Raw genomic sequence first — 70,908 nt, 5'->3', positions numbered from 1 at the left:
CACAAAGTTCCACCATCATCACAGCACCTTGATTCATAAAATGCAGCACACTTACCATGCTGTACAGCAGAATGAACCAGCTCAAACTTGTCTTTGAACCAACTCTAATACACGGCACTAAAAACAGGGTATCTAAAATCAAAATAGTTGGATGCGAAGATTGTTGAAAAAAAAAATCGTGCTCTGACTCGAAGTTTTATAAATCGGCCCCTCTAAGTAAACCGCAAAATTTTATCGAATCCTCAGCTACGATCCTGAAAGCAGTCTGCGGCATGCGACTAAGTGCGGCTACTATACGGGAACTGATGAGGTTGGAAAACAAGAAAAGCAAGCTGCCTTTGAAAAATTTCCCAGAAAGGCTGAACACCAGACTTTATACTACATGAAAAAAATGATATCGTATGAGCATAACTAGTATGCCTTCAGATGGCCGAGACTAACGACGCAGACGTTCGCTCGCGCTGGTTTCACATACCCTGTTATTTTCGGCTGACAATTGTTAGATCCTCATGCCACTATTTCCAAGAAAAAGAAAACGCAAAAAAACGCAAAAAACGCAAAAAACATTGACGCAACCCCCACCAATTCGCCTTCAGTGAGTCACACCGAATAACCTACGAATTTATTGGTCTTCCACCAAAAGACACGAGACGATCCCCTAGTAAACCTAGAAGAAACGAGAGGCCCTCCGTGCGACGGCCACTCCAGGACAGAACAGAAATCGAACAATCCGAAACAATAGAAAGGGAGGGAATAATTCGACGTGCTTGCCTGAATCCAGTCCCGAGAAGAGAAGAATCAGAAACCCTGGAGTAGCGTTGCAATCAAAGAGGGGAGCATGAGTAGATATGAAGCTATGCCCTGAGGTAGGGCGGGAGGAAAGGGGGGGAGGAGGGTATACACGAGAGCACGAGACAGCCACCCCAGCCAGCCACCCACCCAGCCCTAACCGCGACAAGTAGGCACTTCACTAAGAGAGAAAGAGAGAGAAAGAGAAAGAGTGTCCTCCTTCCTCGCCCTCGCCCTCGCCCTCTCCTTCCCTTCCCTTCCTCTCCATCTTGCTTGCTTGCGCGTCAAATTCCCCCCTACCCGGACTCCATCACCACGTGCCTCGCGGATCTGCCCTACCACCGCGCTTCCCTTCCACCGCGAGTTCTTCTGTTGCCTGCGTTCCGGAACTAGACACGTGCTTCTCTTAGTTCCGCGAATCCCCCTGCAGATTGAGATATGTGCTGCAACTAAAAGTCCCTTTTAATATCTTTTTCTTTACTTTTTGTTCTTTTCTTCAACTTTTAATTTTAATGTTCGTGACCCTGAAAAGCTGCGTTGTCTTTTTCACGGTATGCCGTTTTGGGGTGAATTAGCCATGTTGGTTCTCAATAACAATGGAAAAGTTATTATCTGTGTTGGTTGGTTGGTTGGTTGCCTCGCTGGGTAGTTTGATTGGGTTTCCCTCCCTCTACGTGTCGTTACTTTTGGGATATATTCATCCTGTTGTATGAACCCTCTCTAGGGCAAAGCTCTTTGGCAAACCCATGGTAAGAATAAATCAAGTTTCATTATTAACCATCTCTTTGAGATAATATAATTGTGAATTGGAATAAATATAAATCAAAAATATAATTGAGATTATAAATCTTTAACATATTCCCGTGAAAACAAACTATCCTATGACTGTTGAAAATAGAATCTAAATTTTTGTATATTTTGAAATCTATACCATACAACTTAATTCTATATTGTATTCTTTCAGATCAAGATCCACATGAAATTACTACTATCTAGTATGTTTGAATTCTTAATCTTAAGTTAAAATAGCCAATGATTCTGTATAGATTACAGTCTGTAATTTTGATTGATCTCCACTTTTTAATTTTTTTAATTTTTTTAATCAAAAAACAAAAATGGTAATATTTCTGGTAATACAAAAGCTTAAAATTACAAGTAATTAAACAATGATGCATTGTGTATTATAAATAAATGTGGAAACTTTCTTTTAATGTTCTGAGATATAAATACCATATGGATGTGGGTATTATATATTTAATATTGTAAGTACTGTTCAATTATACATAATTCTTAACAAAACAAAACCCCTTACGGTTTCAGAATTACAATGATTATATTTAAATTTACCAGAAATATTATACTACTTAAAAATATAAAAACGAAAAAAAAAACACAATCAATATATTTTTTTTCAACATTAAATATAAGAAAGAGCATAATAGTTGTCTGATTGTGTTTTTTTCTTTCTTTTTTTTCTTTTTTTTTCTTTTTAATACTATGAAGTGATTACCAACTTGAAATTAAATTTACCTGAAATTTAATATTTGTTTTCTTTCTTTTTAGTAAAAAGTATGGAACCGTTTGTTACAAAAATATGTTTCTTTATATTTTTGATATTTTTGATGAACTTATCTTTTTTGAATCTGAAGCATGAGACCTACACTATTTGATAAAAGAAATAAAATAAAATCGAGCCATCTAAAGTTGGATATTCATCTATTGTAACAATATGGGCAATTTGATTAATTAAAGTTTCAAACTATTCATTAAAATTATACAAAAAGTTTTTGTTTTGTTACAATTTCAAATGATAAATAAAAAGTATATGCATAATTTAGTACATAGTAAAGTGAAGATTTGGGAATCAACACGTTGATGGAGCTTATCACAATTACTCACTCTTCCATTTAACTTTCTTCTCACATTCATTCATTTGGGAGAACGGGAAGGAGGAAGGGAAGGAGGGAATCACCACCACCACCCAGCAACTGCCAGGGGAGTCCGTGCCAGGTTCCATGACGGAACAGGCACTGAGATGAGGGGGATGCAGATTCCGAGGGAGTCGTGGTGGTGGTGGAGGTGGTGGAGAGGGGACGGGGGTCGGCGTGTGATCGATTATTGGTGACCCTCCATTCCCTCCCCTCCCTCGGAAGGAAGAAAGGAAGGAAGGAGGAATCGCAGCCCTGCTTCGTCCTGCTCGGTGACCGACTGACGAGAACTGGTCGTCGAGGGAAGAAAGGATTTCCAGTCAATTTTCTGTTGCATTTTCCTTGCATCCATGCCCCAGCGCTACAGAATCGAGACAACACCTACGGAAGGAAACAAACCCGAGGTGGAGGAGGAGGATCGACGGTAGCTTTGGTGTGGTGGCATCCTCGTTGACTCGAATCCCGATAAATCCGTGTATAGTTATTTATTCAATTTTGCCTTCCCCTTATATAGGGTTTTGGGTTGTCGCAGATGCAACGACCTTCGGCGAGGTCGTTGATGTCCATTTTAATTCTGGGACGGACTGCCGACCGCGTTTGATCGTGCGCCGGGTTCGAAGCGTCTCCCTTGAGTGGGGAGGCGTGTAGCAGGTGATGACGATCTGAGTACTCGCTCACAGTGTTTGTGATTTCGGGTAGCCGGTTGAAACCAGGCCATGGATGTCGCGATTTCGTAGTGTTTGAAGCCGCCATTTTGGTGACAGGTTGGCGTAGCGTTTATTTGTTTATTTATTTTTTTGTATGCGTTAATCGTGTCTTTCGAGTGTTGCACTGCTTCGCCAGGAGATGGCCGCAATAATAGCCTTACCAATACACTTGTTATCTGTGTAGATCTTGTCGAACATCGGACTGGAAATAGAGGAAGTAGCAGTGTGCACTATTTGCTCTTGTGTTGCAGGTGGTGATGTGCATATGTGCGGTCAATTGATCTCGTTTAGTCGTTCACGTGCTACAACTTGCTAGATCATTGTGAACTGCTTTTCTGCCTGTTCATTGTTACGGGTCACCGCCTCAAGTTGTGATTCTTTTGGGGATAATCGTTGCACATTGTAGAAACTTAGGTTTGCAATCATTCTCAGGTTCGTAGACACGAACGCCGTCCATCTGGACCGTGTGAAAGTTTTGGTTCAGAGGCGAATTATAGTGGCAGCATTGAGTGCTGTGAATTTGAATTACATGTGGATTGCCTTCGTTATTCTGAAACTCTCTGCCGTTGTTCCTGTACGATCTTTCGTACTTGTTCACAATTTTTCATTAGATTCGTTGTTGTCGCGGTCTTGACCTTTGCACTCTTCTATGCTACTTCAGGGTTAGGAAAGAGGTTGCGTTTTTGGTATTAACCTTGTGCATGCTGACGATTTCTGAACATGCTTAGGCACTATTGAAATGACTATGTCCTCTTAAACCAATATATCTTGCTTTTAGGTTTTGGGATTATTGGGGCGCACACTCGAAAGTTAACTGGAAGAGATAGTGTTTGTGGTGAATGATTCAGACGGTTCCCTTAATCAAAACTAGTCATTTGTTATGAAATGCCTTGAGCTTCGAGCAATCTTGTGTAAAAGACTTGTGAATTTTAGAACCCTAATTTTACCTGCCTACTAGTGCAGCAAATGACAGTCTATTGATAGCGACGGATTAACTATATAATGAATCGCCACATTCAATTCTTTAATGCACACTGCAGTATCGTTGCCTTTTGTGACTTGTTCCTATGTTTATTGCTCGGATTGTGTGTTTAGTCTCCTTCTCGACCTGCCTACCTTGCACCCATCTTTACTCATTTTTTCTCAGATATTTATCTCCTTACAGAGTACCTTTGGAGTGTAGCTTCTTGCGAGCACGTGATCGACTCTGATTTGCTGTTCAGAGGAGTGGTTCAGAGGTCATAATAAAGGACTTCTGGAAGTGAAGTTTGAGGCCCAAAGAGGCTTTCAACGGCATGGCTGCTCAAGTTGTGGAAGAACCACCAGTAGTGGATGCAGCGAAGGCTGAGAAACTGAAGGCAGCTGCTAATGCTGCATTCCAGGGTAAAACATTTACTCGAAACTCTGTCGTTCGAATGGCCTCACTCATGTGCATGGAGCGTTGGCTTCGTGCATGCAAAACGATTCGCGTTCATACTTTTTATTCCTGATTTATCACTCTTTCAACTACTTAAAGTACGAGGACAAACACTATGCGACGCTTACATTCTTGTGCTCATAGTGACATCTTACTTTTGGTGATGATGCAGCAAACAAATTTTCCTCTGCAATAGAACTGTACAGTCAAGCTATTGATCTAAATTCTCAGAATGCCGTGTATTGGGCCAATCGCGCTTTTGCCCATACGAAGATGGAGTCGTATGGGAGTGCTATAGAGGATGCTACAAAGGCTATCGAAATCGACCCTAAATATTCAAAGGTATTGTGGCAAATTCTTCGTTGGGACTAGTTGATTTTGATGTTCGTTCCATCCTTTGAAGGTGACGATCATGTGTAAGGGTTATGCTAGAATATATTGCCATTGCAGATATTGAGGCCTCTCTGTGTGCAGGGATACTACAGAAGAGGAGCTGCTTACCTGGCTTTGTTAAAATTCAAGGAAGCTTTTAAAGATTTTCGGCAGGTAATTTCTTGATTTCGGCTGATCCGAAATCCTTTTTGATGTTGCTTCTGACAACTTTGTTCTGTCTGAAGGAAATGGCAACAATTGTTCCAGCACCCAGTAATGTCAAATTGTTCTGTTTTAAGGCATAACTATGTGTTGATCACGTGGTTACGTATATAGAAATGCAGGTTTAGTTTATTGCTTGAGCGGGTTTCTCCATTTCAACTATTTCTTAGGTTCTATAATTTTAACTTTTGGGAAAATGAATTTATCTAACATCATATTCCATTCTTTCAATCACTTAGCATTTTAATTTGATGGGTCGAAGTTTTACTACGAATAGTACTTACGTTTTTTCTGATATGAGCTATGGGCTTAAATTTCTTGTAGGGCTGTACTGTATCAAATGTATGATATACAAGTTTGAGCAGTGTTTATGATCTATTTTATGGAACGATCTTTTCATTTGTGTATTTTTATGTTTTAGGTCCAAAGGATGGTGCCCAATGATCCAGATGCAATCAAGAAGCTTAGGGAATGTGAAAAAGCTATTACTAAAATCAAATTTGAGGAAGCAATTGCCATTAAGGATGAAGAAATTCATTCTATTGCTGAGACTTTGGACTATCATACTATAGGTACACTTTTTGTGCATGTTTTGGATGACTTTGACAGATTTGTTAATTTAACTAAGTTCTCCGTAATTTTATTGGCATTTATTTGTTGTGTACATTAGAATAGCTTTGTTAGCTTGTTTAATTTGAGATTATTGGATTGTTGCCGAGAATTTTTTACGGATGGCTGGTTTAATTCGTGGAGGGTATATACTGACCAGTAACGTACGTTCATGTTTTCAATGGTGTCTGCAGAGGTGGAGAAGTCTTACCAAGGGGCTAGAATAGAAGACGATAAAATTTCGCTGGATTTTGTGAAAAAAATGATGGATGACTTCAAGCAACAGCGCTCCGTTCATTCCAGGTAAATATCAGAACATATTTTTAGTACTACAGAGGAAGATTTGATAGTTTTAACGAGGATTGAAATTGTCGTCATCGGAATGCTTCTGTTCTTACATATTGATGTGGAATTTCTTCTTGAAAATCGCTGTTCGATATATGAGTCTCTGAACTTCGAACAGATAAGGATGTCACAAGTTCGGCCCTTCTGGGAGTTTTAGCGAAGTGTCATACAGTAGACATTGTGATATGGTGGGCGCACATAATCATTGATATTGTTTGAAAAAAACGGATCTCTTACTGTATTGAAATCAAGGAATCGTTACTGTCGATTGTTTTGAAATTTGCTGGGACCTCTCTAATCGCTCGGTGCATATGAATGTAGCATTCTTAGAGTTTTCTGCAGTCGGATTAATGTCGCTCTAATTGGTTTCATAATGTTTATTTTTTTATTTTTGTTTTCAGGTACGCCTTTCAGATACTCATGCAAACGCGAGAGATTTTGTTAGCAACGCCTACTTTGGTTCACATAACGGTTCCTGACAGAGGACATTTTACTGTTTGTGGTGATATTCATGGACAGGTACTATAAAATTCTTTGTAGGGGCAATGCTTTGTATTTTCCGTGTGTTACTTCATGACTTGGTGTTTGACATGATTTCTAACTAGGAGGATGATGGAATTGACGCAGTACTATGACTTGCTGAACATTTTCAAGCTTAATGGTCTCCCCTCGGAAGAGAATCCTTATCTCTTTAATGGCGACTTTGTTGATCGTGGCTCATTTTCGGTGGAAGTTATTCTTACTTTGTTTGCGCTCAAATGTCTCTATCCTACAGGTAACATCTGATTGATTTTCTGCTTTTACTGCTTTTTATTGTTCTAAATTATACGTGACCCCTACTCAAGTTTGGTTTGCAATGTCGATCATTTGCGTATAATAATGAAAATTATTGCAATGAGAAATAATAAGATCTGTAAAATAGTATACCATACTATTTCTAACCAACTCAGATAGGTATCTTTGTTTTGAACGACCTTTTACGTGGTTCCTTGGGTGGTGCTGATATTCGGGGATAAGTTGTTTTTTTTAATGTTGATATGGAAACCTACCCTACTTAAAACCACATTTGGAAGACGAAAATTACTGTGAAAGATTTATAGGAGGCGTACATCATCTACCAATGGTTTTTATTTGCAAATGATTTTTTTGTGTCATTTTGAAAGATTACCCTTCGCTCATTTGGACACTTGCTGCATAGTTATACTATTGCGAAAGAATTGATTTTCACCACAAAACTACTAAATTGTATTTTTGATCTTTTTGCATATTTTTACCTGCGATTATTTGAACCCTTAGCTTCCCTTATTCCTAGTTGGTGGGTATCAGGGATTGCCATGTTTGGAATGAGTGATTATGGTTTGAAAAAGTAAGTTGTGATGAGTTTGTTGTTTTTGTAAATCAGGAGACTGAGTCCTGTCAATTTTTTTATACCCTGCCTAACATGTTTTTGTGTGTGATTGAATAGGACTGTACCTTTCCAGAGGTAATCATGAAAGTAAGAGCATGAACAAAATATATGGTTTTGAAGGAGAAGTCAACGCGAAGTTCAATGAGACTATGACGAAGCTATTTGCCGAGATTTTTTGCTACTTGCCGTTGGCGAATGTTCTGAATAACAAAGTATTCGTAGTCCATGGAGGGCTCTTCAGTAACGATAGTGTGAAGTTATCTGATATAGCTGCAATTGAACGGTTTAGGGAGCCTCCTGATGAAGGTACGTGATGGTGTACTACATCCCTATGACTTTTTATTTCCGATTTTCCGTTCAGCCACAGGTTTTGAAACATTCTTTATGGTATGTTAAGATGGTTACGTCTGGGCTCATATTTTTGTACATTCGGATGACTTCGGTTGTAAGCACCCCTTGCTATGCTTCTTTAACTATTGTCTTGAACTGATCCCTATCAGATTAGTTTGCGATCAGAAAGCTAAACGCCAAATACATTTGTGCTGCCATGAAGCTGGAATGGAGTTCTCAGTGGCTATGTAGCTAATATTTATCTCTTAGTTTTTACAGACAATATGTTTAAGCGTTCTTATGCCAGTCTTATCCACATATCGCGTAGCAACATTTTTTATTAATATAAATTGTGCAGGTTTAATGTGTGAGCTACTGTGGAGTGATCCTCATCCTGGCACGGGACGTGCACCTAGCAAACGCGGTGTTGGTGTTGCGTTTGGATCAGATGTCACTCACCGTTTCTTGGAAGACAACAATTTAGGTATGCCTTGGTCATTATTTAGAGTTTTTTTTGGCTGTTCATTTACAGAGCTTTCTTGATCGTACATGCGGTTTTGATTCAGCAGTAGCTGCTGCTGTGTTTTTGTTGTAATGATCACATTTTTACTCTTCTTTTCACAACGAGTTGCGTGACTGCATAGCATCAATTTTATGAAATCGTTGATCATGGTGTCAATTTGAAAGGCAATATGTTGGTTTTCCATGTTGTGTGATGGTTGAACCTTTCTGTAACAGAGCTAGTGGTGCGGTCCCATGAGGTCAAGGATGAGGGCTATGAAGTGGACCATGGCGGCAAACTCATTACTGTCTTCTCTGCACCAAATTACTGTGATCAGGTAAATCATATTGGACAAGCTTGTAGCTTTGACCCAGAATGTCCATGCGGTTTGAAAACACGGCATCTTTTGTGCTAAGTTGTACTGATCTTTTACATCATCTTATGTCTGCAGATGGGTAATAAAGGAGCTTTTATCCGATTTGGGGCGCCAGATATGAAGCCTGAGTTCACGAAGTTTGGTTCAGTGGTGCGTTTCCACTATTCTCACCATAAGAAAGCAGTAGTGCTTTATAACAAGAGCACCCTCCTGCCACTTAATTTGGTTTGTGTGTGCTGTCATTTGATGAATATTACGTTTTGTTACCTACATCAGCTTACTCCATCGGTTTATTTGTGTGTTTCATTAATCATTTTTACAATTGTCCCTGATCTTTGTTTAACTTTATTTATCATCTGTCTAACTTCGATTTTGCAGTGGCATCCAAACGTGAGACCTATGCAATATGCGAACAACTTTTTTAATTTTCTGGGTTAGAGGTGATATTTTATTTAATATAGAACTTGGTTTCTCTATGATATTTTCTGGTTCTGCAGAATGTTGCTTTGGTCTTCAGTGAGGATCTGTGTTTGACTTTCTAATGAATCATTCTCGAAGAAGGTATTGTAATTGACGGTAAGTACCATCATGCCAAGTTCATGTGGAACTCTTCTATGTTGCTGATGAATGGTTCCATGGGATACTGCTTTTATGTCCTTGTGAACGTGAAGCTCTTTTTATCAATTTTTGGATATCTACTGCAATGGACATGAAGCTTCGTGCAAAATAGTGGGAGGAACAAGTCGCTTTTCAAGTTTCTCTCTTGCTTGCTTGCTTGCTTGCTTGCGTTGTATTGAAGTTGGATGGTGCAAAATTAAATGAACTAAGTGGGGATTGTACGTAATTGTATCCCTTCAAAATGTCTCAATTTTCAGCAAGACGATTCCGATTAATTTGAGCGCACATAATTTTCAACTTAGGTGAACACTAAAATTTTCGTGTTGTAGCCAGAAGATTTCCTACCAACCCTTGACAATGGATCTTTTGTTGAGTTGAATGAACTTTTTTAGGCTCAAGAGTTGCATCACTTCCACTGTATATCCACTATGCTTGGACTGGAAAATATGGTCAAAATGTGCACGTTCAAGTTTTTGATGGTGATCTGTGGAACATGTATACGTAGATTTATTCTAAATTTACCCGATTGGACGAAGGACTCAATATTTTAGATCACTATCAAGTTACTTCGCATTTGAAGTAAGTATGCAGGGAGTACTTGTATTTTATTGCAGATCATGGACAGAGTGACACACCTGAGAAATTGGATAGAAGTCGATCCCTATCGTTTTGAAATTTATATGTGGCTTTGGTATCTCTTTGGATGTCCCGTGCAAAGCATGTGAGACACTCACGTCTATTGAGGAATACATACTTACAGCAGATTCAGAGGCGCCCTCCAGGCATTTTGAGTGGTCATTTGGGGCTAATCTCAGCATTTGGGAACATTGATAATATTGTGCTGTACAAAAGAGGAGACTTATTGAATTTCCAGAAGGTTATTTTGGGACTATTTCTCTTCTTTTGTGGGGTATCAAAATGATTCTGACCGAATGTTTGTAGGATTGTCTAACAGTGAAGGCATTTTCTTACAATCCAGTTATTATTGTTATTATTATGACTGTCAATTTATATCTACAGTTGATTTGATTTTGTTAGCAATTACAATAATTATAACCAATAATTATAAAAACAAAATCCATACCTAAAGTGCTTATGTTTTACACATCAAATATTTTGTTCAATATGATATTTCACAATAGGATTTTATTATTATTATTATTATTATTATTATTGTTGTTATTTGTTGATTTGGTTAATTTTCCTAAGCATAAATTGTTTGTAAAGTAAGATACTATTTATACACTGTTATCGAACTATTTTAGGGAATAATTCTTTGAGTTGGTATAACAGTTTTGTTACTTGTGATTACAAGTATAAGATAACGTCATGTATAACGTCAAAATACAATTTAAACTCAGAAATAGAAGTAATATTATTTGTGGTCTAATTGAAAAAGTCTATACATAATTATTTTTTTGGAAATATATGTATATTTCATGTGTTACAATTTTATAAATAATTACTAAAATTATTATTTTCATTTTATTTACATCTTTCAGTATTCTATATAATGAGGAATATCATTTGTACTAGTAGAGATATTACTTGTCTTTGCTAGAATAGTTTTAAATAATTTAAGATTCCAAATAACTAAAAACATAAAATTATAAAATTTTCTTTTATGTATAATTATAATTGAGATTATAAGAAACCGTGAACACTTAATAGATAACCAAAACACTATGTATATATATATATATATATATATATGAACTAGATTGTTTCTACAGCTTGTGTCTCATGTTTAAAGAAAATTCTAAGTAAAGTTGCATTTTTATGTCTTCAATAATTTTTACTAACCAAAGAAGAATACACTGTTTTACTTGTTGCCAAACAATCTACTACATCTCAGCTATTGCTAGAGTCTTTATTATTTTTTATTTTTTTGTGAGGTTGTTTTTATAATGATTCTTTATTTTATTTATTTAATAAATATAAAATAATACAATATAACAATAAAGTTCATATTTAGATAATGGCTCCCAACAATAGCACCCAATTGTTGTATCTTTCTTTGTCAAACCACAAAAGTTCTATTTCAATTATCAACAATTAATAGTTTTGCTCCAATTTTTTGTGAATTAAATTGTTAAGCACATTGTTTGCCCTTAAAAGTTCTAATGAAACTTTTTACTGCATGTTTTTTGGAAATGGATCAAAGAGACAATGCACCAACTTTTTTCATCTCTTGAAATCTCAACCAAAACACAAACTCATTCACACACAAATAAGTGTGTTGTGTTATACTAGGATGCCTATTGGGCATGTGCCTATGGCATAGGTAAAAACAACAATGGTCTCACAATTATTGTTATTGTTTGATGTGTGCAAATATTTGTGTGGAAAGCAAACTACTTGTAAATTTTTGAATTTTTGAAAGTGGAATTTCATTTAAAAAGAAAAAGAAAAAAACATAACAAAAAAAACAAACAAACAAACAACTTTGAACTGAAGAATTATTGCATGCAATTAACTTGAAAAATCAGATAGATAATAGTAATTTAAAAATATATATCATTAAAAAAGAGATATTTTATATATTTCAAATGAAATAATTGAGAAAAGAAATCTAATATAAAGATGCATATTTTCTAAAATAATTCTTCTTCATTTTTAGAAAATGTAAAACATTTAAAGTTATTTTTATTAATCCTTTTAGCACCAAAACCTATAAGAATGTGAAAATCCAAAAATCTATGTCTACAAAACTCATTGTTGTCTTGCATATGATGTTTATTTAAAGTTTAAAGTCTTTCAGTTGTTTTACAAAGTTCTATTTTAATACACACTAATTGGTGTTTTCGTGTCAATTATTTGTGAACTAAACTGTTTATCCTTTTGTTTATTTATTAAGATAGATTGGAAAGACAATGCACAGTAATATGTTTTTATCCTTGAAGAGCTTGACCACCACACACACAACTCTATGTTATAATATTAATAAGTTATATATTTTTGATATTGATATTTTTGATATTTTTGATATTGATATTGATATTTTTGATATTTTTGATACGTCTTCATATTTTTGAAAAATTAGCTGCTCATCCAAAAATAAATAAATAAATAATTTTATACAGTATTAAAATTTTAACGTTGTATTTTAATGAGAATTTTATTTTCTTTTAAATTAAATTAGATGTTTTTCCAAAGGAGATTTAAAATTAGACAATGAGTTAGAAAAAGATAAAACCAAAAAATTAGATGATGAGTGAAAGTTTTGAAAATCACTCATCATCTAAAAAATTGGTGTTGAGAGGGGAATCAGGACTGTTTATTTTTGGTTGCATCTATGCAGGGTTTCTAAATGAGGCTTGGTAAGCAATGTATTTATTAATATGAATCTTGTGTGGATATTGGCTTTAAAAAAGTGCTTTGATTAGAAGTATGCACGCAAAGACATCTTGATACCAAGTACAATGCAATGTACAATGCATTGTACAAGGCCACTTTAAACTAGGGCTTTTCCTAAAATACCTAACTTATCTTATTCTAGGAACCTGGCCAAGTTTTATTTTTAATAAATCAAAGATGGATGAAATTTATCTATAGAGCTATCTAAAATAATCCATCCTTATTAAATTTGACAAACTCTCTGGAACTGTTTTGAGTGTAGAATACTCTCAAAAGAAAAGTCAGTAAGGCATTGCTAATACTTGTCCTTCTCTCATCCAATTACAAAGAAGTCACATTTGACTTGCTTGTATTTATAAAAATTAGAGGCCGGCTCACCACAAAATCTTTGTAGTTGTAGAAATTGGCCATTATAATGAATCCATTTCACGTAAAATTTTGTTTGCAAATTGGAGCACTTCTCAATGGCGTCCTTGGAATTAATCTCCTCATGGTAGGTACATACTATAGCTCAATGGCCGTTCTCAATATCCTTGATTGATTGACCATTCCATCAAGTTGATTCCAACTGCATCCTAAATCAACAAATAGAAATGCACAATGGAAACAATTGCAGCCTATACTAATTGTGAAACAAGACTTTCAAAATATCCTCATCATTGGTGTCATTATTGCAGTTATATTGTGCAATAATAGATGCAATGCCACCAATAAGACCAACAAACAAAGCCGTCACCAAACAAACCATGGCTTTGGCCATGACCTCAAGCAGCCTAGCCAAGATGCTCATTATAAAGGTGCCTTGAGCTTGAATGAAAGCCAACATACTTGTGATAGCCACACACCAAGAACCACAGATGACCAAGTTTGAAGCAATGTAAACCTTTTCATTGATTTAGGAAGGTGTTGAGTACTTGCAACTTGGTCACAGCAGTGGAGATTACTTCCACAGCATTATAAAGAGTAAGTAGTATCATCTACTAAGAAAAAGAAGTGTTGATTTATATATAAGAAATCCTAATTTTGATATGTCTCATTAGAATGGCATTCCTTTGGTTAAGATAGCAAAAAAGATACTTGAGATAAAATGATGAAATGATATTGCGATCAGTTCAACCTTGTTTTGATTTCTTTTGTAATACACATTTCTCTCCTCCTCCTCCTTCCTCCTCTCTACTTGGCGAGCTTCTTTGAGTAGACATTTCATAACCCTTTTTTTGCAACTTCCCACCTTCCCTGGGTTGTAGATACATTTTCTTTTTTCTTTTTTCTTTTTTGTCTTATTTCTTGCATGTAATATGTAATTAACTATTCTTTTGTTGGGCTCTAAACCAAATCAGTGCTTTTGAAAAAAAAAAAAAAAAAAAAAAAAAAAAAGTGGTAGAGAAAGAAAGTTATGATGTGCTCCAAAAGAAAAACACTACAAAAATCATAGTGATTTAATTGATATAAAATTTCAAAGGGCTTTACACTTTGAGCATGTGAATCAATACATAAACTTGGCCAAAACTGTCCAAGAAAACACTTTAAACCACCACCTTTATCACACTAAACCACCAACTTCATTGTTGTAAAGTTTGCTAATCATTGGTGGGCTTGGAATGAACTTAGAATCTTTCTATGTGAAGAATGGTTGTTTTTGGGTTCGTGTAAGGGCGGCTTTTAATGAGGTGTACAAGTTGGTTGAGGGACATGACATGGTTTAAGGTATTTTGATGTTGTTTATTCTACTTTGCCAACACTTAAACAAAATGTACTTAGAATACTTGGTTTGGAGGACCCCTGCCATTGTTGTATGCATATTATGTACAGCCTGACATCTTAAGCATAATGGGAAAAACATTCACCCACTGTTGAACTAGAAATGTAGGAGAATGCCAAGAGAATTAAATGGGTTAAAGAGACCTTGAAGCTTAATTTGAAGGTACTCTGACAGAGTGGTCTTTGAATTTTTTATTATTCCATTTAGATATTAATGTTCGTTTCCTGAAACTTTGCATATTTTTAATGTAATGTTTGATTTTGAAACTCAAATGAAACCCAAATTCGGAATTTCTATGAACCTCCTTTTGTATTGGTTGAAATTTACATTGACTTGTAAATGCAGTCTGGCACAATCACGGTGGGACGTGACTATTCTGACTGTTCAAGTAGACAGAATTATAATTGAATATTGTATTGCATAACGCTGAAAAAAGTTCTGTGGTATTGATGTAAAACTAATATATTAACAATTTCTTTCAGAAGATGTTATTTTCCAACTTATATAAGAATAAAGTATGGATAATTCAAACAGTAAGATTTTGGTAAAAGTTCATGGTCACAGTCACAAAAATAGATGTTGCATTTGTATAGTAGAACTTAAATATAATGAAAATAACTACATGAATAATGTAGATGTTTTTTTTAAAAAATATTTACATGGATTATATATATATATATATATATATATATATATGGATAAAAACCAAGTTCAATTTAGGTAGTGTGGTAAAGATCAAAATTGGTATTTCACTATAATAACCTTATCAAGGATCTATATCAACAAACTCTAAAAAAACAATAAATTTTAATATAAAAAATTATTTATTTATGACATGTAATAAGTATAGACCATTAACAATTGTGCCAATATTTTATTATTTTTTTTCATTGGCTTATTAGCTTTATACTATAACTTTCAATTGTTTATCCATGTCTTCTTCTTATTATTACTACTATTTGTAAATAGATTATTGTCTTTTTTTATGAGTTTTAAATTTTTACCTCTAAGTTCATTAAGGCCCTTGCTTTAAAGAGGTAAAAAATATTTAGAAAAGCAATGGAGAAAAGCCTACTTTGAAAGATTTCTCAATAACAACAGTTTAAATAATTTAAAAACATTGGCCTCTTATCTTGTGTATTAAGATCCCCTTACTGTACAATAATATAACAATTTAGGGATGTAATAATTTTTGTGACACCTATGAGACTTAGACCTATATGTGCTTAGATTATTGCCAAAATCCTTTAAATCATTTTACCAACTGTCACAAAAGAGACATCCACATGTTTTTATTGTATCATGACAGATATATATATATATATATATATATATATATATAAGAAAGAAAGAAGCAGACCCACCACATGGCTCATACAGGCAAAGGAAAATGGAGCACCCGAATGAATCCCTCACCCCCCTCTGTGTGTGTGTGTGTGTGTATATATGTAATCCAGAGAATGTGGGTGTCTGAATGAGGAATAGAAGGCAACTCTGGGCTGCTCACACCCTCATCCACACACTCACTCCAACCAAGGTATGAAGCAGCAACAACAATAACAACACGAGAAGGAGAAGAAGTAGTAAAAGAAGTAGTAGCCAAGGAGGATGGCAATGGAGGTGGTGACGATGTGGAGGAGGAGGATGGGGAGGATTAGGGTTAGGATGATGATGATGGTGGTGGTGGTGATCCCAGTGGCAATGGTGGTGGTGCTGGCAGTGGGTGTGGGTGCCCACAGGGACACTCTGTACTCTGCATGCCACACGGGCAAAGGCAGCATCAGGCTCTACAATTGTGGCCAGAATGCTCATAATCTTGCCCACATGCAGCTCGACTCTGCCCCCACCCGGTGATTGCATTGCATTGCATTGCCCTCTCTCTCTCTCTCTCTCTCTCTCCCATCATCCCCACTCTTCCAAAATCACCTATTTACTTACTAAACTCAATCACTCTTTATCAAAGCAAAACAGGAATTATTTGGGCCATGGGCTGTTGTTGTTGTGGTGGTTCTGCTGGTGGTGGTGGTATGGTTACAAAGTGCACAGTCTGTGTTGTTGGCAATATTGCATTCATGTACAAAACCAGTTCAATGTTCCAAGCTATTGATGACCATATGGACCTCCCTAGTATATGCCAAATGTAGCATATATATATATATATATATATATATATATATATATTGTTTGTAGTTATTAATATGATTGTGTGCTATTTGTGGTGGTTGTGATGGTGGTGTTGAATTATTCATGGATTTTTTTTAAAAAAAAAATTACTTAGATATTCTTGAGTTGGGGTTTTGATTTTATAGGTACCTTGTGAAGCTGAAGGATGAGGTAGACCCTGCCAAAGTGGATGAGATCTGCTCCAAAGCAGAAACAAACAATACAGCATATCCAGGATACTGCACAAACAAGTGAGAGCTGCTTCATTTCCATGTGTTGTTCATATTACACTCCTAATCTACAAGATTCTGGTAGAACTTCAGCTTGTGTAGAATGGTTTCCAAATATATTCTAATTTTCATGTTTGTTCCAATTGAAGTCCCTCCGTGACAACTTGAGAATTTACATTTTATTAATTAACATGAACACAAGTTTCACATTTGCATATCAAATGAAATCTAAATTTAAGGTTCATATGAATATGGAAAGTAAGCTGCACAATTGCTGCTTGTTTTCAACACAACACAAAAAAAAAAAAAAAAAAAAAAAAAAAAAAATGTAAAATAAATAAAAAAAAAAACCTAAAATTTCAAAAGATTCTATTTAAAATATATAAAAATAACTAAATTTTACCAAAATTGAAAACTTACTCAATCAACTAGATGCACATAGATTATTTTAAAAAAAAATTAAGATAAAGAAAATTACTTTGTAATACATTACCTTGTATTTTACCAAAATCAAGTAGTAAAAAGTAAACTGTTTCAACTCAATACAGGTACAAATTACATTGGATTGGTATGCTGATAGTCATAAGAGGAGACAGTTTGTATCGACTTCTAGATGAAGAAATAGATAATGTAGAGCATGTGGAAGTCGAAGGTGTTGTACGTGTAAGTGGCTTTGACATTACCATTACAAAAAAAAATGTGACTCAAATTGATCCTACAAATTGGGGCCTGGATCGCATTGACCATCAGGCTAACCAGCCCCTACTAAATAAACTATACACGGTCACAAGTGGAGGCAGTGGTGTTCATATTTATGTTGTTGACACTGTAAGTGAAAAGCTTCCATGTATAATTTTTATTGTTTATGAAAATATGTTTCAAAATAAGAGTACAATGTTAATATCTAAGACCCCTTCTTTTTTGGTATAATATAGATCTTACTTTAGTACATAGTATGTAGAGTATAAATTTTTTTTTTCTCTCTCTCTCTCTCTCTCTCTCAATAGACAAATTCATATAATTGTAGTCAGACATGACAGAAGAGTAAATAATTGCAAGTTAACAAAAGATAGATAAAAAACTATGATGCAGTGTTTGTTTTAGTAAAGTGTGTATGTCATTCTAATAATAATGTGAACTCAGGGAATCAGGTGTACTCATGTAGATTTTGGATATTTAGATGGGAGACTGGACTCCAACAAAATCCCCATCTCAAGGTGCTTAGATGGATTCGATGCAGTGAAAGATGGATATGGAACCAAGGACTGCAATGGACATGGCACACACTGTGCTGGTAAAACAAACACACACATACACAGATATATGTATATATATATATATATATATAGATATGTTCACACACACAGAAACCCAGGTGGAATGTTCTTCATGGTGTAATAATACAATTACAACTACATGCTCTGTCTTTGTTGTTTTCTTATAATATATCATTGTTTTTCCTTCATTGTTTTTTTTTTTATATATATATAATTAAAATGTGCTAATTCATGGTTCATTTTGCTAATTGTGGAATGGCATTCAATTTTGAAGTTATATATTTGCAAAGTGTACATGTGTGTTTAGGCATAGCAGCTGGGTTACAAAGTGGGGTGGCAAAGAGTGCCTTTGTGCATCCTGTCCGTGCTCTCACTTGTGAAGGAAATGGAGGCTATGGAATGATCATGGCTTCCTTGGATTGGATCAACCTCAATGCCATCATGCCAGCCATTATCTCCATGTCGCTGGGTGCCATGGCATCCATCAGCATTGACCAAGCCATTACAAACCTCATGAACACCAAAGGCATTTTTGTGGTGAGCAAAAACTTCACACATGATCAATCAACACAGATTCATAACTAAAGTAGGTGGGTAGGTGAGTGGCTGTTCAAATATAGTGAATGTATGTATGTATGTATGTATGTATATTCTGTGTAGAAAGAAAAGTTGCTATTCCTATATGTTGCTCTTCCTCTTAGTGGGTGCGGTCCACATGGGGATTGTTGTTGGGGGTTATGACCACCCTCCAAAGGCAACATCCAACTGGGAGTATAGAAGGGTTTATTAGGTGGTGGCAGGAGGCAATTTTCATGAAGACGCATGCAGGTATTCCCCAGCAAGGGTGCTGTCCACCCTGGCGGTTGGATCAAGCACCAATAAAAATGTGCTGAGCTGGTTCTCAAACTATGGGCCCTGCATCTCTATCATTGCCCCCGTGAGCAACTAGCACTTCAATGCAACAAATAATCAGTTAAAATGACAGAACAATACAATACAAAACAAAACCTGGGTTTGTGTGTGAGTGTTCCTGATCATAAGAAAAACAGTGGACATTGATAGTGAGGTGCTGGGTTGTTGTGCCGTGCCATGCAGGGTGAGCTCATCACAAGTGCATGGAACACAAGTGACACAGGCTACAACACCCTCTCTGGAACCTCCATGGCATGTCCTCATGTGGTAAACCCTAACCCTAATCATAGGTTTTTCAACGTAAATAAATAAATAAACCCTAATTCTGCTGACATTACAAGGGACTATCTATGATTTCATTTCATCCCATTTTGCAAGGCCACCACAAAGCTTGTTCTGAAGGAGGGAAGGGGGGTGAGAGTGAGGTGCTGACAGGCAGGTGCAGCAGCACTATACCTTGGCCAATACACAGATGCGAGGTCCAAGGACGTGAGGCAAGCGTTGCTGGATGCATGTGAACCCAATGCAGTGAGCGGAGTGCAACCCTCGACCACCACAAAGCTTCTTAATGTCGTCAACCTGATGCAGCCAAGCTTTGTTATCAGCCCCCGTGCCTTTTACAATGCCACAGAAGGCTCCACCCAGGGGAGCACTGTCAGTTTGAGGGTGAAGCCCAAGAGCATTGTCATCCTTACCCCCACCTTGGTTGATGCCTCCATTGGTACCACCCTCTCTTTCTACTGCCAATCAATTTATATATATATATATATATATATACATATGTTTATTTATTTGTTGTGAGCTGGGATGTGAAGAAGCATCATTGTGACAGTAGCCACATTTAAAAATTCTTGTGAATAGAGGCACCCACACTTGGGTTATTAATGCTCTTGCAACAGCACAGAGGTTGTGAGGTTTGGAGTCTGGAAAACTGTTTCAACCTTGAAATGAGTTGTATAGGTTAAACAATGCAACCAACATGGACTGTGTCTCCAATTTCATATTTGATATTGAACAGGTAGCATTGTATGGGCAATTAGAATATGTTTACATGAATTTTTTGCTGTTGTTGTTGTTGTTGTTGTTGTTGTTGTTATTATTTGTGAACAGGTTATTTTCAACCACCTCGTCTGTGTTTTCCAAATGATGCAAGCTGGTCAATGGCACAAACCATCAAGCTCTGTCTGAACAATAGAACAGGTCTATTAGTAGAGCCTTGCATCAACATTTACTTTACCAATGTTAAAATAAGTTATTTCAGGTGGAATTGCTAAGTGATTTATGTATTTTTTTTTTCATTTCTTCCTTCACACCCAACTTGAGTAACTAGCTTACATTACTTTAATCATAATATTTAAAAAAAAAAAAAAAAAAGGGTAACACCAACTAGTGTAATATATAATGACTATATTTGTCCTGAAATACATACTCCAGACATAAATTTAAACCAAGGATCCAATTTAGTCTTTGACATCCATCTTTCTTAATTTTCCTAAAAATGAGCCCAGAGATATCTTCCAATATATATATATATATATATATGCACACAAACACACACACCCACAACTATCATCTGTTGAAAAGAGAACAGATGCATTACAATTTAATCACATGATGTTTTGGATGCAATTTGAAGACAATGAATTTCTTCAATAACTGTGCAAGAATTAAAAACACCTTTTTTCTTCATGGACTTCAATTTTAATTTTGGATATATATATATATATATATATATTTGATAGCAGATTATTTGGACCGAGGATCTGTGATCAGATGGGCATTTTCAAGTCTAGATGCAACCTACAATATTTGTCCTGAAGGATATATCATGTCTCTTGATACAGGTCTCCTCCCTCCCATTCCATTCCATTTTGATTGCCACCATCCAAAAACCACATAATTTTTTATATTTCAAAGCAGTAAAGGATTAGTTATATTTCACAACCTTCATTGATACCATGTTTTCTGTAATGCAGCCATTTGCAAATGGTCAGTAGACAATCCTTGTGGACAAACACTTGACAACCCAAAGATTATCCCCAAATTGCCTTTCACTTATTATGAGAGTTCTTTCAAATACAAGAATGTGTACAACAGCAGTATTGATTTTTGTCATAACATTGGACCTGATGTTGTATTTCAATACACTGCAATTTCAAATATGGTAAACTTCTATTAAAAAGTTTGGACCAATGTGGATCTAAAATTAATTGTCCTAAAAATGTAATTCTTTAATTAGAAAAAAGAAATGGTTGATTGAGAAAGGATAATAACTAACATTTTTAAAATGCAAAGAATTGCAACAAGGTAAACACATGTGTTTGGCTGAAGGTAATATATATATATATATATATATATATATATGTGTTAAAAGAGATGTACTAACAATTTGTACACATGGTTGGCTGCAATGCCAGAGTGTGATGGTGTCTTTAAATGGCTCCAACACAGACTTTGACACGTTGTTATCAGCATATGAGAGAACAACACTAAAAGGAGTGTCCAAATACTCATTAATTGGATGCAACGATGACGCATGGACTGACATTTCAATTTTGGTTCCATTGCCACTCAAAGCAGGTTCAACATATATTTTTGTAAGTTGTCTTACCAAAATTAGTTTTGAGTGCATATGAGTACAAGTGTGAACATCTGTCTATATGTCCCTGTATGTATATACATATGTATGTATGAATGAGTGGAGAAATTAGATGGTAGAAAAATAGTTTGGTAGACTTACGACTTGTATTTTCTCAAGCTTCTCATCTATCCACAAAACTTAGTTCATGGATAATAGGAGCTGAGAGTGTGAATTTACACTAAATAAATATATGTGCATATAGGGAAATGTTAAAATGACCCACCTATTTACTAAATTTATACATTCTATTGTAAATATCATTAGAAAAAAAAAAAAAAAAAAAAAAATCATCTCTAGAAACCATCATTATATTCATAGCTCACATCTATCACCATTCCCCTCATTCTTTACCCCATTCCCCTTTGTTCCTAGTTGTCTTCATCCTAATCCCCCCTCCCCACCCTATTCCCAGCTCTCATCTCAACTCCCTTTATTTCCCCTTGTTCCCCACAATAGGGTGGGTCAATTTAGTAACTAGGTGAGTCATTTTAACATTTCCATATACATATATACTTATTTTTTAATTTATATTACCAAATCTTCCAAAATGTTTACATTGAAGGACATGGAACCACAATGACATTTTTGATGTTGCATCTCTTATGTGTAAAGATTGTGGATGGATGGAATGATCTAGGTGGCAATTTTGACTTCATAATGCAAGACGTCAGAAGTAAATGTCTTCACCTTTTTAATACATTAAGCTAACTAGTAATAGGAAATTTAAAAATATATTTTGTATACATTTATAGACATTTTATGTAAATATACAAATAAACCAATAAAAAGGGAGAGGGGGGCTTCTACTACCTTGCTATTTTTTCTTTGTCTCCTTATTCTCTTTCTCCTTAAAAGAATAAGCATTCATCAAACCAGGTTGCAGATGAAATGACACGACTACAACTATTAATATACATGATTGTCTCCAATATCTATGCACCACCACCACCACCAGACATAGCAAACCAGTCCATACAAATTCCAAATCTTCAGAAACATTTGCACTTGTTCTATGTAGCACCAGATTTCATCAAAGAATCCCTTAGTAGAAAATCTAATTAATCAATGAATGAATGAGATAATTAATTAATTAATGAAGTAATTAATCAATTTTTGGTTTTAATTGACTGCCAGGTGTAGTTGTGCCATATGAGAGAACGGCCCTTCCTTTGGCCAGCACCACCACGCGGATCTCCTCCGTGGAAAGCGACCAACAGTCCTTTGCCACGTGGAGCCTCCGCAAACATGTAACCAATCAGTCGCTGCCACGTCCTTCCCCTCCCCAAACGTCCTTTTTCTGGAGCGCGGTGACCTGGGGCCCTTGCAGCCGTCCATGTGGCGGCGGATCACAGGTACATATCGCTCCAACCCCTCTCGCTCTCTTTGCCAGTAAGGACTTGGAAATGTACACGTGAGATGATACGTAGGAAGTGTATGCACCTTACAAACATGTTTGTACTGTTTCCCATTTTGTCTACTATTATTATTATTATTATTATTATTCTCAGGAAGCAGTGCACAAGTGCTATTCTGGCAACTATGTGGAAGCAGATCGGTCAAAGTGTGTGGGTTTGCCCCTTCCAAGGCAGAGCCAGGTGAACCCTCCAAAACCCCACAATCATACCTTATAAATTTCGTACTTTATTCTACTAATCAAGACACAGTTTAAACATAAAGCCATCCAGGAGAGAGAGATTGTGTGTATTTGTGTGTGTGTGTGTGTGTAATTTTGTGAACTGGATAAATGTAGGTGTGCAATTTTGTGGAGTGCAGACACTACAACCAATACACAGGTCCATGGAGTGAATGTGATGAGATGTGTGGGCAAGGCAAACAAACTAGGTGCTTCTAGCCTTTTTCATTCCATACTTTAAAACTAAATTTGATGTTGAGAATTGCATCAATGTTAATGATACACATAAGAGTAACACATTCTTTCTTATGTTTTATGTTTTGGGTTTTCATTTCACTTTTTTTATTTTTTGTTTTTTATATCTTTTTTGTAAATAGGAGGCCTTATCATAGTGGATTTCATTGTAAGCTTAAACCCTAATAATAATAGAGAAGGATGATTTTGGCAGGCAGGTGATGTGCATGGATAATTTAGGAAATGTGGCACATTTGTCACATTGTGGATTGGAAATGGAGGATGTGGAGAAGAGTAGACCATGCCACATGGGACAATGCAATGCTACATATTGGGATGCAATGGATTGGGAGTTTTGTAATGTTCCGTGCGGAGGAGGCAAAAGCTTCCGAGAGATCATTTGTAGGTCTCAATTCCAAATTGCAAAAGACTCGGATTGCTCTCAATTGCCACCTCCTATGATGGAAAAAGTTTGCAATACACATGTAATTATTATTTTTTTTATTAAACATATATGATTATACTATAGACTATTTAGTTATAATGGTTTAACTTTCAATTCTAACTTATGTAGATATGAGAACAGTTAGGTTTTTGGACTTGTGGTGAAATGCATAACAGGTTTGAATATTTTTACTTAATTCAAATATGATTTCATTTTTTTTTAGAGTAAAAAAGAAAAGGAATTGCTGTTAGTTTTTGATGATGCAATTGCATAATATTTTGACAGCAGTAGTTTAATGTCATCAATTGATGGGTTTTTCTTTTCTTCTTTTTAGTCTTTTTCAAAAACACATACTTAAATCAACTTAGAAAAATCATTTTGATAAGAGCTATAACTGTAGTGCTTGTAATTCAAAAGCTCACAAAATCATATACTCTAAACAAATAACTTATAGACAACATTAAAACTAGACTATAATGTCACTGTTACAAGGATTTCAAAGTAAAATACACTTTGTTTTTACTATATTTAGAGATGTACTTATTCTTCATGTCTTCTTCAACAGCCTTGTCAAACATATACATGGTCAATGGGACCTTGGAGTGATTGTGAAGGTGTTTGTAATGCAAATCAAACACGCCAAGTACAGGTGAAAATTAGTTGATGGAAACTAAAATTTATCAATAATTCCAAATGAGGAAAGATTTCAAGCTACATTGTTAACAAATAATTAGGAATTGAAATCTTAGTTATATTATTTTTGAGCATATGTGTATATATTTACATATGGTTGCACACATGTTCTTAAAGGTCATTGATTTTGTTATAAAATTATTATTTTAGAGATTTTTTAAAAAATAATATTATTACTATTACTATCATTGTTGTTTTGATGTGTTGATGTATAGTGTGTAGATGAGTTAGGGAATGAATCTCCTTTGCAACTTTGTGCCACAAATATTAAGCCAATATCAAGCACACCTTGTTCACACACAAATGTTGAGTGCAATAATAGTTTGACCACTTATTGCTCCAAATACGGTCGTCTTCAAGTACACTAATCCTAACTCAGCTCTATACAGATGTTTATACAACATATTTTATTTTTTGTATTGTTGAAAATTTATAAATTTTGAAAAAAATTGAATGTGAGATTTTATTACAGTGGAACTTTTTTTCTTTTTTTTACTTATGCTGTGTGTAAATAAATATATTGTCTATTTTTTCAAATTTTCATGTATGTAACTAAATTTTGTAGGGAGGCAATTGTTTATGTGAAGAAGGTTGGGAAGGTCCTCGATGTGAGATACTTAAGAAGTGTCTAGGACGTCCATTAGGATTCCACGAGGGCAAATTGGAGTGTTGTCCCTATTCCACAGTTGATGTTAACCACAAGTGTTGTGCAACCCCATCTGCTGCAATAACTTCAGTATGTGAAATAAATAAATAAATAAATTTAAGTATCAGTTGGTCATACAAAATTAATTGCCAAAAAATAATATTTTTTTTTATTGAAAATGCCTGTACAAAGTCAATTCTGTTCTTTTGTTTCTATATTTACCACAAAATAAATATTTTACTTATCCAATAAATAAAAAATTACCACAAATTGTAAATAAAAAATGTATTTACCATTTTGTGGTAAATTTTTATTTATTGATTTCATAAATATGAGCATTTAGTAAATTATGGGTTAAACTCGAAAAGCATTAATCACATTGAATCAATTTGAACATGTGTAACATTTTTAGTATTTAGATATGTTGCAGTATAATCTGAACATAAACTTTTTTGTACACTGAAATTGATTTAGGATGGATTGTGTTGTGAAGAAGGCATCCTTGATGCTTGTGGACAATGTAATGGCTTAGCAAAGTAATCATCTATCATTTATTTATTTACAACATCTTCAAAGTATTTTTTGTTTGATTAACATAGTTTCAATTTTTTAGACATATATGAATTTGTGGTTCCAAAATACCAATTAGTTTTTAAGATAAGAAATCAGTGGTGCTTAAATGAGTGTAGTTTATTTTTTGGATTATCAATAAATTTTTCAAATTGAGGTTTCAAATTACATGTGTATGATTCATTGATATTTTAAATTCTGTTTCATTAATTAACAAATCTTATTGATTTGCACAATATTTTTGAAACATGCTGAAATATACATGATCTTTTCATTTCAAATAAAATGAAACATTGCAATTATATCTACCAAGTAACATTATCATTAATATTTAATCTTTTTTTAAAAATACAATCATATGTTTTTGTTGTTTCACAGTTTTATTTTTTATCTTTTATTTTTAATGTATAATAATTTTGATTTAAAATAGTATACATAGAATTTTATTATCATTATCATGAATATTATTATTATTATTATTATTATTATTCTTTTTAGAATCTTAAATAAGAAGAATATTTTTTGATAAAGTTTTGGAAGCTTTGACAGCATTAAACCATCAGCTAGTCCAGATTGTAATTTTTTCCAGACAAACCAAGCACTTTTTGTTCAAATTTATAACACGCCAATAAATTTAGTTTTCCATTTTATAAAAAAATTAAAAATTAAATGTAAAGATCTATCAAAATGGTAGTACTAAGCATTCGTTTCTGCTAAAATATTTTTATGTAGCACACAAGATTCTGTGATCTGCTTCAACTTCAAACACAAAAATATAAATAAGACATCATTTATATATGGTGTTACTTTTTTTTCATATTCGTTTTACTTCTATAACTTATATTATTTTTTTTTTGAAAAATATTGAATAATAATTTAAAATATTAAGTTAAAATGTATAACCATGTAATCAAGATTTGAAAACTTGTATTAAGTGGAAGGATTGGGATTCAAAAACTAAAAAATAAATATAATGACTGTATTGTAGTGCACTTAAATGAAATGGAACTGGTAATGGCAGGTTTGTAGACTCTCAACACAAATGTTGTAACACTATTCGTGATGAGAAAGGAATATGTTGCCAAAGTGGGGTGTTGGATGAATGTCATATTTGCGATGGAGATGGAATCACTTGTGCCACAAATGTCACCATGTCCCTCTCTTTTGACTCAAACCTTACAATCTCAAACCAATCTCATGAAAAGTGGAAACCGCTTATATTTTCATTTGTATCTAAGGTAAGTTAATTGGACATTAGATACCATCAAAGTATGTTATGGAGGTTTTTTTATATATTACAATGTACTTGGATGCTAAAAAGAGAATGCTTCAAAATAATATACACTTCTTTATGTGTGTGTGTGTGTGTTTTAATATTTAAAAATATTTTATTATTATTTTTGATTTTGTACATAGTAGCTTAACTTATAGATGACATGTAATTGTATTGAAATGTAAAGGTTGCAACACAACTAGGATTAGCTGATGATGCTATAATCTTATCATCCATAGACTTATCAAGTCATTATGAAGGTACAAAATTGGACAAAAAATTATCACTTGTTTTGAATTATATACTAGTTTTGAAAGTTTTGTTTGATTCTAGAGGTCCTAATAATTATTTATGAATTGAACACCATAAATTTGTAAGTTTAATTTTTTATGAATTTCAATACTAAAAGTGAAGTATAACACTAGGTGATTGTACAAATACTGAAGACCTTGCTCAAGCATGTTTGAATAATGGAACTTATAAAACTTATGGAACAGTGGAAGTAGCTCTACTACCAAAACCAAATGTAATAATCCTGGTTTTTCAAAAAAAAAAAAAAAAAAAACAAACAAACAAACAAACAAACAAACAAAAACAAAAACAAAAACAAAAAAAAATGCATTGAGAAAAAATCAATGCAAGATTTTTGTGAAGATATAATCAGGATAAATATGTTTTCAATAGATGTTTACTGTAATTTCCTTTTTAAAAATGATGATTTAAAATAAGTCATGGATAACAGGACCGTCTCACAAGAATGGTAACAAAAGAAAATGAAATCCACAAAGTGCTGCATAACTATAAATTTTCTACAGAAACATGTGTAAACGATAGCCAAGTAATGGTAATGACACTTTTTTTTAATATATATATAAAACTTACATTCAATTCAATATATTGTAATATTTGTATAAAGTTAAAATTTTCTTGATTTGTCTCATGTCTAAAAATAATATAGAAATTTACATAGTTTTTAAATTTGGATATTGTTTAAAATACAAATTTACATATTAAAAATGTCAATAAAGAATAATTAAAATTTGCATGATATAGAACTAAAAACAATCACTGTGAAACTAAAAATATCAAATTTAGTGGTCTTGTATCAGAACTCCTTGCACATAACAAATGTTCCCAATATCAAAAAGACTGGGATTTGTGGGAATGGAGAGTGCGAGAAAGGGGAACGGTGTGATATGAACTACGAGAGTGCCATCCACCACGGTAGCAATACTTGTTGCTTCCAAGATTGCCCATACGTGTCGTTTGCATGCCCTATTCCACCTCATGGACCCCACAACAACAACCCATCACAAGCTTGCTCTCGCAGAGGCATTTGCTTGGATGCAAGTGGTCAATGTAAATGTTTTTTGGGTAATACTTCTATTTATTTTTGAAACCAAGTATACTTGATATATATATATATATATATATATATATATATCATGTGGAAAATTTAAAGTATAAGATTTATAACTCGTAGCAAATTTAGTTCTCTAATTTTTTAGATTTAAAAAATGAGACATGGATGGCACTTTTGAATGCATGATTTGAGTAGTAAAAGTAGTGGCAAAGACAAAATGAAGATGTCAAAGGAAGGTTATATATATATATATGTATATATTTCGAGAGAGAGAGAGAGATAATGCTAATCTTTTTTGTGTACAGGATATGCTGGACTAGCATGTGAACAATGTATGGTTGGTTGGGCAAGAGTAAAAAATGGAAGTATATGTGTAAAGGACTTACCTCAAACATTGTTACTTTTGGATACAACTAAGAATCCAGTTAATGATACAAATGCAACAACAAGTCACTCTGAATCTCATGCTTTGATTATTATTATAGCTATTGCTTTTGTGGGTGCATTAGCATATTTTGCTTTCCATTGGTGGGAAAAGAATAATCAAAGATTTGGTCATGTACGCTTAAACCATGAAATATGAAACATTAGGCAGCTAAGGAAAGCCATTGTGGTTGGAAATCATTTTTTTAGTTAAAGTAATTGAAATCTTGTATATAGCATCATGTAAAAAATAAAAAATAAAAATGAAGAAAAGAAAGACACACACATACACATCTTTATCTTTGCTGATATATATATTAAAATTATACTTTTTTTTTGAGGAATCAATTCTTTCAAGTGTAAACATCAAGAGTAGTTAGATCAATCATTCATGACAACAAAAAGGTTACAACATTATTATTTTTTTGAAATTTCTTGAAGTACTAAAATCTTTAAAAAAAAAAAATCCAGTACAAAATCTCATATTTTAATTCATACAAATTAAGTTACTAAGTGTTTTCATTATTGCTTAAAATATACTTCGTGCATAAGAAAACATGATGCATATAAAGTATAATTTCATTAAATTGTAAGGATAATAAGTGTGTATATATATATATATATATATATATATATATTTTATATTTATATTTCTGCACAAGGAAATAAAACTGAATTCAAAACAGAAATTCAATTGAATTGTAAGATTTAGGTGCACAAAATAGATTAAATATATAAATGACATTAAAAACATCAATATACATCAATTCTTAAATATCAACTAAAGTACATAAATACATAAAAGACATACCTTTGTACATAAAATAACTACATTTTGGTAAGTACCTATTTCAAAATAATTGGCATGCATAATTTGTACAAGGGAGTACCAAATAACTTTTTGTATTAGAATATTATGTAATCATAAAACCATATATATATATATATATATATATATATATATTGTAAATATTTTATAGAAGTTTATCTAAAATCTCAAATTTATCTTCTTTTCTATTTGTTTGTTTGTGTGTATGCATTTGTTTGTTTGTTTGTTTGTTTTTTTTTAATCCAAATTTAAATCTTGAAAACATGAGTAGTTTATTTTAATTTTAATATTCATCTTATTACTTTCAAAAATTCAATATGCTAGATTTTGTATTTTATATGTTATTACTATTTTTTGTATATATAAATAGGGACTTGTTAAAGGGCACCCTCCCTTCCCACCTCATGATCCATTTTCGTACAAGTGTCATATCCTCGACCCTATTCCCATCCCATGTCCCCCACTATCATACCCTCACCATGTGACGTTGTCCCTACCCTACTCCCATGTCTCCACTCCACCTCCTTGTCCCCACCCCGGTCCCATCCCACCTCCATCACCACAAATAATAAAATTGTATCATTAAATGTAGGCACAGCAACTTTGATCTTAGTCTCTTTTTTTTACATCTAAACTACAACATATTTTATTGTTGTTATCTTAACAATTCACAAATTTCCTTTGTAAGCTTAAAAATTTACACAGTATAACATTAAATTATGAATGAACTGATAGATTCTAGATTATATATATATATATATATATATATATATATGTGTATATCTTGTTAATTGGAAAAAAGAAACATAAACTAGAAGAAAAAGTCCCTATAACAAGTTCCTATATAGATATATATATATATATATATATATACACACACATTTATTTATATAGATAAATATGTGTATATATATAAAGAATAGTTTTTTTTTGTATTACTTTTAACGCTTAGCCCAACAATTTTATCAGTTCTTTCTTTTAATGATGCATTCCAGTCAATTTTAAAAGTTATGATATTGAGTATATTCTTCTTTAGTAGTCTTGAGATTTTAGCTCAAGTTTATAACTAGAACACATATTTTTTGTCCATCAACTACTAAACAAGATTCCTTGAATTTTTGTAAAAATCATATCACAGTAATGTGTTTGTATTTATATGTATGTTTGTGTGTACATATACATACAACTTTATTTCATTGAATCATTAAAACAATATTTTTATTTTTATGAATAAAATTATTTTATACTAGCAATGAAATTTTATGAAATTTTAATCTTATTTTTTAAATCCTTTTTTTACATTATCTTAAATTTAGTTTGGTTGTGATAAACAAAGCATCATTTAATATTGATATTTCTGCAAAAAGTGTTATTCTATTGACATGCACTCAATAAATTAGAATTGCCGTTTAACCACAATGTGTAGGTATTTCTTTGAACCAATTATTAAATTTTTTGGGTTGAAAGGTTCACATCTCTAAGCTTGATTTTAAAAATAGGCTAGGTATTTCATATTTTTACCAAATATTAGTTATGTATCAAAATTATATATTTTGAAGATTATTGATAACTTAATTACAAATAAATCCAAAAACAAATATTGGAGACACATTATACCAATTCTAGCATCATTGTCATTTGAAGTATATCTATATGGACAAATTACCAAGAAGAATCAAAATAGTTAAGTTTTAATCTATCTTATTTTGAACAACAAGAAAGATTATTGTCTTGCCTTCTTCCAAATTGTAAAAGACAAGATGTACATATATGGTGAGGAAGATTTGATATTGGATTATTGTAGTCATTTTTATTTATGAGGTTTTGATGGATGTTTACATGAGTTCTTTTGATGATAAGCAATTCCCGAATTTATGAGAAAAAAAAAATCAATAAAAAAAGTATTATTATTATTATTATTTTGGGTGGAGCAAAAAGGTAGTTCTTAAGCAAAAATTCATTTTTTAAACACCATACTTGTAATAAGCTTCATATTTAACAGCACATATTATTGCTTGAATGAATGAAACTGTATTATCCATCTCATTGAGAAATTTTAACCCACATTTCAAAAGATACTGTACTATTTCATATTTCAGCCTAAACTTGAAATGTTTCAAATTAAATTTATGCAATGTTAACTGAATATTTCCATTAGCATTACCATTGATTTGAATAACAACAAATTTGAGTATTGAGTAGAACTGAAATCTTTGTAAAACAAGATTTTTTGGAATTGTCACAACACAGTGATTCCATAAAACTGAATCCTTGTTGTCTTCTGAAGAGCACTTTTAGTTCACTGTTGATTTCAACTCTTCACAACAAATTAAAATTTCCTCTCTTAACTTATTTACTGGATAAATAAAATAAAATATAAAAACTACACAAACACACACACACACACACACAATGTGAATTATTGTTGAAAATTTTCAATTTGAATGAGGAAAAAATAACAAGTGTGGACTCATTTTTTTTCTGAATCAAACATAACATGTCTCATAAAAATGTCATGTTGAAATATATATATATATATATATATATATATACTGAAATTTCAAAATCATATTTACCCACAATGAGAAGAAGGCAATAAAATTTATTTGAATCAAAATATCTGATTTCAACATGTGTGAAGTGAATATGAAGTATTTAAAAAGGTCTGGACCTCGTCATAAAGGTTTTTAGTTATGTGCATTGTTAGATGGTATCATAAGTTTGAAATTTATAGCCTATTACTATACCAGGCAGTCGCAAATTTATGATTCTTATGACACCAAATTCTATTAATGCATACCCCAACATTTAACCACATTTAAATTAACTTCAAGTGCAGGGGAAAATGTTAACACTAGAGTACCTGTGTTATAAAATCATGAACACATGCTACAAAAAACCCGAAATTGAGACTTACTACAATTGATCATTCAACTTGAAGCTGTAATAACTACACCATTAATTCACTCTTATTTTTAAGCTTTATACATGCATTTTCCATATGAATCATTCGAGCATCTACCTTGTTGAAATTTTCATTTTTTTCATTTTTTCATTTTTTCATTTTTTTTTTTTTTTCAAAATTCACAATGTATCACCTACACCACAATACATCCTCTAAAATATACACAATTGTAACAAAAAAAAAAAAAAATGAAAAAAAAATGAAAAATCAATGACAAAAATGCCCCTAAACCAAATATATGTATATATATATATATATATATATATATATTGTTTTTTTGACTGTGGTGGTGGTGGTGGTGGTGGTGAAAACAATAAAGATGCCACGTTTGGGGAGGGTGCTGGTGATGGCAGCACTGCCAGTGATGAAGATTTTAGTGATGTGTGGAATTGGAGCCCTCCTGGCATCCCCCAAAATCAATGCCTTCCCTCCTGATGCACGCAAACACTTAAACAAAGTGAGTGACTCAAACAAACATAACCCTAATCCTAACCCTAAATTTCAATTCAAGACTACCCATTTGTTTCTTCTTCTTCTTCTTCTTCTTCTCCTTCTTGCTCTACATCAAATAATGCTAACCCTAACAACCAAACCATAATGTCCATCCTCCATCCCTCTCAGCCATGTCAATATGCGCTCACTTTCATTTCCATCCACCTCTATTTCCTTTAAGCCCCACCTCTCACAAATGCCTTAACTTCATTTATTTTTTTATTTTTTACTTATTTTTTACTTTTTTCCCATGCATTAGGACAACAACATGGATTATGTAGTATGCTATTCACATGTTAGTAGTGTGTATCTTTTGCATCCGTGTGTGTTTGTGTAGAAGCTCCTCCTCCTCTTGGAGTTCCAAATGGATGAATGTGTGGATGAATATATGGATGATTTTATGCAGCTGGTGGTGCTGGTGTTTGCGCCGTGCTTGATCTTCACAAAGTTGGCAGAGACAGTCACAGCTGAAAAGCTCATTGAATGGTACATAATAACCCATCTCTCTTTTGACAATAATAATCTACACATTCTCACCTTTGGAATATATTTATAAATGGGTACACAATGTATTAATATTCTTACAAGATATGTACCTTGATATATATATATATATATATATATAGTTAGTCAGTGTGCTTTTCAATACTGTATTCATATGAAATATGCAGGTGGTACATGCCATTGAATGTATTATTAAGCTTTGCAATAGGAGCATGTGTGGGTCTAGTTGTTGTTAAACTCACAAGACCTCCACACCACTTGGAAAACCTCACAATTGCATGTTGCTCTGCAGGTGGGTAGGTAGGTTGACATCTATTTATATTTGTATTGTTAGGTTTAAATACTCTATAATACTTAAAAGAAAAAAAAGAAAAAAGAAAAAAGAAATACTAGTACTTCAAATCAGCACAAAGTAAAAATAAAGAATGGGTACATGATCTTAAAGTATATAAATAAAAAAAAAAACGAAAGAAAGTTGGTTTAACTTTGTTTTAATATTTATGATTAGAATTACCAAGCTGTCCATTCAGACAGCCTGGTAATTCTAATCATACAAGTCCATTATACCAGCTGCGGATATTTGTGCATTTGAAAAATAAAAATAAAAATAAAATATGTTATTGTAATGTAAGGAATGCAAATTGATGACATTCACAAAAAATCAAAACATATTGCAATACTCTAAGATGAAACTGGTTTTGGCTTTTTAATTAATTTTTTTAAAACAATCTTCCACAAATGGTGGATATGCTTATCATGTATAATTTGCAAAACATGACCAAAAAGTTTTGATCTCTGTGTGTGTGTGTGTATGTATATATATATATATATATACACATATATATATATATATGTATATATAGACACATATGTAATTCATTAAATGACTTGGTCTGTGACTCCTCACAGGCAACACAGGAAATGTTCCTTTGGTGTTAATTTCAAGTATATGTGAAGTAGATGACAATCCTTTTGGTGCCAATTTATCTTGTTCATTAAATGGACAGGCATATGTCTCATTTGGTATGTGGGTACGTATGTGGCATTTGATGTTTGCCCTTTTTCCAACTACAAAGCTTTTGTACACTGCTTGGATAGTAGTTTACTTATACTAATATTGGATTACTTGATAGAAACCAATGTTTCTTTGCTGATAAATTGTGAGCTTGTTTTTTTTTTGAAAAAATCTTTTGAAATGAAAATTAAAACTTTAAAAGAAAAGAAAAGAAAAGAAAATGACGTGGTTAAATTAGTTATGTAAGCTTTAGTTATGTAAATTAGTTGGGTATTTGAAACATGTGTTAATGCTGAGTCATCATACATATGTAGAGTGAGAGAGAGAGAGAGAGAGAAAGATTCAATTGTGAATATTTGGGTTGGAATATCAAAATGGATTAAAAACGATTCAGTCTTATTAGAACAAAAATTTCAAATAGAATTCAAAATTCAAAATTTATTATTTTGACTTTGGAACATATCTGTGGTATTTTCAATTGCAAAGTGATTATTTATTTATTTATTTTAGTCTTCTGGTGAAACAATATATATATATATATATATATATATTATTGATTAAATCCTTCAAGATCTTTATGTACTTGACATGTAAAAAGATGGCAACATTATTAATCTGGACATTTATTTACACTCTCTTAATGCCAAATAAATTCAATAATCAACATCTCAGCTCTAAAGATGTTAAGAGAGTGCAATTTCAAACACCTAATGCAAATGATATCCGTTTGATTAAAACATCAAACAAAATGGTGATTCCGCTTTTAAACATTAGTTAACTATTGATTGGTTTACAAACGTTTCCATCAATCAATGCATCATTATTGTGACTTTTAAAAATATTACAAAACCTTAATATCAATATTAAGTAATTGTGACAACAATAATATTCTACTTTGATTCAATTTAACTAGCAGAATCAATTGAAACATAACATCATGATACATAATCAAAACTTCACAATTTCAGAAGTGCTAGTACGAGAGTTTATTAACAATTTCAAACGTACTATTGTGTTGATAGGATGAAGAAAATACAGAAAGATCAAGTTTACCAATGAATACAACACCTTCATTGGCATCACTGCAATCTATTGGTACCAAAATTTCAACAACATTAAATTTCCAACAAATTTTTACACCTCCAACAACAGCGGCTGTAAATTTTATATTTAAAATTGAGACCTTATTAGTTTTCGAGTTGTGTTGTATAAATCAATTATACTAATATACCTGTTTGTTGAATAAAAAATGAATCTAACCAATTTTTTCTAAATAAAAATTAAACTAGATGGGTTTTTTTTAATAAAAAATTATTGTTATTATTACTATTATTATCTTATATTGATGTATTACATATGAAAATCGAAATTCTGGCTTGCACAATCAAAAACATCAGTGATATTTATTGTTTGATTTTTCCAGTAATTAACATAGTGTACATGGACTTATTATTGAGTTGAATAATTCAACGAAAGAAAATTAAATTGACATTTTCTATGGAATTGGTTATGATATCACAGTTTTTGGCACTTATAGTGGGAGGGTGTGTTCCATTGAAGAGTATATTTATTGGCTCACATGCGCCATTACATTTTTTGACTGATTGTTTTGCCATTTTAGGGTTTGTTCAAAAACATTCTGGCTTATACTGATCACTTACAACAAAAAAAAAAAAAAAAAAAAAAAAGAGAGTTGCAAATCAATATAACATAATTTTATTTGTTCATCATATTTTCTGCACACACACACACACACACACACACATATATATATATATATATATATATATATCAATTGTTGTTAAAAACATTTATGTACATATGTAAACAAGTAATTAAATGAATAAAATAAATAACTTCGTCCAGGGATGCAACAATACCATGCATGAATTTGATTCTTGGTGGTAACCTTATTTCTGGTAAGACACCCTTTTTAATAGTTTGCATTGAATGTGTAAAAGAAACATGTAATGACTCAACCTCAATATCACATGATTAAAAGTAGTTCAAAGCATATGAAAACATATATATATATATATAGAGAAAGAGAGAGGTATGCATACACTTCAGTTATATAACGTAGATTCAATAAATCCATGTTGTGCTTATTTTTATTGCCATTTTATTAATATATAATTTAATTTTTACATTGATCAGTTACATAATTCAAGTCCATGATTCTCAGAAAAGAAACCAATACTTATTTGTAAAAGCCTAGTTGGATCTTTTTTATATTAATATTACTCTTTATTAAAATCCTTTTCAAATTAATAAAATTTTCTCTTTTTATTATTATTACTTTTAGGAATACATGGAAGTGGATTACAACCTAAAACAACAATTGGGATTTTATGCACTCGATTTTTTATTCTTCCATTAATTGGGTGTGGCCTTGTTTTCATTGTAATAAACTTGAAACTAATTCCAGATGATCCGCTATTTCATTTCGTACTCCTCCTTCAATTTTGTATGCCCACTGCAATTAATATAGGTTGGTACCTTTTCATAGAGAAATTCGTGTAAAAAAGGAAAACTTAAATACTTAAAGTTATAATGCTTTTATAATAAGTTTACAGGATAAACCTACATTGACATTACTAATTAAAAGCATTGAAAATTAATCAGTTGATATTTTTGTAAATACTTTGTACAGGCACCATTGCACAATTACATGAAAATGGAGAATTGGAAACTTCTATGATTTTATTTTGGTCATACACATCATCCGTAGTGTTTTTGACAGTATGGATTATTTTTTTCTTGGCTAAGGTCTAAATTTTGACTTATAAATGGAATCAATAATATTCTATGGCATAAGTTCTACAAGATTTTCAAACATTGTTATATTTCAAATCAACTGCAAAACACGTAAAATATATGATGAAGTATTAGAAACTGAATAATTCATTAATTATTTTGGCTATAACTTTAACCTTGATATGTTTACAGTATGATTTTTTTTTTTTTTTTTTTTTTTTTCAATAATTGTATATTTCGAAAAGAAATTAGTGAGAAGTTTCATATTTAGGATTGTGTGGTTGTATTAAATACATGTTTTATAGTTATTATGCTAGTTTTTTTAAATGATTTTATCTCACAGTACCCAGAATATATATATATATATATATATATTCATACTTACATAGATAAATTAATCAGAAAGAATCATCATATGGTTCAATATCTCTCTTGATACATATATATATATATATATATATATATATATAAATAACGAGAGGGAGAGAAAGAGAGAATTATTACTTATAAAAAAAAGTTGAAAATCAATTCATGTTGGTTCAGGTTTACTTTTTTATTTTTTTTATTTTTTATTATGATGTAAACACACTGCCTATAGGCTTTTAGCTTGTTCTTCTTATTTTATCTTATCATCCATTCCTATTTTTTTAATCAAAATATTTTCACTTATTTATTGTTATTAAAGAAATTTATTTACTTTTGAGGAAATTTTTAAAACTTCAGTAGAGGAAGTTCTTGGAATAATATCATACATTGCTAAGATATTGATAAGATCTTATTTTAGTTTTTAAGAAAATTTTCTTTTCTTTGAAATAATACAGATTTTGAAAGAGTTGTTTTTACTGAGTATTGATGAGGACGTTATCAATGGTATTCAAAGAAGAATTCATTTTTTAAAAATTATCTAGTGTGATGCTTGTTTATTTTGTTTAAGACTAAATAATAAATTCTTGAGTTTTAGGTTTTGAGCATTATAAATACATCGTTTCAACTACATATGATACATTCAAATGAAAGACGTTTTTTATTTTATATATCTAAATAAAAATTTAAATTCTAAGTATAGCTTCAAATCTTAACATTCTTTTAATGTCTTATTTTCTCAAAAAAGGTTCTGACCAAATCTTGTTGATCATATTTTCCGTTTATTTTGAAATAAGTAAAATTTGTGAGATTTTATATTTTAAAAAATTACTCCAACAAAAATTCTTCCTTAATTTTTTAGTTTTTTAAAAACTGAAAATTTAAATTCTTTGTTATCATATTATTTTATTCATATCGTGATGCATTTTTATGTGATATCACTCAAAATTAATTGAGATACAATTTTATGTCATATGATTTTATGATTTTGAGATAGATAAATTTTTATTTTTATTTCTACCAAGGTTTATCTTATGTTAGGATATTCAAATTGTAGCTTAAAATAAAGGTCTACAATGAGGTGATAATCCAATTATTCTTAGTTTTCACACTTTAATTTAAATTAATTATGTCTCCTTCATTTGATATGGAGTTATTTCATCTCTGCATAAAAAATTTACTTTATTAAATCACCTTTTGTAAATTTATACTTCAATCTTTCACAAAAATTTTGAACCTTCTTTTATGTACTAAAATATAAGTATGTTATCAAAACTATCCTTATGCTCTAAAAAAATCAATATTTTTAAAGTAGTTGCCTAAATCACACTTTTGAATACAAATTGTGAGGTCCTATAAGAGTTTTTTTTATGAATATTTTTGTGGATACATGTACGTAAAAATATGAAAGAATCCCATGAATATATATATATATATATATATATTTATATGTATATATTCAAATATATTTAAACTTTTAAATAAATATATGTTTTTTTAAATTCTATTTTTTTAAGTCCAAAATGAATCATATTGTGTTGTAGTATAATCATCTTTGTCTGTAATACTATCTAAAAATGTATGATTTTTGTTTATCTTATTACCAATACAAATCATGTTAGATTGCTGAAAAAGAGACATGATAAATTAAAAATCAAATTGTTCTTTTTGAAAATAATTATATAAATATTTATTGATTTTATGATATTGTTTTAATTATTAGTTCTAATTAATACTGAGGTTCGATAATAATCTTTTGAATTTGGCAAGTTAAATTAAAAAATTATATTACTTCTTACACTAATTAAAATTTTAAATTTTTATCAGTAATAAGATTTTATCACAAATCATCATATTATAAAATTTTAAAAAAAATTATAAATTCCATTCATATTTAAGTACATGTCTTATCCATTAATATTATTTTAATGCTTTTATATGTATGAAGTAAGTACATATCTTTATTCATATAAACTCTTTTAATATTGTAAATGGTTTGAATTTGTTTAAACCAATTTAGCTATTGTTGGATATGATTTGAATTAGTTTGGTGTTGCTTTCTAACTAAGTTTAATTAAATTCGAATTGATTTAGAATCTATTCAAACAAATTTGATCTTGTAAATACATCTCAATTTTTTTTTATATTTTATATATGGCTTTTAAAATTTGTAATTTTTGTACAAGTTCAAAGTCTATTTTTTTAGAAATTATAATTATTATCATTAGTAAATTATATTTAGATCTAATATTTAATTTTCATAAAATAAAAATAAGATTATTTTATTACTTGAAAAAGATAATTAAGACATAGATGTCATATTATCATTCATAATCAAAGGCTCTCTTTAGAAGCCACTTCCTAGTGTCAAAAGCCAAACATTTGATTACAATGGCAAGGCGCCTTCTTACATGATGCTATAGTCAATTAGACAATACATACATTGTTTTATTGCAATTAATATACAAGTAAGAATAATAATAAGAATAGTTAAAATAAAGACTTAAATCACTTATAATTATTATAAATATCTTGTCAAATAATATATTAATAAATATGTGATATTTGTACTTGATTAAGAAAAACTTTTGCATTAAGGTTTTATCTGTATTGACACTGAATGGAAATACAATACAATAGTAGATTTTGCATTCAATGAAAAGACTCATGCAAATAACGTAAAATAAAATAAATTTTTCAACATGTTTATCTGTTTTTGATTGATAAACTTGATGACTAATTTTATTATGTTTTATTCTTTGGCTAGAGCATCAAATTCCAACTTATACCACAATTCTTAATCTTATTATAAAGTTGTAAAAATTAGAAAAAAAATGTATGTAATTGATTGAAGAAAGATGTGGAAAATTATAATAACAATGTAACAATTGATGTAAACTAAGGATACCTGGTTGTGATTGAACAATATTTTATCTTCAATAATTTCATCAATGTATTGCATTTACATTTTGTTGAAAATTTAGCTCCTCACCTAAAAAAGCTGATTTTGGATATATATAGACATTTTCTTATTTTAGTATATACATTGATTATTGATAATGGTAGCACCACATTGACAAATGTCTCTAAGATAATATTTATTTTTTAATAAAATAGCTCCAAATTAATTGTATTTTTAATGGAACAACGCTGACATACAATTTACTAAAATTATTATGAATTATCATTAAAAACTTAGTTGGAAATAGAAGATTTCTATAGCTTCTAATTGTCATTTAAAGTCTTCAAAATGTTAACATTTTTTTCAATATATTCTACTATTAGCATGATTATTTGTGTTTATTTATTTATTTTTATTATCTTATTATTGCTTATGTCAAGAAAAAATGGTTACAATAGATTGTTCACACCTACACACACAATGATGTTACCAAAAGTTGTTTATTATAAGATGAGTAAGTATAAGAAGTTATTTGTTGTTGTAAAGTTCAACTTGTTGTTTTTCTTGTTTTCTGTATTAAGCCATTTAAAAAAAATTGATATCTATCAAGACAAAATTAAGAAATTTATTTCTAATAAGTTTTTTAAGACATACAAGATTGCTTATTGGACCAACCTCATGTTATTCTTGACTTGCACTAATGTCTTAAACTACTAACAACAACAAGACAACTTTTTGTTTTTGTACAACAAATTTTCTTCTTGTGCATAATTTACTAAAGAAAAGTAAATAAATAAAATTCCATTTTAAAGTCTATTGTTTATTTTTTATTTTATTTTATTTATTTTATTTTTTGATGTTATGAACATTTTTGAGAAAAAATGGATAATTTTTTTATTTATTAAATAGATCTGTCAAATTAATTATAGTTTCTATTTGGAATTTATGTCAATCATGTTAGGATTGGATTTGAAAGACTTGATATTTAAAATTAAAAATAAATAAATCTGAATTTTCTTCATCTTACTTTTTGGACATATTTGAATAAAATATTTAAATTGGATTCAATTTTGCTAATGTTGTAACAATGATACATCTACAATTGTATCATCAATACACTATGCAGTATATATTTTTTACAGACCTTTTGTTTTCATCTCTTCTTCTACCACTATCAATGCATAAGTCATTAAAATTCATGGATGCAACTTTTGGAGACTAGCAAATTAAACCATCCAAGGGCTCAAATACCTGTATTCAGTACTTTTCTCCCAGTATGTATGCATTTAGTATTCACACATTGGGGAATCTGACAAGTTGGTTTCTGTGCATGTACACCTGCCCAGGCAGTGTTCTTTGCAAAGGCGAAACTTAACCTTCAGAGCAATACACACACGAGAGAGAACAAAAGAGATTAATTAAATTGCCGGAAAAACAAAGACTAAAAACAGTGGCGTACGCCAAATTGTGGCCGACACCAAGTTTTTGTCATCCTGGAATGAATGGGAGAAGGGGGGGAAGTTGGATCTGAAGACCTTCAGACTCTGTTCACTTGTGTCATGGAACGATCTAGATTGATAAATTCAACTCTTTGCAATTTCTATCTGTTTAAAAGCCTCATGATCTTGCTCACTAAGGGAATGCTCCCTAAGATAATTACTAAGGAAAAATCACATTGCAGGTAGCCTGGTGGTTGCATCCTCTCGAGCTTTCATGGTTGTTCCCGCTTTGCCTGAGCGTTTGTAATCTCTTATCTGTGGACACAAAACTCAACCAAGATAGAACCCAGATTGTATTAACACATTGTCTTCTATCCGGCAGAACTTCAATCCAAAAGATATCCATAAAATCCACGCTCAATTGAATCAATCGATCCTGGGATGAAAAATTGCTGTGATATAAACCTCACACCAGAAATCAATGAAGTTTTATTATCAACCATACGTGTCGTCACTCATGATATTGAAGCTCTACAAGTCGCTCTTACTCAAACCACATGAATAAATTAATAGAAGATAGGAAAAACTTGTTGGAATAAAATGGGCCATATATGAGAAAGAGGAAATGGCATATTGAAAGGTATTAAACTTGTGATTACTTCAATTTAACGTCTTCTGTCAGTTTTTCATGAATTTCCCGAATTATCACTTATCCGAAATCTCCCACCGTAGTGGTGAGCTGAATTAGCCTAAGATGTTTGATGAGTATTGTAGATTGCGATTTCAGGAAATGGATCGACTCATGTGAGCAAAGATCAAGACCACCTGCTTACACTCATACCATTTAGACAGCTACTACTACGTCTTTTAATGATACGGCTGTCAAGCAATAAAGATACTTCAAGCGTACAGGATAACATACCAACTTCGCGTAGTATTTTTGCGCATGAGTGCGAACTTGGGTGGAACTGCGTGTGCCTACGAACTTGGCAATAGCAGCAAAATCTGTTCCAAATCTGCGGATTAACAGGGTGTAATGAATCAGTTATATACAGTTCATTTGTCTACAGATCCTGAGCAGCTTTTTTACATCAATCTCTTGTAGTAATGTAAATCTTCGGCCGAATCTTCTTGTTTTTTTTTGCATGGTACTAGTGGATCTCACGTTTTAAGAGCTTTTTTGAATCTTTGACGCTCTTCATTTGTCCAATATCTACTTTCAGAAACTTGCTGCATTCAAAGTCAGAGGGGAATTAATCAACTTCCTCAATACCACGAATTAGTTTTCTCTTCTTTCAGCTCTATTGTCATATCTAAACAATCTAGGTAAGACGAATAGTTTCAGAGTTCACTTGCACAAGCAAAGTAACACATGCGGTAATAAATTTCCAAATATGGAACCTACCTTACAAGATTCTAGACCTCCAGTGACGCCAAGCAACCGGATAACCAAGATTGTCAAGTTAATCCAGCAGCATGAAGTAACACAACGACATGACCTTCCGTGTCATTATGCAAAGCAAATTGACCAACACCTTGAAATAGATATGACATACATACTTTGGTATCAGGAGAGGAAGTTTCGCGATGTTCCTGAGCTTTCAACACCAAAATCTGCAAGAACCATCAAAACCGCCGAAACTGTTTCAGCTTCTACCGAATGTGCAATTGAAACGAAATCCTACACTATGAATCATCAGATTTCTGTTCGTGTTAATTGCATTCTCTCGCTAGATGACATGTTTTCGATTTTATGAAAGAAGATAGTAGCGAATATCTGCTGTCAAAGGAGATTCACTATTGAAACTTAACAATTCACATGCCAGATGGACGGACAAAAGACATCTATAATCATCTCTTCCAATGTTCAGTAGCCAAATCTAACTGGATGTCATATTATGCTGTCATGAAGCCCTCCTACAACTTGCATAACCCGCAGTCAATTGATCTAGTGTTAGATAAGTGTCTTGCTTTACCTTCAATAATATTATTCAAACGTGGACCAAGATCATCTAAAAACTGCCAGGTCAAGAAGTTTCGCACAGTGTGCGTAATATGAAAACCTCTTTCGAATCCTTAGAACCCGCTCTCGATGCAATAATCAGAAAGCATCAGTCAACCTATGCAAACTGATCAATATAACCTTTTTCTTGGCTTGCTCCAATTCCTTCTCCAGATGCTCCAGTTGCTGCAATCCCAAAGAGTCCATGTTCTGCAGACAATGCTCGGGAATCATAGACTTGACCTTCCTGCTGGACGCAGGCGCCAGCATTACGCCGCACTGATCCATTCAACAAATCCGCCACACCTCTACACTCAACCTTCAATCTGTTGATCCAACACAAAGTCTACAGACCATCTATCAACACAATCATAAAGCATTCAGCCTCCTCGTCGAACGAAAGTATCCTCAATATATAAAAATATGTCACTTTCCTCCGAACTGACTTTACTCAAGCACGAATTTCATCATACACCCTCTCCCGCCAACGTCGCAAACCTGATCAACACCGCCGACGACCGGAACAATGAAATCAATCTTAACAATCCTAGCAATCAGCTTTCACAGAAAATCCTCTCCGCACTCGTACCACGCTAAGCGCAGCATAAAATAAATAAATACAAATAAAGCGTAGCTAAACGAAGATTTCATCATGAAAAAAAAAAAAAAAAAAAAAAAAAAAAAACGAAAAACGAAAAACGAAAAAAGAAAAGAAAAAAGAAGGGAGAAAGAAAATTACACAAGACCAAGACAAGAGTGAGAGGCGCAAGTTACAGTACTGATGGTGAGGAGCAATTACGAGGCAGAAGAAGCAGCGGCAGCAGCTGCACAGATCTGGCGAAGGAGGTGAAGGAAGCCTGGTGCCGCGGGCAATGGCAGAGCGACAAGACGACGCCAGACGGCTTGACTTGTGCGAATTGCTTTGCTCAGCCCCAACCCCCCCCCCCCCCCCCCCATGGCCGCCCTCTGCCGTAACTGCCTTCGTCCTCAACCGTCTTCCACCGCGGTCCGCGTCTTTGGGCCGTCGGATGGGCGATAGCCTCACACGTCGGGATTTCACGGGCTTCAGCTGGCAGCGGCCATGGGGCCCGCGGGGGATTCGTGGCCCCATTCCGGCTTCGCGCGATTTTTCGTTCGTGTTGAGATGGATGGATGAACGTCCATTCCACATCCTCATCGCATTCTTGGATGAATGCGGAGATGACAACGTCACTTTTACATGAGTTTCGTACATTCGTTCAATTTGACGGGTTGCCAATTAAATAAAATGGTTGTTCAATGTAGTGCATCATAAAGTTCTTAATATTTTTAATATTTCATGATTGATTTTATTTAGATAAATTATCAAATGAAGTTCATTAACATTATTCAATTTCTTATGCTAGATCTATTCCATATCATATTTTAGAGTAAAATTATATCTTATATTTTACTTTTTTGAAATTTAAATTTACACTTTAATATTGTTTTTTTTAAATTTTAGATATCTTAAATTAATCAATATTATAAAGTAAATAATTAATTATTATTTTTTTTCAAAATATCAATCTATTATTTTATTTCATTCTGTAAATATTTGTAATATTCTTATTATATATCATTGAACTTAGTATTTAATATTGATACAAGATTTTGTATTTTTACTACAATATGATTTAACTGTGAAACTTTTCATAAAAAATCTAATTACAGCTATAATTTAAATAGAAAAAATATGATAATCTAATTATATAAATATAAAATCAGGTAAACATAGACATATATTTTGTTAAAATACTTTAGATATTTTTTTTTAAAATATTCTTATTAGAAATATTGACAAAAACATCGACCAAAATATAATACATATATTTAAATCTTCTCCTTTTTTTACTATTACATTATAATTAATGACATAAATAAAATAAATAAAACATACTTTAAAAAATATATAATACAAAAATATTCCTAATAAATCATGTATATATATATTATTTTTATTTATGCAACACCAAAAATTAAATAGAATATTAAATAAAAATTTACATATATATATATATATATATTTTAAAAAATAAAAAAATTACATAAATTATTAAAAATTTAATTACAGAAAATTTATATATATATATATATATATATATATACATAATCCATTGATATAAATCTTATAGTTTAAGTTTAAAGTATATTTAAAATTTTATATATATAGAATAAATTTATTAAAAGATAAATAAATACTAATTTACCTAAAACTTTCTTTTACAAGTTATTAATCTATTATAGAAGAAAATTTGGATATAATATAAGGTGACAAAGAAGCCTTTTGATTGGTTCCAAAGAAAAAAATATATTATCATAGATATATAATATGGGAGATCAAACAAAAAATTGAACAAAAGAATTTTAAGAAGAAAGCTAGTAAGAACTTGATTGAACTAGTTGAGTTTAATATCAACTCCAAGAAAGATGAGCTAAAGGTCCAAGACATGTATTGCTAAGAATGAGAATCTCCTCAGCCTCAATTTTAATATATATAAGGTATTAGGAAGCTTCTCGATGTTGTGATGTAATATGACTAATAGGTAAAAGGGATAAAGAATATATTATATAATAGAAGATTGTACTTCAAATATTGTAGAAAATTATCTTAGAAAATAGACAATAGTCCAAAAGAAAGTAGAACTAAAGGTCTAAATGCTACCTTTTTACAAAGTATGCTTCTACTTACTTTGTAAGTTCATAGATAAAGCAAAACAAGATAGATTAGAAAAATAAAGAATATAAGCATATGTAGAAAAAAGTTAGGAGTTGATTGGAATAAAAATTAACTCAAAAAGGCAAAATTTGATACTCAAAGAGGAACAGTTATTAACGTGGATCAAAATCAAACTCCAAGACACAAAATTGAGCATGCTCAATAACTTGGAGGTTCTTTTGCAGATCAAAGAGTGGAATTTGAGAGTAAACTTGATAGGATTTTTTTGAGAATTTTATGAGGGAAATGAGTATGTAATGACTTTGCAAGAGCTTTGCAAAGTCATAGTTGTTTTGCATGACTCTGGAATTTGTAAAATAAAAAGGGTATTACGTTTTGGAAAATTTCGTCACTTCAGTAGTAGATCTATAATTCAAATTTTGATGACTTATGAAAATAGTTGTCTAAAGTGTATTCTACAAGTTTGAGCTTAATCAAACAATTTAATTGAAGGCTATTGAATTTCAAGTAGGTTGAGATCTTGAAAATTGGACTTTAAAAGGGTGTTAGGGTTTTTAAGTTCTTTAGCAATATACTAATTGGATTGAGATAAAATTTGTATCTAAAGGTAATAGACTTTATTTCTTATATAAATGTGAAATTTGAGTATAATTGAATAGTTTAATAAGGAGATATTGGTATTGAAAAATCAACATTTAGATTAAAGTATGAGGCCGGTCAATACCCAAGTATAATTTAGGGATTTTCTTTCATTAAGTAAGTGCAATTATCTTCAAATTTTGTGTACTTGTTGCTAATTCAGTTGTTGATAGGTGTTTGAATTTTTAAGAAAGATCAATAGTTCAATTGATAGATATTGAGGTTCTAAACTACACTTGAATTAGACTGAGTAGGATTACAATTTGGTTTAGGATCTAATGTTTTATCTAGGATTTGGTTTAGGTTTTAGGATTTTTTTAGGATTTGATTGAATTCTGTTAGGATTTCAACTAGAATTAAATTAAAAATTGATTGAGATTTATTTAAGATATATTTGTGATTATTCTAATATTTTTTAGAACTTCTTAAAGATTCTTTTAAGATTTATTGTCGATATTTTTTCAACTCTTTTAAGATTTTTATTGTTTCTTTTGTAATTTCTTTAAGATTTCTTTTGAATTTGATTAAAATTTTTTTAGCATTGTTAAGGTTTAATTAAATTTTATTTAATATTCTATTAAAATTAAGTTTTTGTTGTTGCAATTTCCATTCTATCTTCCACAATCAGGTGCCTAGTGTACTCTGGAGCAAGACTTTATGTAATACAACATCGAGAAGTTTCCATATTATTTGAAGGTGAAATAATCCTAAGAAGCTTCTTAGATAACTTTTTAATTTTCTTAGAACTATTTAGAATTTATTAAAATATTTTAAGAACCTTCTAAAATCTTTTAAAATATTCTAAAAATCTTCTAAAACCTCTTATTAAAATATTTTAAAAATATTTAAAAACTTGATAGAATATTATAAAAATATTTCTAAAATCTTCTTATTGGATGTTCATAATATCATCTCCTCTTGTAATTATGAGTTTCATGGAGAACATTGATTTTATATTTACAATAGAAGAAGCAAAGCTAGAGTATCATCTTTGAGATATTTTATTTTTTGAATTAATTATAGCCTAAGCATTTTCTCCTTGAAGAAGGTCCAACTTCATCTTGAGAATGATCTTATCAAGGTTGGAAGTCTTAGAACAGTTAATGTGGTAGTAATAATAAAGAAAGCTCTAATACTAGCTCTATTTTAAGATTCATGATTTAAAAACTCTCCAATTCAATGTATTGGATCATAAATTGGATACACTAAATTCTAAGGTTGTTGTGAGCAATACGTGTTGTCTTTGTTATATATAATATTTTAGTAGCAGCTTCATAAAAAAATCATCCTAAAATAGGTTTAGATTTTTGGAGATAGCATCAATGAAATTCTTGTACCTTTTGTAATATAATAACTAAATTTTTTATTGGTTTCCATGTAAACTCATTAATATCATAGCCATGCTAATAAAAAAAATATTCAAACTTACCTCTTATTTGCCAAGAATTAAGGATCTTTTCCACTTCATATTTTATATGATTATTTATTTCAATGCAAGGGGATGATGGTTGTATTCTTCTTAGAATAATTTATTTTGAATAAGATTCCTAAAATAGAAATATAAAAGACTAGATATATTTTTATAGATGTGAATAATTTCAACTAATAATCCATAAAATTGATTTGCTTTTGAATACAAAAATTGACCCAATCTTTGATAGTCCAACTTATTGCAAGACGGATTCGTCTAAATATTTTGTCAAAGAAGCCATACTTTATTTTTAATTTGAAAAGAAAGAATTTTTTTTTCTAAATTTATTTAAAGATGCTTTGTAAGAATCTTAAACCACCTATAAATGGAGATTCAAACTTATTTGGAAATATAATAATTTTTTTACAAGATCTTTAATTGTTGGATTTTTAACTTTTGATGTATCTAACAAATAAAGCTTAAGATAATAATTATAATTAGTATAAAATGGTATCTACTAAGTGAAAGTATAAAAAATATTATTATATATAAACTTTACTAAAAATAAATATGAGGTCTAATCATATTATTGTTACTTAATGCTACATTGTAATTACTACTCTAAAACTTAATTGACTTATTTTATTTGGCCATTGGTTTGAAGATAGAAGACAAAAAAAAGTTTGATATCTATTTTTAGTTTTTTAAAAAAGAATTTTCAAAAATTTGATATAAATTGAGGTCCTTAATAAAAAATGATGTTATCAGGTAGACCATGATATCAATATATATTATCAAGAAAAAACCTTGCCATTTCTTCTTTGAAAATTACCTTTTTATATAAGTCAAAATATGCCATTTTTGTAAGTCAATCCGCAATAATATAGATGGCATCAAATATAGCCGATGCTAGCAGATTAATAATAAAATCTATTGTTATTGAAGACCATAGTCACTTCAAAATTGATAGTAGTAGTAGAAATCTATAAGGATGATATCAAGAATTTTTGGATCTTGAACAAATGTCCCACAAGAAGACAAAGTCTTTTGTGGTTTTTTATATTTGATGCCACCAAAATTTTGAGGGATAAGCTTTAATATTTTGTTAAATTTAAAATGTCTTAAAATTGGAAAATCATGAGAAGATTGAAGAATATGAAGTTATATTGATCCTTTTGGAATGTATAAAAAATATTCAAAACATAAAAGATCTTCTATGAACTTAAACTTGTTGTTATTAGGACACTACTTCACATTACTAAGTAATGAATTTTTAGCTAATACTTCACAAATTTATTCAAAACAACTTGAATCAACAAGTATAATTATAAAAGTAATACAAAGACAAAATTAGTTTGACTTCAACAAAGTAATACATTATTGATCTAATGCTGCTTCTTTGATCTTTAGAACAAGATATGATCTCTTTGATAAAGCATGTGATAGTTCTTGTTACTTTTTAATCAATATTTAATCAAAAAATCAAAACAAGATAATGACATATTTCAACGAGTTTGGAAATAATTCAAAATCCAAGTTGACATGAAATATTTTAAGTTTTTATAATTTGTATATATAATCAAAGAATGTTTAACATCTTCCAACAAATAATGCCATTCTTAGAAAGAGTCTACAATTGCATGAAGCTCTTTAATGTGAATGTCATAATTGATCCTTGTAGCTGAATTTTTTTTAGAATAGAATGCAATTGGATTGAACTTTCCATCATTTTTTATTTGTGATAGTACAACTATTAAAGCAAAGTTAGAAGCATCAAACTCCAAATAGAAAGCCTTTGTAAAATTTGAATGCATTAAGATTAGAATTTTAGTAAAAATTACCTTCAAATCTTAAAAAAACTTTTGCACCTTAGGTCTCTATTCTAATTTATCTTTGGATGTCTATTGAGTGAGAGGAATAGTAATTTGAGAGTAATTCTTGATAAATATTTAATAGAAATTAAAAAAATCCAAGGAGGTAATGTACATCTTGTATTGTCTTAGAAATTTTTCACTTACTTATAGCTTAAACTTTCTTTGGATTTATTAATAAACCATTATTGGATATGATATATTCAAAAAAATTCTACTTTTAACTAATAGAATATATATTCTTTTAATTTGGCATATAATCCTACATCTTGTAAGTTTTATAAGATTAATCTTGCATGTTCTTCATATTCTTAACAATTCTTAGAATAGATTAAGATATCATTAAGATAGCAAACAATAAATTTATCTAACCATTTTCAAAAAATATCATTCATCAAATACTGGAATATAATTGGAACATTTGTCAATCCAAAAGGCATGATATTATATTCAAATATCCATACCTTCTCTAAAATGCTATCTTCCATTCATTTCATTCTTTAATCTACACCAAATTATATGTTCTATGGAGATTTATTTTGATATAGATCTTTGTTTGATCAACTTGCTCCAAAAGTCTTAATATCAATGGTAATAGATAACAATTCTTCATTGTTATTTTGTTGAGGCCGTAATAATCAATAGACATTTACAAAGTTTTATCTTTTTTCTTTACAAAAAACATTAATGCACTTGCTAGAGATTTAGAATATTGAATAAAGTTCTTTGCAAGATTTTTGTTGATATAATCCTTCAATATCAAAAGCTCATTTTGTAATAGGTTGTAGATAGTAGTTGAGCCTTTTCGTGAAGATAAATTGCATAATCATATAATTGATTATCTACCAATAAGTCAATATTCATTTGTTTTGAAGACATCTTGAAACTCCTTATAATACTTTGAGATAGCTATTAGTAAGCTTGCTTCTTCACGAGCTGGAGTTGCATAAATGACTAATGACATTTTTTTCTTAGCTATCTTCATATGAACCCTTACTCCAAAAAATAAAGGTTTTATTGTTAATAACTTCTTGATAGATTTTGCACAAAGAGATTCTATAGAAAAATCAATCTTATAAAACCTCCAATCTATAAATAAATTATATCTTTTCAACCACAAATAATAAAAATGGATGGGATTTTAATAATATTGAATACTATTTTATTATTATAGCCCTCAAATGATATTTTTAGTAGTATGGTTTTATGAATAATATTACTTAAAAATATCTATTAATTCTATATGTACAAGTTTTGACTTTTGTATTAAAAGAATTTTATGAAATTTGAAAAATTCTTCATTTAAAAAACAAGCCAATATTCTTAAATCTAATAAAGCGTTTTTTTTGAAGTTTTTGTGGATCAAGAAATAAAGATACAATAAAACAACAAATAAGTTAGATAAAACAAGAGAGACCTTAATGAATTTGAAGTATTGAAATGTCCAACTATATAGTTTCTATAATAATTGGGCTTCTTTATTTTTTCAAACTATTTCAATCTTTGTCTTTATTATATGTTGTTTCTTTGGACAATTTTCATATTTTTGGCCTTCTTTACTATAATATAAGCATAAGCCTTGTTAAAATTGATGCTTCTTCTCTTCTTTTGTAAGATGTTTGAATTGTATTGTATTAATTTGTATCTTCTTAGCTTTGGAATGTAAAATTAATGTATTTATTGAAGCAATAGAGTACAAATTTTCAATACATTGCTTTCTCAAAGTCTAAGAACATTGTTCTTAATGACATTGAAATAGTTGATTTTTTTACTTCATAGCTTGGCTCATAGTTTTATTGAGTATTTAAAGTTTACATAATGATAATAATAGATCTTTCACATCATCTCTTAATTTTCAATAGAATTGACTAATTGCGCAAAATTATATACATAAATTGACTCATAAAATAAATCTTTGTTGTCGTCCATTGGTCCTTGTTATGCTTTCAAAATATCTCTACAAATGATTCTAAAAAAGCTTCAAAGTTGCTTAAGTTTAGAGATCTCTTTTCAAATAAAGGAACAAATCAAGATAAGATTTGTGTCAAGGATAAGAACTCAATAAAAGCAAATAAACAAGCGAGACTTTTTTTCAAAGAAATATGACAAAATATGAATAAAAAAGTATATATATTAAAAAAAAAATTGAAATAGCTATTGCTAAAAGACAAGAAAATCAAAGACTCTTGAAACTAGACTAGAAGCAAGAAAAGAATTAAAAAGAATAAAGAAGGCTTTATTCTTGCCTCTATATATACTATCTACCTAGGAGCTACATAGCCACATTCTATAAAACCTCTAAAATATATTGACTTTACATGATATGTATCTTAACTTGCAATGTAAGTTTTTTATATGTGCACTATATAGTTAGCTTGTTCTACAAGCTACCAATACATATGATATATGATTAATATATTGAATAATTTTCTAAGCTATTAATTAACTACAAACACATGTAAAATCAAAGAAACATTGATGAAGCTTCTAAGACATTTTTCTAGAAGATGTTATAAAATTAATCTATTTTTACTTACTTCTATCTATTCATATTATTTAGATAATAATTAAAATAAATATATGTTTGTAAAATTATCCTTCTTCTAGAGACAAGTTCTACAAGGAGTGGTGATTACATGTTGATAAAATCTAAAATGCAGCAAATTATATTTACCACGTTCTTTGATCTTTATTTCTTTAGAAGATAGTTGATAGGTACTCTTAGCCATCAATAATGTCCCATTCTAATGTAAAAAGACCACCCTATTATTTGATTATTGTTGAGATCTTCATAACTTCTTTCAAATAAAATATTTATAATACCATCAGAACCCATTCTTATCTCCAATAAAATCACCGAATATCAAGACTCTCTTCTTAAGTTGTGATATCAAATGTTTTTTATTTCACCATCTATTTGAGGAAGAACATATTATTCTTAAAGGTCTTCATTTTTATTATATCATCTTGAAGGTTGTAATAATCACAATATTTCATTTAAATAAAATATTTTAATCTAAATCGATATTGCGTCAAATTTAAGACCTCTTTTATCTTGCATTCTTGATTGTTATCCACTTATATAAGAGACAATGATATTTGTCTTCTTCTGAAGATATTCACTATTTTATATAATTTCAAAAGAAATACATGAAATATGGGATGAATTCTCATAGACTTGTGTAGCTGTAATTAATAAGTAATTAGATTGACTTGTTCACAAATAAGAAATGGTCCAAGTTTATGGTAATTCAACTTGTCACAAGAGCAAATAGTTTTAATATTATACTAAAGTAATCATACCTTATTACTATTGTGGAAATGAAGTTGTTTCTTGTAATAGGCATTAATCTTGTTTTTTTTCTTGTTGTTCTTGAGTCTTTTTTAATTGCGCCTTCATTGTTGTATGTAGCTCAGATAAATAATCTGCCAAATCTTTTGCTACTAGATTATCAACTTTTGAAAAGTCAAAAGTATTAAATTATATGTAATAATCATAATTAACAAAGAAAAGTGTTTTTTGCATAGAAAAATTTATCATGTTACTATAAGAAAATTTTTCCAATGGCAAAAGAATTGTCTATTCATTTTGTTGGTAATTAATGGTATATGTCAAATATTACTCCAAAATCTAATTTACATACTCTAATTATCCATCAATTTGAAGATAAAAAGTTAAAGATAGTTTTATGTCTATATTAAGAATCTTAAAAAGTGTTCTCCAAAATCTTAATACAAACTAAGTTCTCCTATTCAATATAATATTCTTAAGCAAATCATCATAGCGATAGATGTTGTCAAGGAAAAACTTAGCTGTTTCTTTACTTGTGATAGATTTTGTACATGATACAAAATGTTCCATCTTTGTGAAACAACTTATTATCATGAATATAGAGTCATAAGAACCTTAGACTAAAAGATCCATGATATAATCTATAGAAATAAAAGACCATGGTTTTTTTGGAATTGATTATGATTGAAGAAGTTTATAAGATCAATGACAAGGAGTTTTTGATCTTAAATAAATATCACAAGATTGTACAAAATCTTTAACTGCTTTCCACATTTGAGACCATCAAATATCCTTAGATATTAGTTCCAAAGTCTTATTGTACCTAAAATGCCATATTCCTAGAAAGTTGTGATGAGCTTGAAAAATATATAATTGACATTTTTTTTGTAGAATATATAAATGTCCTTCAAAATATAGTAGATTGTTTTTAAATTCAAACTTAAAAGTATCATGAGACTTTGAAGGATTTTTCTTAATATCCCAAATAAGAGGATCAAAAGACATACTTGACTTAACTTTTTTAATGAAAGTTGAATCAATAGTTAATGTTGATTTTATTGCTCAAAAATAAAAAATGCTTTGGCTTCAAGAAAATTGTTTGTTGTTAATAAAAAGTGGCATATCCTTCTTTTGATGTAAATTGAGATTGTGTAGAAAGTTTATCTAACAAATTTTATTATTTTTTTAATTAATAAATGATCTTCAATTCAAATCTTAACAACCATATGCTACAGTGGGCTTAACAACAATTTAAAATATGTCTTGATATGAAATAATCAAGGTTCTTATAATTTGTATATACTATAAGTAGACTAAGAGTGCTTTATAAATAATGGCACCCTTTTTAAAACAAATCCATGATTGCAAGAAGTTCTTTGTTATGGATCTTGTAGTTAATCTCGGCTACTGAAATGTTTTTGAAATGAAAAGCTATTAAATGAAGTTTATTATCTGTTTCTATTTATTACAATACAACACCTAAAAAAAAGTCTCATATATCTAATTCCATAAAAAATGGCTTATAAAAGTCAACACCAGACAAGATTGATATAGTAACAAAGGTTGTCTTCAAAGTTTCAAATCCTTCTTTTGCTTCTTGATTCCATTGAAGTTTTTTTTTTACAAGTCAAATGTGTAAGTGGATTTGCAACTTAAAAGAAGTGTATGATGAAGATCGAATAGTAGTTGGAAAATTTCAAAAAACATTAGACAGCTTTTATTATTTATGAAATCTTTTAATCTATAATAATTTGAAATTTTTTAGTATCGATCATAAATCCATCATTTGAAATAATATATTTTAAGAAGTTGACTTGAGTAGTGTAAAATATATATTTTATTATATTGTCATAGAATCTTACATCTTTTAATTTTTTTAATACATGACAAATATATTTTTTTATGTTTTTGGAATAGATTAAGATGTCATCTAGATAATAGATAATAAAATTATCTAAAAAACTCTCAAAAAACATCATTCATTAGATATTAAAAAATTATTGGTATATTTATAAGTCTAAAAGGCATGACGTTATATTCAAAATATCCGTACTTAGTTCAAAATGCAGTCTTTCATTCATCTCTTTTTTTGATGCGTACTAGATTGTATGCCCTTCATAGATTTATTTTTATATAAATCTTATCTTGATTCAACCAATCAAAAAATCTAAATATTAATATTAGCAGGTATTTGTTCTTGATGGTGATATTGTTGAGTCTTTAATAATTGATACACATCTACAATAATCCATCTTTTTTCTTTGCAAATAAAATTAAAGCTCCTATTAGAGATTTCAAATGGTGTATGAAGTTCTTTGCTATATTTTTTTTACTATAGTCTTTGAATTTAGCCAATTTATTTTGTAGATTAGTCCAAATGGTAGTTGAGCTCTTTATTGAAGGTCAATTGAATAGTCATAGGGATAATGTTTCAAAAGTATATCTATATTTTTCTTCTTAAATATATCTTTAAAATCTTAATATTGACTAAAAATACTATTTAAAGTATTTCTATCATTAAAAATAAATGTGGTGTAAATGACACAAGGTGATCATTCTTTTGTAGCATGTAAGAAAGTTTTTATGTCTACAAATATAGGTTTGGTTATACTAGACATATGATTTTCTACTTAATTAATTATACTCTTAGTTATTCTTTCAGAAATGTCAAGACTACAAAAAATCCAATCTATTCAAGGATTATATTTTTTTAACCATAATAGACCTAAAATCACTAAATTACAAAGAGATCAAATGATATTAATATCACAAAGCTATTATGACTATTAATTACTTCTTCTAAAAGAAATATTTCATTAATAATATCTCTAGAGGATAACAAATGACCATCTATAACTTCTACATAAACAAGTTTTGTTTTCTTTACTAAAGATATATTATTTCTTTTAACAAACTCTTCATCTAAAAATCAATCTGAGGCTCTTGAATCTAATAAGACAAAGTCTTTGTAATGTTTAGGTCCTAAACTAATATCTATTATAAAATAAGAAGAGGGTTTAAAAGAAAGAATAGGACCTTCATTAAGTATTGAGCAAGGTTTCAATCGCACCATCTCTATTATAGCTAGACAAACTTATTTTTTGACATACTATCTTCTTTGATAGTTATACTTCTCATTTTATAATTGCATCACTTCTTTAGATAATGTTGAGTAATGTGCTTTGGTTCTCAAAAATATAAAAAAAATTCTTCTTAATGATAATAAGTCTTTTCTTACTTAGTACGAGGTTTGGAACATATTACATCAATTTGTATATCTTCTAATTTTGAAGGTATGTGTTGAAAAGACATTAGTATTGCCATTAAATTATAATAAAGTTGAAGCCTACTCATGCAATTCTTATATTAAAATTCAAAAAGTCAATTGTCATACTTTATAATAAAATCAATTACTTAATTCAATATTTAAAGATCAATTTCTTTACCTTATATTGTAATCTATAAAAAAATTGGCTAATATTTGTAATATCATATCTCTTAATATCAATCTCAAGTTATTGAAATTGTAAATCATATAATGTTATAAATTAATTTTATTGTTGTAAAATATGGATCTTATTTGTTACAACATAAATTACATCATGTTTTTCATACATAGATCAAAGCTCCTTCAAAAAAGCTTCCAAATTATCTAATATTGGATCACGTTGTTCAAAAAAAGATGAAAATCATGATAATATAGAATCAAAAAATAATATTCTAATGAACTTGACTTGTGATTTTAGAATTGAATAGCTTTAGAATTGAAGTTCAATTGTCAATTGTGTTTGATTGATGAATCTTCAAAGCTTTGATTTTGTACCATCAAACTTCTTAAGTAAGGCAATTCTTGGTTTTCTAGTGTTTGAATGGTGTTCTATCATAGGAAAATGGACATGATTTGGTGTAGATGTTGAAACAATTCTAATCATTTCTATATCTCCACTTTTTGTAATTTTTTTTTTGTAGTGGTATATTAAATTGATGCATTGCAAATATTAATTTCTTCAATTGTTCTTACATTTGTATCATTATATTCTTTATTTTAAAAAACTTTTGCCATAACAATATTTAGAAAAAAAGAGATATCTAATATTGCTGAAGACAAATAAAAGAAATAACTTGAGAACAAAAAAATAATAAAAATAATATCAATTTAGAAAAAGATAATCCGCAACTTCTAATAGACTTATGTTTTATAAAAAAAAATGATAATCGACTCTTAATCAACAAAAGATAAAGCTTTGATATTATAAGTATATTCTTGCCAATTTGTCAAAGATAAGAACTTGATAAAAATAAATAAACAAGTGAGACTTTCTCAAAGAAGTATGACAAAATAGAAATAAGAAAGTATATATTAAAAAGAAATTAGAATGACTATTGCCAAAAGACAAAAAAATTAGAGACTCTTGAAACTAAACAAAAAGCAAGAAAAGAATTGACAAGAATAAAGAAGGCTTCACTTTTATCTCTATATATACTATCTACCTAGGAACTACATGGTGACGTTTTATAGGACCTTCAAAATGTGTTGAATTTGCATGATATATATATCTTAACTTACAAGGCAAGTTTTTTATATGTGTACCATATAGTTAGCTTATTCTACAAGCTACTAATATGTGTGACATATGATTAACTTATTGATGAAGTTTCTAATCTATGAATCAACTATGAACACATGTAAAGTCAAAGCAATGTCTATAAAGCTTTTAGGATGCTTTCTTAAAAGATATCATGAAATTAATCTATTTTTACTTACTTCTATCTATTCATATTACCTAGATAATAATTACAGTAAATATATGTCCGTGATAGCTTATACTATGAGCAGATTCCAACTAAATCAACTTACAACTTCTTTACTTGATAGCATTCAAGTTATAAAAAAATTATTAATTGAATTTGATTAACAAACTCTTGAAACTTAGAACATGTGTCGTCAAACTTTTTTAGAAGATTAATTTGAGGCTCTAATCAAGAATTTTATATCCTTGAAATTATGAGTTTATAAGGTCAGATACCTTAATGCTTTATTAATTCATTGCTCTTATATTCTATAATGCTAACAATCAAACTAGTTGCAATGAAAAAGATATTATGTTCAATTTTATTGACTTTGTCTACAATTGCAAAGCACGTAGATTGTTTCCATGGTTCTCTTTAAAAGAAAAGTTTTAAAATCCAATTGATTATTAATATTTTGATATAAGAGCTTTGTAAGTGGAAATATATAGAAGTCTTTATATGGACAAAGAAATATATTAAGAACACAAGAACAATGGCAAAAGATTGAAAGAGCTTGAAGAACAAGATCATATTAGAAAGAAGACAGTTCTATACAAAAGAAACTTATTTAGAAGTCCAAGCAAAAGAAGAATAAAAATATTATAAAAATAAATTTATAAATATATATATATATATATATATATATATATATTAAATTATTTAAAATTTAGCTATTTAATTCTTAAAAATTATTTTAAAGATAAAATGTAGTTTTCATTATTTTTTTATCTAAATATGTTTTTAACCATAAATTAATATAGCATATAAATTATTCATTCTCTACAATTTTTAGTTCTTTAATTCAAGTTGGACCAGTTTTACATCCAACAATAAAATGTAAAAGTAATGACTAAGTTTACAAAAAAGTAATTTCAACATAATAAAGCTCAAAAAAAATCTATGCGAAAAAGACAAAATATAAATATAATATATTAAATATTTTAATTATTCTTAATATCTAATCCATAAGTTATAACTTATTACTAGACAAATTAGTTTTAATAAATTCCATTCTATACCATTAATAAGTATTTAAAAAATATCTTAGATATTTGAAGTATAAAAGAATCAATAAAATTATACCAATGGATCTAATAATATTATGTAGTTGAAAATTATTTCCTAAATAAGTATCTATATAATAAAACAATGTAGATATAATGCAAAGAGATTAAAAATAAATAAATTAATTAATTAATTAAAAACTTATAATTAATAAAACATAAGAATGAGGAAACTAGGGAATATGGAAATAAAGTTGCATAGATGAACAAAAAAATGGATGGATGTATCAAAGATTATAGTATTCAATGGTAAGGATTTTTACTAATAAATAAATAAATAATTATATATATATATATATATATATGAACTTATTAAAGCCAAATCTCAATTTTATTGAAGCCACATCTTCCAAACAATGTGATGATTAATTTAGTCGAATGTCACTCCATCTTATGCAATGTGCTCATGATAATGACTCAATGTGGATGATGTGGATCATCATCTGCTATAAGTGCCAAAAGCAACCGGTCTTTTCTGCTCGAATTTTGTTTTTTTGATTGATACTCTCTTCATGAGTGTAAAAGGCAGCCTCATCCTCTTCTTCCACATCCCACCTTAATCTCTGTGCATATGAACTATGCATTATAGCTGAGCCTATTTACAGGCATTGAAAGGATGTAAGATGAGTAGTTGAATTGGAACATGTTGGAATTTTAAATTAGAGCTTGCAATTACATTTATATTCTTAATATTTAATTGCATAGATTGATATTGTCAAATTTATACTATTGTACAAGCGTTAGGCTTCATTGATGCATCTTTAGATTGGCAAATAATATAATGCTTGAAAAGCTAATTAATTTTTCTTAAGCAATAATATAATCAAAAAACTATTTGACATGATATCGTTCAATAGCAAACCTTTGATACTTCTATTAATAAGATTAAGTTTGTTCTATAGCTCAACTCCTTATACTCTAAGAACTTTCTAGCATTTAGTTTCTCATTATACAAAATCCTCCCAACAAAGGTTATTTGTCATGCGGCAACTTTATTTCCATTGTTGCTGAGATGGAAGAAGACCATTATTAATTGATGGATTATAAATGGCATTTTGTATACATCCACATGTGCATTGATGGCTATCTTATTTGTATAATATAAAATAATAATAGAATAGTAATTGTAATAAAGACTTGGATTTGTCTTGTTGGTGAAGATGATAGTAAATAAACTTCAAGTATTTACTTTTCCAATTATCAATCCTTATTTATGAATTAATGTTGTGTATATATATCTTCTTTCTAACATAGATTTGACAAATTTGTTATTCCAGCTCATATAAAGGCTCTCGTCTCTTTCTCCACCAATATTAATTTATTAGTTTAACTACTTCAAATACTAAGCTTCAACTTAATAGAACTTCTCTATCAATTAGAATCGCCTCTCCGGTCTTTACAAAAAGTAATATTCCAAAAGCCACCTCTTTCACACACACTCGCATTCTTCTATCAACTATAGTGGCATTTTGTGGTGCATAATGAACTATAGAAGTTTTTGCCGAATAATGATGATGGTGGAATGAAGTGACATTAGACTAAATTAATCATCACATGGTTTGGAGGGTGTGGCTTTAACAAGTCAATATATATATATATATATATATTATGCAAATAGATTTTCATATATACATTTTTAGTAATATTATTATTAATGCAAGATAGAATTAAGTTTGAAAAAAAGATTAAGTGAAATTATTTGGTAATATATATATATATATATTGTAATGATGATTGTTATAAACTAAAATATTCTAATTTATATGCACTTTAAGTATTACTATTGGTACTTAGAAACAAAGAACTTAAACAATAAAAACCAACATTGTACTACTGTCTTTATTTGATTCATTTGGAAAAATACTTTTCAATTTTCTTTTTCTTCTTCTTCTTTTATGAATCAAGTAAATATGCAATGGAATACATTTTTGCTGTAGAATAGACATTTTCTTTCAGTTATGTCTGCAAATGACTTCAATTGACAATGGAAGCCACAGTCTAGACTTGAAAATTACAAACTTTGATGAGAGAATAAGATCGACTAAAATGAACACAGTAATCAAAAAGGGAAAGAGGAAATATCTATCTGGAAGAGTCGGCGTGGATCACGACGCACCAGGGAAGAGGCTTCCACCTCAGCAAGTAGAGCCTTCTAGAAGCACCTCCCGGAGAAAAAGCAGTGTTTCCCTTGAGTCCCAACATCTTATGCTCCGCTTTTCTTCTCTTGCTGCCTCTGCTGCGGCTTTTGCTGTTGCTGGGGACAGCGCCATTTTCAGGGGACCAGGGCTCCTTCACAGCGCCGGGCGTTTACCACCTGCACCTGTACTAAGCGGCGCCTGTGTTGAATCGAAGTTCCTCCCTTGCACAACAAGTCGTTCATGGATCCGTATCACGTGTGGCGTTGTCGATACTCCTCCTTTTGCACCTTTTTCGTTTCGCTTCTAGGACCTGTTTCTCTACTTGGAAAACTGTGGCAATGCCCTCTAGAGCATTACGTCATGTTGGTCCCCGCGTATACACTAAGTTCTGTGTTGCACGCTGTCTCTCCTGTTCACCCTATGCTGAATAGTCCCCTGAACATGTTGACTAAGGAGTTGCTTGTATGGGGCTTGATTTCTGTGCGGGGCAGACCTACCAATCTCTGACAGTATCTAAGATCTAATCTATTCTACCTATCGATGCGACATGGTTTTTACTATCTCACGGAATCTTCTACGCTGTTGAGCATCAACCCCTAAAAATTATCTTTAGGGCGAAAATTACTCTTAATTCTACACATTGAGCTGAAGTGTTGAATGACGTGCCTCCTCAACGAAGTCGTGGAACGATCTGGGATAACTTCCACAGCGACCACACGTGCAGAATGCGTATGCTCTACACACATTCATCGCATAACTCCACCACAAATTCCATCTGATTGAAACTAATCTCTGTACAACTTGTACGAAGCATTTTGGCACATCTCCTAGATTTCTTTTTGACGAATCGTTGAGGGCATTCCAGGAGGATCAATCGCTTCCAAATTAGGTCTATCATGTCGTGGGAATTTCGTGATAATAATAGTTTGGTTCACTGAGCGCATTCGGCAAACATGATTCCAACAGATGTCAAGGCTGAACATTGATTTCGTCACCGCGCGGCTCCACATAGGCAGATCCTGCCCCCACCACAAAACGCGAGCCGTTCGATGACGTTATTTCGTTGCAGCACCAAACACGAGCCTCTTGTAGCCGGATAAGGTGTCTGCGCGCCATAGCTCCCATTGGACCAGACCGTGCGTCTCAGGCCTATGCCCACTGCACTGGACTAACAGGTCGTCTGTAGCCGAAGCTTTTCGCCTTCACCATCTGTAGAGGGTGGTGAGCGCTGGTATCCTCTTGTGTCCGCGCCTTGGCTTTGTTGCCGCGGCCTCCCCTGGTCTTGTTGTGGGATTCTGGTGCAGCAAGCTGCATTTAGCGCAGCTGTAGTCCGCTAGTTTCTCCCCCGAAAATCGTTTTCCCTATCGTCTTATTGCGTGTCTTGCCGCTAAGCATTTCACACTTGTATATCCGTTTGAGAATCTCAACCTCTGAGAGTTTGTGGATTCTTCACCTGCCTCATCAATCTTGAATAGGAGGTGGCTGTGAGAAGTTTTACCGTCGGTTGTTGAGAGAGTTTCTTTCATTGGAATTAACACCAATTCTTGAACCTCTCAGAAACACAATGGCGCTAGTCCGAGAAGCTGTGCTGAGCAAGGGGATGCCGAGTGGCCTGACACGGCACAATTCTCGAGTTTGCTCACAGGAGAGATCATCCTCTTCGACTTCATTGTCGAATGTATTCATTAGGACAGGTCCTGCGTCGACGAACGCATCAACTCATTACGGGGGTGGCTCTGCTGCCACTGTCAAGCTCTTCTCGATGGCCAATCAGGTTTCTTTTCCCCTAAGATTTTTGTACTGCAGACAGCCTACAATGAGGGTCGACCTGTTATTGCAGTCTTAAATAATATGATTAGTATGGCTTCTATTCAGCAAGAAGTTTAAGGGCATTACCCAATTTGAAGCCATGACCGGGTGACCATCAGTGGAGTTGTACTGATTATAGGTTAAACTGGAACAACATTTTGTCCCTGAGAGTAATGCAGATTACTGGGTGTATTGTTCTACTATCAATTGGGACTTAATGCGGAATTCATATCTGACAGAAATGTAAGAGCGCCTCGCAGCAGACAAGAAAATGCGGAAAGTTGGTTTGCAATGCCAAAGCGAGTCCTAATGGCAGCGAGGGGCCAAAGGTACAGCGAGATGCGTAGCAAACATTTGAATAGTACTCATGCATTTAGAGAATTGTCCAATTTCGTGTGCCAAGTATATTGCCAAGGGTATTCATTCCTAACTTTGGCTGCGTTAACGGATGTTTTAAATGGGTGGCAGATGGTTGTAGCTATCACCGGTGCAACGGGATTTGTTGGCTCTAGACTGGTGGAAAGACTCGTTAAAGGTATCGAGCCCATCATATAGCATTTTCTTTTCTGGTCTAGACTCCTCCCTTCGACTAATTGTGTTCTATGGTGCTGAAGTCAGGAGCTTACTCATTGAAGGCCAGCTGATACCGCTGGCCTGGGGTTGTGTATTTCAAGTACATTTTGTCTGAACAGAACCGTTTTCCGTTGTGAATCCACGCAGATGGACATGAAGTTCGAATTCTGACCCGTTCTGAAACCAGGGCCCGGGAAATTTTTCCTGGTGAGTATCCGTAGTCTAAAAGGTGTTTGATTTCTCTTCCCCATTATAGAGTGTGAGAGGTTGCTCATGTTTGGTATGCGTCATTTCAACGTAGTCCCGGTCTTAGATCGTGATTACTTTGCTGAGGATACCGGGAGGTCTTTTTCGCAGAAACAAGGTATCCGGGTGTGAAGGTAGCAGAGGAAAGCAGGTGGGATGAACTGATTCAAGGTTCTACCGGCGTTGTCAACTTGGCTGGTTCCCCTATTTCCACGAGATGGACTCCCGAGGTATGCGAGATACGTTTTGATGTGTTTGTATTCTACTGTGACCAAAGAATTACAGAAATTGCACCCTATTAGCGTGCTTGATTAGACGGACGTTATGTGGATTGTGTTGTTTCATCATCGTTCGATTGAATATTCTGTTGAAAATCGTGTTACGAGGTCATATAACATTTTCCGATTTTTAGAGGTAGTACACATTATGCAGAAAGTTGGCAAAAAGCTATTGGAACTCGATTTTTTTTTAGGACTTGTCATTCTTGGGTTGTCATCAATTGGTGCTTATTTCCCATACGCTAATTGTTTATCACAGGTGAAAGCAGAAATCAAGGACTGCAGGGTTGCAGCTACTAGCAAGGTGAGCATTTCAGGGATTGAAAACATGTTTGAGATGTGTGAAATGAGCGATGTTCATACATGGTGTACTTAGATACTTGAGGATTTCAGTAATCATATTGGTAAAATTGAGGGCAATTTTAAACTCACAAGTCTGTTGAGAAAAGGTATGTCGGATTTTAGTCTAGCTGTTCTTGATCTGAACAAATTAGCAAACTCAGAGTAACAGTTCAAATATTCAGCGAGATTCTGCAATAAAAGATGGTGCGCATGTTTGCTGGAAATTATAGGTGGTGCAAGCGATCAATTCAGCACCGAAAGAGGCGCGACCTGCTGTTCTTGTTAGTTCGACCGCAGTTGGATTCTACGGCAAGTGAACTTCTTCACAAGGAAACCATGTATACAGCCTATGATACGGTGCGAATATTATGAAGGAAATAGTAGTTAGTGATCCACACGCCTCTGATACTGTAGTTTGTTTCTGCAGGGACAAGCGAGACGTCTGCGTTTGATGAGACAAGTCCTTCAGGGGATGATTATCTTGCCGAGGTACGTGCACTGGGTCATAATTTTAAAATGCGAGTAGTGTCTACTTATGCTGCTGAAACCTTCACGCGATGGGACAATCACATGTTTATCGGACCCTCAGTACAAAGTGCATTATGGTTCGAAAGCGGGATTAGGAACTGACATAAGAGCCCATTCTGGTTCATCTGGCAAGAGCTTCTTCTAATCAGATTTCTAAACTCAACTGGTAGGACTTGGCCTTGATCATTGTTGAACCCGTTAGTTACACTAAACCTGGTCAAGTTGTATCTGAGTTTGTAGGTCCCAACTCTGTCTTTTGGAAGATAGGAAATCATCTTGTGTCGTATTGATAACCATCACGCTTTTAATCAGCTTCTTCGGAGGGAATGCACATTACAAGAGTGGTAGTATCGTTGAGAATACTGGTAAACAACACAGGAATTCTACTATTATCTTGATCAGTTTAGCTGATGATGAGGGTTTAAGAGTATCGATGTCGATTCGTGGAGCTCAACACAGGTTTGTAAAGCATGGGAAGCAAGTGCTCGCAAGGTGCGCCAAGGAACCAGACTCGTTCTCCTTCGCACTGGAGTCGTGCTGGATGGACAGGAGGGTGGTAGTCTAGGCACGTCTCTGGAACCCTATTCTTTTCTCCAACTTATTCTTCAACACTGAAATGGTCGGAATGAAATGCCCGATCGGGAACGTGCGGTGATCGTTAGTGTATCTTCTAAGCGATATACTATTCTTCAAAAGTGTTAGTATCCCAAACCAAACTGCTTCGACTTCTCACCCAAACTATAACTAAATTTGAAGTAGGTCGTTTTAGAGTTTGATATAGATAGTTCGGTCGTTCCTAAGCCCGTTTTCGTCAGCACCGCCTTGTCCCACCTTTGGTACCCGCTGCTTAAGTCGTGTTAATGTCGATTTGTGGGTCACAATTACGACTGAATAGCTCACAATGATGAATTTAGAACCCCTCTTTGCTATTCTGATTATTGTTTCGACTCAATTTAGATTTTTCAGAATAAAATGGTGACCTTCAGAATACATCAATTTTGCGAACGGGCTGGGGCAGGTGTGCAGAGTGTGGGAGGAGAAAGCTAAAGGATTGGAGAATGGCACCCGCCTTGTTCTCATCCGTATAGGCGTTGTACTTGATAAAGACGGCGGAGCACTAGGCATGTTCACCACTTTCTAACTTGCACCTAGACTTCACTTGAAGAAAATTCTTGAATGACACCGATTAGCTATGTTAAATATGAATGCTAAGGATGGTACTGTTAGTTGGGGGTATTCGAAATGATTCACTACGTAGCCAACTTTACCTGAACCATGCTTTCGTTGATATGCTTTATGGTAGGAAGTAACTTCTAGTACAGATTCCTAGAGTTACACTTGTAAGTACTGTTTAGAACTTCTCGGAGTCGTTTGTATCCAAGTCACGAAGCTGCTCTTTGTTTTTCATAGGAGTGATGATCAACTATTTTCACTATCCCGTACGGATGTATTGATCGTATATAGTTTTCGAGCCATTTTGTTTAAGCTAGAAACATTAAATTTGTGTTTTCACATTATCTTTCGTCATCTCTTTCGGTAGAGCCATTGGGGTAATATACGAGTCAGTGTTAGTGGACGTTCAAATAACTGACTCCTACAGCACATTAGTTAGTTAAAAATGGACCTGCTCTGTACCTTCAAGCATATAAGCTGTTCAGTAGTTGATTTGGAATGTTTCCCTTTCGGTGATGTTGAGGGGTTTTGCACGACTTCCTCTTCAGAAATGGATGTATGACCTACCTTTCATGTAGTTGGATTTTAGAAACAGGATGTACAAGGTTTAAGAGCGCTACGAAATACTACTTCCTGATTGTATGTTTTTTTTCTTTTTTGTCCCTTTGCAGCCAAGATGGTTCCTATCTTCTCAATTTTCGCGGGTGGACCACTAGGCTCTGGAAAGCAATGGTTTGCTACATTTTCTCGATTGACTTATGTTCTTCAGTTCTTGGTGGTGCTCCTATTTGAGTACAGGATTCTCTTTACAGTGTTTATCAACAGTTTCCTCTTGCAACTGCCTTTCCTCTTAAGCGTTGAAGTAATGTGTAAAGATGGGCAGTTAGTGTCTGTGTCTTGCAATGGAGGTAGAATTAGATTCTTGTTCGAATTTATATAATTTGAATAGCTGTCGTCTCTATTGGTAACTCTCTTGCCAGATCCAAAAAGTCTCTCACCGGAAATACCTTACAATGCACTTAACTATCGCATTTGTACTTTCAATATGAAGGTTTTCATGGGTGCATCGCGACGATCTAGTGTCTATGATCATTGAATCTCTCAGAAATCCGGCGTATGAAGGTATGCAAAATCCCTCGAATTGGTTCATCTTAACCTTTGCGGCTCTTTAATTACGAAGGTTTAAAACCTAGTTTGTCTGCAGTGACGATTTTTATTTTTATAAACTACTTTACCCTGTATGTTCCTATGAGAATTGACATGCATTGTTAATTTCTGGGTCGACCATATGTTCCTTGATAGGTGTAATTAATGGAACAGCACCAAATCCAGTGCGAATGGCGGAGATGTGCGACCGACTAGGCGCCATATTGGGGCGCCCTTCTTGGCTTCCTGTTCCTGAGTTTGCCCTCAAGGCCATTCTTGGTGAAGGAGCCACTCTTGTAAGTTTCTGTGCGCTCTTTAACGTGAAATTTGTATGGTTTGAAAATTTTCAGTGCCGGGTGTCGCATTTCATACTGCAAACGCAGTGGTTTTGTACGGAGCATGTGAGCAATTTTCATGACAATCCTGTATAGGCTTTACGTCGCTTCGTAGTGGCTTGTGTTGAAATGAATGTCGGATAACTTTGTGCAGGTTTTGGAAGGACAAAGAGTGTTGCCAAAGAGAGCACAAGAACTCGGGTTTTCTTTCAAGTATCGCTACATTTCTGATGCTTTGAAAGCCATCTTGACCAGCTAGAACCCATATCTTGCATAAGCCGATGTGGGCTGTTACTTTCACAAATCATTGTAAGCTTGGAAGAATTCCATCTGATTGACACTCCGTTATGTCAAGCAGACTATTGTTGCTAGTGGACAATGTGGAGTTCTGAATGCCTGTTAACAACTAAAAGAATAATAATAAAACCAGTTATTTTCAGCGCAAAGACTTGCTAGACCAAAATCGCACAACTGAATGCTGAAAATTTTGTCGCAGGGTAATTAACTATACAAGAACTGCTGTTTTGAGATCTGAATGTAAGACATAGTCATTACGAGGGCGTCAGTGATTCATGGGCACAAGCTTGGATACAAATTCAAAGTTTCTTATCTCTTTGCTATTTATTTCATACCTATATTAGGAAGTGTTGAATTACTTCTATGTATGTATGTATGTATATATATATATATATATGCATTTTGTTTTAGTGAGTATGGTATTGCCGAACACCCAGAAAAACACACAGGATTTGGAGAGTAAATATGGTAGGGCGTGAAAATATTAATATGTACTTTTTTTGGATTGTGACTGTCATTGTGGACTGTATTAAGGTCATAATGTCTAGAAATACCTCGTTGGCTTGCTATAAGATTTTGACAATCATAGCCTTGTTTCAAGTCTTAAAGGTTTTGTGGTACAATCTAAAAAGGTTTTTTGCAATGCTACTAAGCAGCAAATATATGATTATCAAGTTTAGATTTTTTAAGTATCGTTTGTCAGATTTCAGTGGAATTGGAACAAAAAGAAAAGTATAAGAATATTGATTCTTGAGAAAAAAATATGTATATATGAAGTTTTCACCTAATGTTTGGGGTTCTTGTAAATGTTTCTTAAATTTTTATTTGATTCTTTTTGAATAAATCAATAATCATTATGTTTGACTTTTTTGCATTACAAGTTATGTAATAATACATCGATTATATAAACATACATACATACAAACACACATGAATATATATTTTTTTTTGGCTAAGTTGGGATTGTAGAAACTATTTCAATTATTTTTAAAAAGATTATTGAGCTATTCTTCACATCACTATCATACCATATCATATACCCAATAAGACCATTTTAATAGAAAAACATTTTTAAACACAATAACAAAGAAATTTTTAATTCTTTTAATTAATTTATGATACCCATTAATTATTAAAGAGCTATTTAATTTTTAGTTATTGCAAATAAATTTCATTTTTTAAATAAATATCTTTACTATATATACTAAACCATAAACTTTTGTTCTTTTGAATATCCAAATCAATATTTGATGTTTTAAAATTACTTTAATATATGCATATATATATATATATATATATATATGTATGTATATATCCATTGCTTTGTAAGAGAATCAAAAGATTTCAATGTCATTGAAGTTGTATTTATACAAATATACTTATGTTTATGAATATTATAATATATTACAGTTTTTTTTAGACGTATACATGCAGTAGTTTAACAATTTTTATTATTTAGGTATTGGTTGACATTTTTAGGTTTTGTGGTCATTAAATTTTGAAGTCTTATTTCGAAAAATAATTAATAACAAACTTAGAATGATATCTTAAATGCTCTTTGTCTTTGTTGCATATTTTCAATCAGCACCAAATGCTTTAGGTATTTTCTGTCTTAAACTTTCTGATATTAGGATATTTCACCAATTCTTCTTTATGGCTTGAGGTTCTCAGAATAAAAAAAAACATCAAACAATCCAAATTCAGAGAATTTGAAACATATGATATATAATTATCTAGAAAAAAACGTTCAGAAAACCAACAAAC

General features: G+C 31.5%; 6 protein-coding genes and 1 long non-coding RNA gene across 32 annotated transcripts in view; 4 read left to right on the top strand and 3 right to left on the bottom strand.

The window, feature by feature from the left end:
• The window catches only part of LOC112284891 (uncharacterized), a 4,172-nt gene extending 3,117 nt beyond the window's left edge, over positions 1-1,055 (bottom strand). The window contains exons 1-2 of one of the 4 annotated variants that reach the window (XM_073535408.2): positions 772-1,015; positions 56-476 (exon numbers count right to left, since the gene is read on the bottom strand). The gene's annotated coding sequence lies outside the window, so the exon portion shown is untranslated. Of the gene's footprint in view, positions 1-55; positions 477-771 lie in introns of all 4 variants that reach the window. The other 3 variants (XM_073535409.2, XM_024525231.3, XM_024525233.3) reach the window with 3 other exon arrangements.
• Positions 1,056-3,152: 2,097 nt separating this feature from the next.
• Positions 3,153-9,612, top strand: LOC112285232 (serine/threonine-protein phosphatase 5). 7 transcript variants are annotated; one of them, XM_090251865.1, is made up of 14 exons: positions 3,153-3,368; positions 3,609-3,675; positions 4,590-4,807; positions 5,014-5,183; positions 5,316-5,387; positions 5,857-6,007; positions 6,239-6,347; positions 6,791-6,908; positions 7,017-7,164; positions 7,855-8,103; positions 8,486-8,611; positions 8,866-8,966; positions 9,081-9,155; positions 9,384-9,612. In XM_090251865.1, exons 3-14 carry the CDS (start codon positions 4,720-4,722, stop codon positions 9,441-9,443), a joined length of 1,467 nt encoding a protein of 488 aa, XP_090107991.1. In that variant the 5' UTR covers positions 3,153-3,368; positions 3,609-3,675; positions 4,590-4,719; the 3' UTR covers positions 9,444-9,612. The 7 variants fall into 7 exon arrangements, with proteins under 7 accessions (XP_090107991.1, XP_090107993.1, XP_090107995.1 ...); XM_090251867.1 differs by having other exon boundaries at positions 3,205-3,481; XM_090251869.1 differs by lacking the exon at positions 3,609-3,675 and having other exon boundaries at positions 3,205-3,368; positions 4,608-4,807.
• A 6,262-nt stretch (positions 9,613-15,874) lies between these two features.
• Positions 15,875-29,536, top strand: LOC112284461 (uncharacterized). 6 transcript variants are annotated; one of them, XM_073535116.2, is made up of 27 exons: positions 16,088-16,592; positions 17,052-17,156; positions 17,684-17,963; positions 18,279-18,429; positions 18,720-18,949; positions 19,203-19,349; positions 19,508-19,591; positions 19,760-20,045; positions 20,435-20,524; positions 21,067-21,168; positions 21,301-21,488; positions 21,742-21,921; positions 22,578-22,638; positions 23,100-23,317; positions 23,474-23,560; positions 23,716-23,807; positions 24,047-24,317; positions 24,843-24,926; positions 25,186-25,329; positions 25,536-25,706; positions 26,091-26,152; positions 27,208-27,424; positions 27,647-27,719; positions 27,885-27,985; positions 28,202-28,303; positions 28,569-28,833; positions 29,128-29,536. In XM_073535116.2, exons 1-27 carry the CDS (start codon positions 16,351-16,353, stop codon positions 29,403-29,405), a joined length of 4,311 nt encoding a protein of 1,436 aa, XP_073391217.1. In that variant the 5' UTR covers positions 16,088-16,350; the 3' UTR covers positions 29,406-29,536. The 6 variants fall into 6 exon arrangements, 4 of the variants coding, with proteins under 4 accessions (XP_073391221.1, XP_073391217.1, XP_024380038.1 ...); XM_024524270.3 differs by having other exon boundaries at positions 16,089-16,592; positions 21,070-21,168; XR_012217801.2 differs by lacking the exons at positions 27,885-27,985; positions 29,128-29,536 and having other exon boundaries at positions 16,071-16,592; positions 28,569-28,708.
• LOC141045578 (uncharacterized) lies at positions 19,202-21,834 on the bottom strand. The gene is made up of 4 exons (XR_012217803.2): positions 21,711-21,834; positions 21,129-21,289; positions 19,781-20,508; positions 19,202-19,327 (listed from the first exon to the last, which is right to left on the bottom strand). It is a non-coding gene; the product is annotated as an uncharacterized LOC141045578 (long non-coding RNA).
• A 1,678-nt stretch (positions 29,537-31,214) lies between the features above and the next one.
• On the top strand, positions 31,215-37,984 carry LOC112284462 (protein PIN-LIKES 3). Of its 10 annotated transcripts, XM_073535121.2 has the most exons (13): positions 31,216-32,012; positions 32,664-32,737; positions 32,914-33,017; positions 33,359-33,496; positions 33,869-34,017; positions 34,203-34,327; positions 34,945-35,066; positions 35,649-35,801; positions 36,073-36,207; positions 36,572-36,672; positions 36,917-36,969; positions 37,356-37,541; positions 37,704-37,984. In XM_073535121.2, the coding sequence occupies exons 4-13, from the start codon at positions 33,359-33,361 to the stop codon at positions 37,823-37,825; spliced, it is 1,284 nt and encodes a 427-aa protein (XP_073391222.1). In that variant the 5' UTR covers positions 31,216-32,012; positions 32,664-32,737; positions 32,914-33,017; the 3' UTR covers positions 37,826-37,984. The 10 variants fall into 10 exon arrangements, 8 of the variants coding, with proteins under 8 accessions (XP_090107985.1, XP_090107987.1, XP_090107986.1 ...); XM_073535124.2 differs by lacking the exon at positions 32,664-32,737 and having other exon boundaries at positions 31,216-31,847; XM_073535123.2 differs by lacking the exon at positions 32,664-32,737.
• A 4,488-nt stretch (positions 37,985-42,472) lies between these two features.
• LOC112284537 (uncharacterized) lies at positions 42,473-45,453 on the bottom strand. Of its 3 annotated transcripts, none has more exons than XM_090251857.1 (6): positions 45,253-45,453; positions 44,655-45,011; positions 44,072-44,125; positions 43,677-43,741; positions 43,434-43,527; positions 42,473-42,826 (listed from the first exon to the last, which is right to left on the bottom strand). In XM_090251857.1, the coding sequence occupies exons 2-6, from the start codon at positions 44,799-44,801 to the stop codon at positions 42,743-42,745; spliced, it is 444 nt and encodes a 147-aa protein (XP_090107983.1). In that variant the 5' UTR covers positions 44,802-45,011; positions 45,253-45,453; the 3' UTR covers positions 42,473-42,742. The 3 variants fall into 3 exon arrangements, with proteins under 3 accessions (XP_090107983.1, XP_090107981.1, XP_090107982.1); XM_090251855.1 differs by having other exon boundaries at positions 45,293-45,453; XM_090251856.1 differs by having other exon boundaries at positions 45,313-45,453.
• A 16,872-nt stretch (positions 45,454-62,325) lies between these two features.
• LOC112284298 (epimerase family protein SDR39U1 homolog, chloroplastic) lies at positions 62,326-69,293 on the top strand. Its single transcript, XM_090252242.1, has 14 exons — positions 62,326-62,672; positions 63,975-64,191; positions 64,466-64,555; positions 64,695-64,761; positions 64,947-65,006; positions 65,157-65,275; positions 65,583-65,627; positions 65,896-65,974; positions 66,093-66,154; positions 66,653-66,758; positions 68,038-68,098; positions 68,418-68,488; positions 68,669-68,808; positions 69,002-69,293. The coding sequence occupies exons 1-14, from the start codon at positions 62,326-62,328 to the stop codon at positions 69,104-69,106; spliced, it is 1,569 nt and encodes a 522-aa protein (XP_090108368.1). The 3' UTR covers positions 69,107-69,293.
• Positions 69,294-70,908: the final 1,615 nt, after the last annotated feature.

The sequence above is a fragment of the Physcomitrium patens genome, chromosome 7 (genome assembly GCF_059467195.1).
Source record: "Physcomitrium patens ecotype Gransden chromosome 7, ASM5946719v1, whole genome shotgun sequence".
Lineage (NCBI taxonomy): Eukaryota > Viridiplantae > Streptophyta > Bryopsida > Funariales > Funariaceae > Physcomitrium > Physcomitrium patens.
The sequence above is the reverse complement of the archived record's forward strand: the minus strand, read 5'-3'. Positions and strand labels throughout refer to the sequence as shown.

Bases quoted from the DNA above. Each gene is read 5' to 3' on its own strand.
- LOC112285232 (XM_090251865.1), top strand. From the start codon at position 4,720: ATGGCTGCTCAAGTTGTGGAAGAACCACCAGTAGTGGATGCAGCGAAG. The intron at 5,184-5,315 runs GTATTGTGGCAA...CTCTGTGTGCAG, and splicing joins TCGACCCTAAATATTCAAAG to GGATACTACAGAAGAGGAGC. The intron at 6,348-6,790 runs GTAAATATCAGA...TTTTGTTTTCAG, and splicing joins CAGCGCTCCGTTCATTCCAG to GTACGCCTTTCAGATACTCA.
- LOC112284461 (XM_073535116.2), top strand. From the start codon at position 16,351: ATGGCAATGGAGGTGGTGACGATGTGGAGGAGGAGGATGGGGAGGATT. The intron at 25,330-25,535 runs GTACACTAATCC...TAAATTTTGTAG, and splicing joins CCAAATACGGTCGTCTTCAA to GGAGGCAATTGTTTATGTGA. The intron at 25,707-26,090 runs GTATGTGAAATA...AAATTGATTTAG, and splicing joins CATCTGCTGCAATAACTTCA to GATGGATTGTGTTGTGAAGA.
- LOC112284462 (XM_073535124.2), top strand. From the start codon at position 33,359: ATGCCACGTTTGGGGAGGGTGCTGGTGATGGCAGCACTGCCAGTGATG. The intron at 33,497-33,868 runs GTGAGTGACTCA...GTGTTTGTGTAG, and splicing joins CACGCAAACACTTAAACAAA to AAGCTCCTCCTCCTCTTGGA. The intron at 35,067-35,648 runs GTACGTATGTGG...ACATGTAAAAAG, and splicing joins ATGTCTCATTTGGTATGTGG to ATGGCAACATTATTAATCTG.
- LOC112284537 (XM_090251857.1), bottom strand. From the start codon at position 44,801: ATGGATCAGTGCGGCGTAATGCTGGCGCCTGCGTCCAGCAGGAAGGTC. The intron at 43,742-44,071 runs GTATGTATGTCA...CTTTGAATGCAG, and splicing joins CTTCCTCTCCTGATACCAAA to CAAGTTTCTGAAAGTAGATA. The intron at 43,528-43,676 runs GTGAGATCCACT...GTTAATCCGCAG, and splicing joins TTCAAAAAAGCTCTTAAAAC to ATTTGGAACAGATTTTGCTG.
- LOC112284298 (XM_090252242.1), top strand. From the start codon at position 62,326: ATGAACACAGTAATCAAAAAGGGAAAGAGGAAATATCTATCTGGAAGA. The intron at 64,192-64,465 runs GTTTCTTTTCCC...CATATCTGACAG, and splicing joins TCTTCTCGATGGCCAATCAG to AAATGTAAGAGCGCCTCGCA. The intron at 66,759-68,037 runs GCACGTCTCTGG...GTCCCTTTGCAG, and splicing joins ACAGGAGGGTGGTAGTCTAG to CCAAGATGGTTCCTATCTTC.